This window comes from Lutjanus erythropterus, chromosome 21, assembly GCF_056507025.1.
Source record: "Lutjanus erythropterus isolate fLutEry1 chromosome 21, fLutEry1.hap2, whole genome shotgun sequence".
Taxonomy (NCBI): Eukaryota; Metazoa; Chordata; class Actinopteri; order Lutjaniformes; family Lutjanidae; genus Lutjanus; species Lutjanus erythropterus.
Window position 1 is genome coordinate 17,365,552 of NC_139337.1, and position 69,517 is coordinate 17,435,068.

The following is a 69,517-nucleotide window of genomic DNA, read 5'->3' on the forward strand; positions in this document are numbered from 1 at the left end:
TACCATGAATAAAGTGTTTTCCAACATAAACAGGCAATGATGGAGAAGTTTGTGAAGATATTGTCCATATATTGCACTAAGGTGTATGGAGAGTGTAAAATTCATACTGTACTTAACTACTAATGTGTTGAGTCCAGGCTCTAAGTCCAGTTATCTAGCCTTTTGGGGGAATACACTGTGATTAATGGTTTGCCGGCCAAAAAACAACAATTTATTATATTGTGTATCCATTTTCGGGTGTAATTTCTCAGGAAAGAGCAAAATTACAGGGTAACTTTGGTTATCTTTCAACCCTATTTTCCCATGGTTTTGTGTCTAAGTGACTAATGGGGACAATGATTTCTAATCCAGTGTTGAGGGAGAGCACTGAAGAAATGAAGCTAGGCTTCAATGTAATGTAGAAGTGCCTGTTTTTGCCACTGACAGGCTCAGATTGTTATTCAGACCTTTTTACTAAGATATGTTTTCTTGCTCTTGCCAAACTAACCAGACTCCCTTTACAAAACAGTGGTTTTATCATTGTCAAACCTGAGACAAACTAAATTATACTCACCAAAAATGTCTTGGTCCATCTGTCCACTGGGAGGACGGACATCAGTCATCAATCTACCTCAGTAAAAAAAAAAAAAAAGGGTTTATTTTGACCAAACCAGATTTGAGATAGTTGGAGTGATGGAAAAATAGTCAAGATGATTTTGGTGAGTTTTATTGTCTGTCAAAATTGAATGAAGATAAAAAAAAAATACTGTTTTGTAAAGGAAAGTCCCTCATAATTTTAAGCACAATAAAACTGTTCCCGGTTAAACAAAAATCTCTCTCTGAAGTGATTCTCTCCATGATGTTAAATGACACTTGGAATAACAAGCCTGAGCCTGACAGTGACAAGAACAAGCACTTTTAGTTGACTTACTTTGACAGTGCACTGTTGCCTGGAGGGATTATGCTGCAGCTTAGTTTTGCCTCTGTCGGCTGCAGCTCTCCTTCAATGCTGCACCAATTTCAAAAATTGTTATCATTAGTCACTTACACACACACACACACACACACACACACACACACACACACACACACACACACACACACACACACACACACACACACACACACACACACACACACACACACACACACACACAAAGAAAAACAGGAAAATATGGTCCAGGTTGAAAAATGTCAAAGTTACCCTTTAAGAGACAAAAGTGCACAAACATCAGAATTTTATTGAAGTTATGGGGCTTTCTTTGAATGTTTTCCCCCTGCATTCATCTTTCTCATGCTTGATCCATCCATGCCTAATTTACTTGATTTATGTCTGAATAAATAAATGTCTGCATGGTGTGTCCTGCTGTGAACACACCAATGGATGACAAATGTGTACAAACAAACAAAGGGCCAACTATCCTGTAGGTGTGTGACATACATTGTCTGTGTGTCGAGGTCAAACTGGAGCAGGTGATGTCGCACCCTATCTTGTTTCATTGTTCAGGCTGTTGTTTACCTGCTGACATAGTTCTGAGGTCACACTGAGGATAGTATAGTAGAACAGAGTAAACTTCATTGTCCCTGAGGGGAAAGGGCACACCGCTACAGTCCGCTGCTTCACATAAAGACATCACAAAGACATGAGGGGCGTTCGACACAATGCAAGACAGTTGCATCACATGAAAACATCTTAAAGCGTACAGAGACATTTGACATTGACAACAACACTGGGCAACAGCGTTTCTGGACCGTGTCTGTGTGTCTGTGTGTGTGCATGATTTAACCTTGGATATTTGCATTAACCAATTCATCAAGTCACTGGCCGTGCAGCAGTCCAGTGTACACAATTGATATGTTCAATCACGATCAGTGTACAGCGGTGATGTGATATCATTTCATCTTGCCTGTGTCCTTCAAGGTTACACATATTGGACTTTAAAGATAATGCTAACTGCTGGAGATGTCAAGGCTCTTGATGGACTCTGGAACATGCTCTCTGGAAGCGCCCCCTAATTTAAACCAGTCTATTAAAGAGGTCACCAGTGTTGATCTTGATTTCTGTCCTTGACTGTGGGTGATCCCCTGAATGTGTCCCACAGTGATTGGCCTGGACCAGTATTATGATACTGGAACATTTGAGGGAGGAGACAAAGCCTGGATCGCCAAGCAACAGATGTACTGATTTTCAACTGGTTTGTGCCAGCAGCACTTTGTCTGGAAATGTCCACCACTAAAACACAATATCAACTCATATAATAAGAGCCTTAAAGGAGAAATATGTAGCAATTGTGTGTGCAAAAATGAGTACAGCAGTCCAACTAGTCAGCTGGAGCCATCGACTGTATATTAAATAGGGTGAAATACAATCTATGGTTGAAGAAAGCTGTTTTCCCAAACCCTGGCTTCCTTGGGGAAAGTTCTGCAGCTGCAGAAGCTCCGCAGGAGTGCAGAACACACACAACACTGCAAATTGACAATGACAAGCTAACTTTGTTCTCCTGGGAAAAAATGGTATCTGTACCATTGTGTCAAATATCTCTTGTTCAGTGCCTCAGGTCACATTTTAGAGTGGCCTTTTTGCATACCTGTGCAATAATTATGCTGTTTAATCAGCATCTCTGTATGCCACACCTGTCAGATAGATGGATTACCTTGGCTAAGGAGAAGTGCTACCTTTAACACATTTGTGAACAAAATCTGTGTGTAAAGAGAAAGTCTTAGATCTTTTACTTCAATTGAAATGAAAAATGGGAGCAAAACAAAAGTGTTGCCTTTATATTTTAGTTGAATGTATAAAGAAAGATAAAGCAGGTCCTGCAAGTCAAGAGGCATCAACAGAAAGATGACAACATAGAAAAATATGTAGGGGACACAGGGTCGATAGTGGTCCAGCAGTTTGGCCTGGCAGTTTGGCCCGAAGGCCTCATAGTAGATTAATTCAACCATATTGGGGAATTAAAGTAAAGTCAAACCTTAAAAAGAAAACCATCACCTTGGGCATCGTCCCAGATGGACATTTAAGTGCCAGTCACGATTGTGTACACTCTGTACCCTCTATAGAAGTAATCTCCTACTCCAAAAAGCACCGTCCAGGGAATCCCTTGGCTTTGCTTTGCTTTGCTGTGAGATAGACAAACTCTGCCTTTCCTCCTATAGTTCTTCTCTCCGATTTGCCACATACAAAAACACACACACATACAAAGATATATTCAGATTGAATCTGCATTTATTAACCACAATTTATTCTGGGAGGCCACTGTTGGGACTTAGAGTACGGGACATTAGCAGCAATCAGTAAGTTAGCGCCTTAGAGACATAAGGAGTTGGGACTAGACAAGATTTGGTTTCTTTTGAGGAGAGGATAAGATGCTCTAACCTTATTAAGTAGCCATATAACAATGGTTTTTGGAACAATGGATCACAGGCCTCCTGCCATTGAATGTCCAGCTCCACTGCAGCTGGAGGATCAGTGTCTTACAGTATAGCTGCTCAGGAAAGACAAGGTCTCGTTTCTTTAATCCCATCCAGTTACTGTCCCTAACATTTATGGCGGTTGCCTCTCTAATGGAAGCTTGAAATACTGATGCAGTGCAGTCATCTTTGATAGTTGTTGATGTGTCTGAATACTCATTTAAAAATAGAGCTGACGAACAGGCTTGACTGGAAAAGCAACACTGATACATGTGCCGTTTGGTTACACAATGCCAGGACATGTGTTGTGAGGCTGACATGTACATTTGTCTTTTAGGATAGTTTATCTTTCGGCCTGCTTGTGTGGTGCATGTCATGAGTTTTACACACAGTTATTTATGGCACCACACTTCAATACACTTAGCCATCAGTAGAAGTCAATAGTGTTTTAGCTGCCTCTGTAAATCTGAGACAGGCCACTTTAAGTGTTTTCTTTCGTTCTATTTTTTTTTTTTCTTTGACTACTGAAGCCCACTTGGGGAGAAAAGCCAAATGCTTTGTCCAAAACCTTAAACCTTCATCATAATCTAGGTAAACCACATATTTTCAAATGCCATCGCCCCTCAAGGTATCACCATAACCCAATACTCTAAAATATCTTAAGGTCATCTTACAGTCTTTTTCCATACACATGAGCTGGATTGGCTTGATTTGGCCCATCCTCTTACCACAACAGAATATGTTGATGGCCAGTGACTTCCAAAGCAGCATGTATTACCGTTAGGGATGGGTACCGAAATCTCAACATCAATTGGGATATTCAACAAACAAACCGTGTGTAAACTGGAGAAGCATCTGGCCACACTAGCAATGCAATTTTGGCACCAGTGCCTTTTTAAAAGTATTGTTTCAGCACTGGCATCGGAAAAACCCAAACAATAGCAAACCCTAATTATTGGTGGAGAACTGGAGATGACAGGCTTACTGGATCTTAACTAGACTGCGTAACTCATGTGACATGTGTGATATTACACATGTGGTTAACGTTGTAAAATGGTTGCAGTCTGGTTAGGTTTAGGCAACAAAACTACTTGGTTATAGGTTTTTAAATTAAGTATAGTACATGTCACTTGACAGAAGTGATGAAACTCTTGCAAAGTTATGTGACAGATTTCATTTCAGATTTGGACTTGAACCGTGGTCTCCTGGGTGAAAGGGAGCCATCCGTCCATTCCACTTCTTTCAGATGCATACTTTCTCACTTTTTATTCTTCTTCTGTCATAATTACTATGCCCGCTTGAAGCTGCTGTCTAATAATAACGGACATATTACTTGTAATAAACTGCTTGCAGAGCCAACCATGCACTCATTTTTGTGGTGAGGACATTCTGCCAGCACAACAGGGTTACCCACTTGAAGTTGTGTGTTTGGGAGAGCTAGAGAGTGAATGAAGAGAGGAAGTGGCAAGAACAAAGCAGTGAATCAGAGAACTATTATGTTATTTTCTGATTTTACAGCAGTTACATCCTAAAGCACTAATAAACATGGCCATGAAGGTGCTGCATTGCTGGATTTTGTGTGAATCCACATCTCAGGCGTGTTTAAAGTGGCAGTGGAAACACAAATCAGCACGGGATGGTTTGACTCAAAAGTTCCAATGAAAAAAGGCCTTTTAGGAATCAGTGTCCTGATTGATTTTTACTGTACTGAAGAATCTGACACAAGGCCAGCACTTCCAAAATTCCCTGTTGCTTGTCAGGAACTAAGACTTCCTTCCCTTCATCCATCATGTGGCGTGCCAGGCAACCCTTCGCAGCTCAACACGCCCTCTACTCAGAACACAGGTCCAAGCCCTTGTCCAAAAGTGGAGTCATGATGAGACGTATCAAAATGATTTATTGCTGTCACCATAAAGGAGAACCCCTGAGGACAGATGGCGGCCCTTGGATCATTGCACCCACATTAACCTTCCTGTGAAGGGATCAGACGCAAGCTTACTTTCACAAGGGAGTTGGGTCATTGTTCTAAGAATACCTCCTCTGGTTTTTGGAGGGCACCTGCGTTCAGAAGCTCCTGTGGCAGAAAAATCCTTCCGGGGCCTGGCAGGTAGACAGGAAAAGAATGAAGCCCTCAAACGAAACAACAGACAGGCCCTTGGCAGCAATGGTAATGCTATCCCTTGGGTGCTCTGTAACTCACACCTGGGGGAAAGGTTAGCACGCAGCTGAACTCTATCCATTTGATTACCGTTATAGAGGCAGAGGTAATTAACTTAATACAGTTTAATTATATTGAGTAGAACTCAATGAATGTTTCATTGTTATCCCTAGTAGCTGGCAGGACAATGCAGCGTGAGATAGCCGTATCACCAACAAGTGTTTGATTTGATCGTGATTCCAGAAAATGGACACTGCCACAACCACCAGACCCAACCATGTAATGTGTATAGCCAAAAAACACTTGAGAGAAGCAGGTGATCTGTTAGATCGAATTCATCCGGAAAATATATTGTTTTTCTTCCCTGATTGAAAAAGTCATTAAAGTAGCATTTTTGTTGTGTTAATCATACTTAAATGTCTTTGAATCAAGTTTAAAGTACTGCAGCTGTTTGATTTGGACAACGTAATTTAAAAGCCATCATCCCTCATGTTGTGCTGATAGATGGTCCCATTACTGTTCTGAATTTGAGTGTTTATACAGCACAATGACTATGCTGTCAAGAATATCATTGACATATTTTTCAATCTTGCCGTATACACAAATTGGGTCTTTTCAACATATCACAGGATGATTAATTTAAATCAAAAGGTAAACACTGACACTTTTCCCTCTGTGTTAAGTAATGCATTTGTTAAAGAACAGCTTGATCAAAAGTTATACACTGAAACAGTGTTTTTCCAACCAATCTCTATCTCTGTAAGTAAAACTGCAGAATCACCTTAAAATCCTTATAGAAATAGTCCCACCCCTTTTTGTTCTGTGCTCTGATAATAGTTTAGCAAGCTTGGTACTCAGAGGAACCTCAGCCAATTTTCTCCTTTTCGATTTATGCAAATATGCTAGATTATCTCTTCTATGTTGGAGAGACAACCTGTTTTTGAAGATGCTTCATAGACGTGGCTGGATGACCCGTAAAAGCAACATCATGTTAACTTATGTTAACAAAACACTATCTAACTAGCTAGCTAACTATTGATGTAGCTTGGCTTGCTCATTAGCTAGCATTTTGCTAACTGATGTAACTAGCTAACTAGTGATTAATGTATAACCTAGCTGGTTGGCTAGCAATTTGCTAACATTAGTTAACCCAAGATGTGACTATATATAGTCCATTTTGGATGTGGCTCATTTCAACTGTAGACTGTATGTTAAACAAGATAACCTAATCAATATACAGTCTATGGCTCCAACTTGCTACTTGGACCACAGTACTTATTTTGCATGTGCAATGACTACATATTGCTCCTTTAAAGTACCGCTATTGTGAGGTTACTCATGCTTTACACCGTCCCTAGAATTAAGTGTAAAGACCCGTATCTTCACAAATGACAATACCTATTATGTCAAAGAAAAGTGGGACGGAGAACAACTTAAGGAAATAGGGGAGGGCAATTGAATAGAGCAGTGCTCAGGCTCACAAAGTCACTAATGGCAATTTGTGGAAGGAATTTCAATGGAAGATAATTAACAGATTTTTCAGAGCACAAGCTGTGGCGAAAATGACTCCAAACCAGTCAAGTAGACGCTGGAGAGGACGTGGAGGACTGCCCATTGTAAGACTTTTGGAAGTCAGTTTGTCCTACTGTGAATAAAGTGTTATGTTGAATTGATTAGAGACCCTCTGATAGCAATTCTTGGGATGAAACCCATGGTACTCATGGTAGGATAAAGATATTTATTACCAGTATTGCTGACAGCAGCAAAGAAAACATTTTTAATACGATCAAAAGACCATTAAAAAACTGATGGAGGTAATCGGGGACACGTGGATTGATAATGAAGAACGTGTGAATTTATGTAACCCATCTCCAACAGATCTTATGACTGAGGTTACACCTTGTAAAGGAAAGCATCTGTGGAAATTTAGTTGTAAAAAGGGATCTTAGAAATGATCAAATAAAAAAAAAACATAACTGTAGCTGTTTGATTCAAACAAACTAATTCAGAACAGTAATGGGACCATCTATCGTCACGGCATGAAGGATGATGGCTTTTAAATTAGAGTGTTTATACAGCACAGGGACAATGTTGTCAAGAATACCGTTGACATATTTTTCAATCTTGCATTGCACACAAATTGGGTCCTTTCAACATGTCGCTGGATGATTAATTTAAATCAAAAGTAAACATCACCACTTTTCCCTCTGTTTTAAGGAACACTCGTTATATAACAGCTTGATCTCCATTATACATTAAGAAACTGGTTTCTGAACCTTTCTCACCTCTGGCCTATTCTGCTTCAAGGCTGGCTGTGTGCTTACTGTCCATTGTTGAACCTGTATTGAGTGCTGTCTTTTTTAATGACTGCATTCATCAGTATAAGCTTTCAGTCATTTGAAATACAGCTTGACTGCGTTCTATGCAAGGTGTTTAATTGTCTGCTCTCTAAGTGCCCTCTTGGTATTTTATTGAACTAATTTATTCTGAATGGAAACCCTAGAGGGTATAAAGCCATCTGTTTGACATTGCCAGCTGGACCCTGTCCGATAAGAGACATTTTTACAGCGAGGTTAAGCTTCAGGGTTTAAAAATACACAATGCGGCGAGGTTGGTAAGTGTGTGGACCTTTAGAATTGCAGGGAGCCATACAACCGATTCCCAATGAAGGAGAAACTACTGAATGCACGCTGATTAGATCATAAATTATGATCTCAATCTCGGTGTTCTAAACTAAAGACAGTGTTTGGAGAAATCAATAATCCAGCAGAGTGCAGGAAGAGACGCTTTAAAACAGCTGAGATAACAGCTGAACACCTGATGGAAGATAGAGAGAAATTTGTGCAATGCCAATGAATAAATTATTGTCTTTTTTTTACTGCAAGGTCAGCTCTGTTGCTCGGCTTCTCCAGGGAAACCTCCGCCAACACATATGAGCTCACACACAAACACACACACACACACACAAATGCAGTCCCACACACTGGTCAATCGCAGGCTCCCCGCTGCAAATGTCTTCCTACACAGAAATGCATCTTATTTGAGCATGCACAAGCACTTGCACCACATATTGCACATGCATACCACATGCACCTATGCAGGAAAGATGCATTTGTGTATGAACGCATGAGGTCTCTTATGTACGGCTTTCCCAGAGTCCAACGTGTTATAATGAGCACAGAGTTATACAGAGGGCACCTTTACAGTGAGTCTCTTGACCTGTGCATGTGGGAAGCTGTTTGCTGTGGGAGAGGAGGAGGTTCAAGGGTGAACACGGCTCTCAGCAAATACACTGAAATTACTGCACAGAGGAGACAGCCCATAGAGTTTCACATGCAGAAACAAAACACTTTCCCACTGCAGGTTTCTCACTATCTGGCTGCCACAACATTTTTACTATAGGGGAGATCTGGGATGGCAGTAACACTTTTTGTTTGAGCAACAGTAACTCAGTGATTGTTCATGCTAAATCTCTCAAACCTTGATACACGGTACCCATATTTGTCCACTAGAGATAAAACTCACTTTAACGTCACTACACAATCACAGATTATGTGAGTTAATATCAAATACAAAGAGTTCCATTGTTTAAACCTGCTCCACAACTGAAGTAAATGGGGATAGACAATAACATAATGGACAATGTGCATAACTGACCCACATAAATCAGTTTTTGATAAGAATTGTGGCAACTGTCCCCACCCAATGCAGCCATTACATAGCGAACTGTTTTAGCATGTGGGTTTGAAGGTAGCATGAGTGCAAAGCATAAAAAAAAAACTTGAGAAACTCCTAATTTAAGTTATGTTAATTAAACCGGTGTATATACAATACAATGTATGCAGGCAAAAAATACATTTAAAAAATGATTATGATAATAAAAAGAAGAAGAAACTTGCTTTTTCATGAAAATACATTTTTTGGTTGTAAAATCCACAATGTTGCGCACAGAGACATGCCACTTCTCCTGTGGCTTCACAAAGGCTATAGGAATGTACAAAGTTGATGACATCATCTCAGCTCTTTTCTGATTGGTTAAACCAGGGGTCTGCAACATTTACTATAAAATAATCATTTTAGATCTACAACAATGACAAATCAAAATTAAAATCTCCCAAAAAAAAAAAAAATTTTTTTGTCAAAGCCACAGGTTGCAACTAGAAAGAGGCAAAACAGCTGTATGCTGCCCCACATTGCCGATCCCTGGGTTATATTGACAGTGGTGCAACACTCCCCGCTCTCCCCTACAACTTTACTATAATGTCATGGATCTGAAGGTGACACATGAGGTAAGATGGAGAGATAGCGTACGCCTGCGCCCGGCTGTATGTAGTTTACCATATATATGAGCTCACATAAATATCCCCAAAATAAATCGGAAGGATAGAGAATGATTAAACTTTTTAGGATTATTTATTGTGTGCTGAGCAGACATGCTGGGAGTTATTTATTTGCCGACCATCAAAAACATTTATGAGTCTGTTTCAGCAGTATGCTCTAAACAAGAAGTCATAAATCTCCCAGTGAATCCTCACTCCTCTCCCTCCCTCTGTTGAGCTGTCTCCACCTCGCTATCTCTCCTTCCACCTCTTCTCCTTCTCATTTCTCATTTTTCAGTGGCTCTCATCACCTGAGTAAGTGCCTGCACTCATAAAGATTTGCCATCAATTTCAAATTCATCAGTTCTGATTGGATTTTTTTGGGGTGGGGTGTTTGATTTGGTGTTGCCTCTTAAACAGAGAAGTGGAACACATTTCAAAACTAATGTCCTTGATACAGCAATTCTGGGGGAAGAAGTGTGGAAGACTGTGGCCACAAGGTAAGAAGGATTAATAAGAGGTGCTACAGCTTTCGGGATGGCACTGCACTCCACAAGCATATTCGTACATTTGTCAGATAAGCATTTCCTCTCCAATTAAAAATTTAACAGCACTGCCTGTCTAAGCACAGTGTGATGTTCGTGAACGGTCTGTCTGAACCACTGAAAGAGTTCGAGCGGTTTGTCTCCGAGTCCCTCAGCATGTGTGTGTTCCAGTCAGAAATCTGTGCTGTCTCCACAAGGTGGTGTCATGCTCATTAGCTAAATGTTGCAGCTCATTTTCACAGCCAGTCTGCCTCCCTCTCTGACTTTTGTGTGGGTGATACTTCCTACATCACTAGCTGAAAGAAAAAAATAAGCTTAAAGAAATTAACTCTGATTAAAAAAAAAAAAAAGTTAAATAAATGTGCATGTGTTTTTTGTGTAATAACCAAAAAAAGTTTGTTACAACTAAAAAAAGGTAAGTGTCTGGGCTGTCTTCAGTATAAGTTGACTGAATTTGAAAAGACAAGTTGAGAGAAGATTCAGAACAAAGATGACTGTTAGACAGTATTTTAGTATGGTGGAATCTTTTTAGTGACTTTATGCTATGGTATTAAGAAAGGAGCAGGTAATATAAAAGTTATCTTCATGTTACTTCTTTATCGATCATGGAATGTATACAAGTTGTTTTTGTTAGTGTACCGTCGGCTTTGTGACATTGGAAAATACACTGAAATAAGCAAAATAAACTAAATTTAACTAAACAACTCTTCAGTTGCACTGGCGAACCTTGCAAAGAAATTCGATTTCCTTTTGTATTTTCTCAGTCTGAAGAGTCAGTTCTTCATTTCACCCACAGAATTTACAACTGCAGCTGCTCCTGTTGGAGCTTCTTTGTTCCAGCATCGGCACAAAGACAATATGTGAAACTGCTCCCGGTGAATTTATTAAATTTTAAGTGTGTGGGGGTAGAGACTGAATTCAATACACACACATACACACACATATATATTATATACATGCTTGAATATATTACCATATGTTTTCTTCAAACTGTAAAAAGAAAAAAAAGTCTCAGAAGAGTTTTGACTCAAACTGTCTGTCTGCTAACATGTTGATCATATTCCTTCTTTAGGAACATTATTTAATGAGTTGATTGAACTCCGTAGAGTACATTCATTCAACTCATTTCAAGACTTTTTTTAAGTTAGAAGTTAAAGTTAGAAGTCATGTTTTAGTTCTAAAGACTTTTGAAAATAACTATGAGCCATTTTAAGCTTAATTAACTTGAATAAATAAAATGTGTATAATGAAGTTAATGAGAAAATGTGTGATTCCACTAAATTCTCTTATGATTTCTTTTTTACAGTGTACTGCTTCTCCCATTCCAGTGCGTTCTCATCCCAGCTCATCACATACAAGGATTTGTCACCTGCCTCTGCCTCTGATACTGAAACAGAAAGCAGCCTTCAGCTACCGTATCTCTATCTGACGTGGTCAGAAAAAATTATTTTAACATGTGATTAAAGCTGTGACAGGGCTGCAGTTGGTTAAGTTTAGACACAAAAAATACTTAGTTTAATACCACGTTACCTTAGATACATCACTGAAGCGACCTTTAACATGAAAGTCATGTGAGCATTATGTGCCTTATAACTTGGACAGGAGCCCCAGTCTCCTGGGAGAAAGTCCTGAGTTTGTTTGAGACATCTGTCCAACCCACCTCCTCCATATTTGGTGTTCTCCTTCTTTACGTCAACAGGATGGGTTTATGCTGAAGTCACTTGAAAAGCCTGGTGAGTCGGTTTCAGCCGAGTCCGTATGAGTCGCTGAGAGGTTGTCACAAATCGTTGATATCCGAGTTGTTGGGAGACCAGGCTACCCAATCCCACATCAACACCACCATCTGAAAGAAATAAAGTAGTGGAAAATTGACCAATAATTAACTCTGACTTTTCTGAAAACACATGAAAGGTTTGCATAAATGTGTCCGTGTTCTTTATTGTTTATCGCAGTCAGTTCAAACTGTCTGTGGACACTTGTTATCCTGTAGCAGGAAGTGAAAGTGTGATTGTACAGAACTGTTCGCAGCTGAGAGCGGGTCAGTGAAGTGAGACGGTGAAGCCGACCACTCATTACCACAGTTTGGAAGGTATCAGTCCGGAGAGCTGGCTGTCTTGACCTGTCTATTGACCTTCAAAATAATGGTTGCAGTGGAGTGGAGGCAGTTCATTACCCACAATTCCTCTCAGTCCACTAGTTCATACATCCTCAGTCACTAAATAAGGGCAAGAAAACAGGGCATCTCGGAGTGGCTTGTATCTCATCTCTATCGCGTCCCTGTCCTTTTTCTCTATCCGCTCAGCCCTCCAGCATAATCTCTTCCCCCATCTCTCCCTGCGTTTCGTCCTCACTCATTATTGTCACATAAACTCTCACCTGCTATCTTTCTCTACACATAGCTTTTGAAAACAATCAGAAGTCAATCACACAGATTTTCTAAAGCTGTAATTCGCAGCTGTGTGCAAAAACAACTAATGAACGATTATGCAACACAATTAAACCACTTTAATCTCCAGTGACACCATGGTGGTCAGCTCTTGTTGTGGTGGCGTTTACCCAGGCATAACACCCCCCCCCACCCCCGTGTCAGGGTTAACAAGCTTTGTCTGGGCCAAGCAAGCGGAACTAACCATGACTCATGATCAGCTTACTGATCCACAACCAGGAGCAACGAACTGTTCAGACCAGTCCACCTACATGTATGCAACCATATAAACGTTGCCAAAACCTCAGAAACCAACGGCTCCGAGATCAACTTTTACTGAGGAAGCTGCAAACAAGATGTAATCTATCATACACTCTCGAGATGCATAAATAAGTGGTATGCCTGTTATCACTGCACAGTTTTTGAAGTCATCACCGACAGCTGTTGGAAAATTGGGATTATGATTCATGTTTCAAATTAGTGGGTGCTGGTTGTGATTTATGGACACTGGATACAGAACATGAGCCGTGCACACCACCTCTTCTTAAGGTCCTCGTTTGCAGTTTGTGCAGATTTTCACATCAGTGCATTAATATGGGTTGCACAACACAAATGAGTTCTTACATAGAGATAAATTCTAAATATTTCCATCTAGTGATTTCCAGTTTTTCTTAGTTAGATACAGAACAGTTAGCTTATCACACTAAGCTGACAAAACCATGACCAAGAATGACAAGTTGTCACCATATCTTCCATGACATCTGACCAAGTTCCTGTTTAATAATGATGTAAACCAGTGGTTCCCAACCTTATTTTTATGGAAAAAATTGAGAACCTCTGATTCAAACAGGAGTGGGCAATTGTTTTTCATGTTGGCCAAATGAGAAATTCATCAGGCTTCCATGGGTCAGACACAAATATGATATGAGGTTCTAATGATGACAAAGTCAAAAAAATCAACAATCAAGTTTTCTATGTTGCACATAGATTTCTTTGAGCTGATGGCCAATAGTCAAAAAATTTAAGTTTTACATTATTCTATGCACGATGGACACAAGTTGCAACGAAAGTAGCAGCAACAGCAGAAGAAGACCTCTGTAAAATCCATGGATGTACAGCTTTGAATGAATAAAGCTACAGTTTAATATAAAATATACAGTTCCTTATTACCAATGAGCACAGCAATGTCCTCTTTCAAAATAAAGCATTTTAACAGTCAGCAAAATGATACAGACTGTTTTTGTTAGATTTTAATTGCAATATTTGTAGTCCTGATGGCCTCGCGAGCCACACGGAGCCTTTCGGTTGGTCTGATCCGTCCCCTGGGCCATATTTTGCCTCTAGGCTAAAATAACTGGATAGTGAACTGCATGAATACCAATACTGAACCATATATATTTCTGCAATGCATAAATTACAGTAATACCTACATTTACAGTGGTCTGATTGCACTGAGACTCCCACAGCTGATTGCTTTGTACCAGCTACAAATGGGACCTTGCAACTGATTTAGAAATCACTAACCAAAAAGTCTTTACTTGCTGAAGTTTTATTGATTCAACCGGGAGTATAACAAAAGTTCCAAACTAGCTAGTTATTAAGAACTTATGAAGGATTTTACAAACACCTTAATGAATTAGCTGGCCAAACCCAATACAGAGTTATACTAGTAGGCTAAATGGATTAAAGGGAAGTTGTCAGGGAAGCCGTCCTCTGGGTAGTCAGGGTACGGAGCAAAGAGAAGCAAATGAAGTGCATTGATCATTTTCCAGAAACAGCTGCAACACACAACCTCTTCGTCTTTAGTCTTAGTCTGGAGCTACTGCTGTTTCACATGACCTAAAAAACAAATCTTTGACTAATCATAAAGAATAATAAAAAGGATAAAAATGTACAGGGAAGAGTGAAATTTATGATACAAACAAGACCACTGTAAAAATTATACTGCATAACTGCAATGAATAATACCAATGTCTGACCACAAAGTGAAGTTCTGAACTTTAAAAGTACAAAAAATGTCAACAATTGAAATAATATTGAAAAAAAACCTGGAACAGCGACAAACGCAATGCTCCGCTGACAAGTGTGTGAGGGCACGGCCTAACAAACACAGCAGATGGTGTAGCTGGATGGAATAGAAATGGCACCGTCTCTGACCTGACAAGCAGCAGCAGCAGCCTGTGTAGCTGATGATTGTTTTTCTGATTTGACCTGTGCGAATCCACGCAGATAATCACAGCGCCAGGATCAAGGATTTAAACCTCGGGGGGGTTCCAGTGTTCATAATGCTCACGGTAGTCTCAAGACAATGCAGTTGAGCTCACCTCAGCTTAGCTCAGACCAGCTGGGGCTCGGAGCGACGGAAAACAAAGGATCGACAGAGTGATACAAACAGAAACTGCACTTGTGAAGTCTGCTGGAGGAGGAAGGGACCATCAGCTCTGACCTCTCAGCCTGTCACGCTCAAATCGTTTTAACATTATCGCATTACACTGTCAAAAATAACATTTTGCCCCACATGGGAAACACTTCAAGAGGTTTGCTTCAGAAATACCCGTATAAACCATAACTCAGAGCAGCAACAGTGAAGACTCCAATTCCCACTTCGGAAACACTGTCAATTTCTCATACAGTATCTGCCCACATTAATTGGGACGACACATGGTTTGTTTTGTAGGAAGCAAGAATCAAAGTTTAAAAACTATTAAAAACTTTTTTACCAAACAGCAGTGGTGTTTTGTCAAAAGTACTGACATGTTTTTCAGCTCACCAGGGATGGGGGGGAGCTTATTTTGGACATTCCTATTATATAATAATAAAAAAATATCCCTTTCTTGCTACGATGTGGCAGTGACACCGTGTTACCTAAACAAATTCCAATACAAAACAAAGAAAAAAATATGCTCCTTGTAACTCAAAAACTTGCCTGAGAATCATCACATTTTTAAGTTTTCTTCAGTATGAAAGTAATTCGATGATAATTAGCTGTACATCTGTTCTGTCTGTCAATCTGTTATCGTTGGTTTGGACATTGGGAAAAAAAGACAGGATGTACAATACAAGGATGTGGAAATATAATTCATAGTGAATTATAGGCCTTTCTTAAGAAACATTTCATAAATTTGCAGAAAGCAAGAATTAAAAAAAGCAGCCTTAAACGTGCTGCTTTACACTGGACACAAAAGTAGATTGAATAAAAATCTGCACAGGAATAAGGTGCATCACTCAGCCTGTAAATTCTGTACTGAAAAGGTTGTTAAAATGGAGCACAAAAAAAAAGGTAGTTCATTATGGTGTTTACTGACACTGAAGGCAAAGCTAAATCACAACATGAATACTGAGCAGCTGATGTTTCCAGGTGTGAGATACCATCCCTGCTGTGTGCCGTCTTTCCTGCACAGGCACATTAAAATCGCAGACACTCATAATTCATTCAGTGTTGTGTGGAACAGTCTGAAGAATATTAATTTCACCTTTCTACTATTGTTATTAACACCTACACTTCAGAAAGCTTGAATTGCCCCGAGGACATACAGAGAGAGACAAGCAACAGACACATTTTCTTTTCATCAGACGAAAGCATTCAAATGTGTGTCTCTGGCATAAATCCATATCTCAGTAAAGCCTGAAAATCATGCCTTTGAGCTCTTAATTATGTGCTTACAAAGACTCTAATCCCAAGTATGACTAAAGAGATTCCCTATGCAAATCTCAAATCAAAACTGACACTGCATTTTGCATCCTTGTTTCCAAGTAATTTACAATGTGTGACAGGCTTGTCACTGTCACGTCGAAAATCATTGAAAGAAGCATAACCAGAGATGGGCACCGATACAATAAAAATTATCTTGTTATAAACTGCAAATTTTTGCTCATCAGATGTATTTAAGTAAATTACAAGACAGTGTTACAGAAAATATATTTCATTAGAATACAAGAAATTTGTAATTTGGAAATACAAAAAATAGAGGAGCCAGCCGAGCAGCGATGTCACAGCGGGGTCAGGCGCAAAATTGTTTGGTGTACAGCCTTTGTAGTGTGGCTCGAGGAAGGTGACAATACCCACAGAGGTGTTAGTTATTTTGCTGATTGCATTTTTTTTTTTACCTGTGGCAATTGCTGAGGAAGAGAGCCGGCCATTTCGCCTCCAACTTGGTGGCGACAGTCTGCACAGAAAACAGAAAATGTACTTCAGCAGACTGGAATAATATAAGAAAACGTGTCTAAAAAGATTGATGTGGATAACTACATTTAAAGTTGTGGTAAAAACTGTTGAATGAGGCCTAATCTATGTAAAGTTGTTTAGATCATGGTGGTTTGAGTAGTTGTCATTCATTACTTCGACCCCTGCTCACCATTTTGCAAAATCACTATGATGCACTGATTGTCAGCAAGATATTTCATTATTGTTTTTATGGTTGCAACCAGAGGTCATCTGACAATTTACTGTTTGAGATTTTAAAGGTAATTCCCCTACATGGATGCATGCATCAACACACTCCATCATGAACCCACTTTTCTTAAAAATGAACCACCACACCAACAGCACGCAAATAATCAAGGTGACAATGCAGCACAAGTCTTCAGTATAAATCAGTGTATTAACAGACCAATGAAAAACCATGATTAACCTGAAAAAAAGTAAAGTCCAAGACAAATATTGTCTGAAACGCTTATGAGTTAATCAGAAAAACAACTTTTCAGCAATAAATAGCAAAAAGAAATCAGTTTGTTCAGCTCAGTATCTCAACATTCATCCCAAGTAAACCCTCTTCATCGAAACAAATCAAATTAGGACATGTGGGAAAGTTTCAGTGGTTCAGTTTAGTTTTTAACCCAAAGAGTAAATCACCAGCCCAACAAAACTAGAGATCTCTGGACAGGTTTCAGTTGTTTGGTTCAGTTTTTTTTTTCACACATAGCAAAACCTAAAATATATCTCAAATAAATTAATGATGTATCTCTCAAAGCAAAATCTCAGACGCTGTCACAGTTGACTCCAGGTGCAAGTTTGTCTTTGAGTTCACAGGACAAAAAGGCAGAATCAGAATCAAACCCCACAAAGGACAGACATACAGGCTTTAACATACAAAACCCCTGTGTAATTATTCATAACACAAATTATTTGTGAGGCAAAAAATAAACCCTCTTTAAACAAACCCTCACCTTCAGTTTAAATTTTCAAAACTAGGTCAGTCCAGTTCCATGTAATTCAGATCTGCTCATAAGGTAACACAAAAAGTCCACTTCGGGATTTCCCGCTAACGCAAACCAAAGTCAAAACACGGAAGTATACCCAATAAGACAAACCACAGACCAAAGAAAGATCTGGCGTGTGATCGTTTTTAACCCAAAACAATATTTCTTCCATAACCCTAACCGAGTGTTTTGTGTCAATAAACCTACCATATTTAGTTAGAGTTCACTTCAGTTCTCTCTCAAAAGAAAATCAAACCCCAAAACTTTGTGAAAGAAGAAAATAAATGGCAAACAAAAGGGAATAACGAAGACCTGGCTTTTGCCGACTCACCGTGTCGTGGAGGCAGATTATTGATCAGCTGTTTCCGGAGATAATCTGATTTGGCGTCTTTTCACCCACCGGCGTTCAGACACCATTAGCTGATTTTTACCGCTCATTGTAAAGGAAGTGACGTAAACTGACTACTCGAAAACCGGTAAGTGATTGGTTGCTAGGATGGACAGGTGAGAGGGGTGTGGGGTTAATTATTAAAAATGAATTAATTAAGTAATTTCCCGAATACAGTGCAGAGAATTAGCTAAAAGGTTAATTTTTATTCGCCAGATGTAACATTGGCAACATTCATGCACTAATTGCTTGCAATTAAATTGTCCAGTTAAAGGAGAAATCTGTAATAGATTTACTGTAATAAATCATAATATACCCATGATGTGTCATTAGAGATCATCAGATCAGAGATTCTGTGCCAGAATAACTGTTTTGTATACCTGTTTCACATTAATCATGCTGAATATTCTCTGAAAGAGTTAGTGTCTGCTGATGAGTCAAAAGAAATCATAAATATTCTTGCGGAAGATGCAGATGTTTATAACTGAACCTGAACAAAATGTTAATGAAGTCTGGCAGACAGTAAGACAGGCAGTCACTGAACTCAGACTCCAGAGTGTGTATTTTCAGAGCAGTGGCCTTTTATTTTCAGGAGAACAGGCTGAACTTTACATCAACGGACAGAATTATAAACAGCTGATCAAGTTACAGTGGAGGACTCGCCCTCACTTGTTATTGTGGACTCGTCCTGCTCTCCTGCAGCACTTTGCTCCCCGAGTCTGGGGAGGAGGCAGCAGGGGGAGACAACTTCCTTCAACTATACGTCGTATATTAAATAGGATTTCAACCTATTTAATAGACTATCTATGTTGCCAACTCACTGTTTGGGCTACAGTACTCATTTTTACATATTGCCCCTTTAAAAGTGCAAATGAAAGAAAAACCCTGGAATAGAATTTGAATGAAAACTGAAGAACAAGTTTTCTTCCTGGGCTGAAAAAAATCCTCTCTCTGCACTGGAGTCTTCTTCCCTGCAAAATGGAACTTAAGTACAAAATAAGTACAGCACTTGATGTAAATATTCTTAGTTACAGTCCACCACTGATTACAACTCTGAACTAAAGATGAAAGATGTAAATTAATGGACTGACATTCACCAATGATTGATTAAATATTGACTACTTACCAGGCATCAGACCCAAAGCTCATTGTTATGATTTAGTATTTTCTGCGTTTTATATATTCTAAAATTTCTTATTTGTTTTAATGTCATTATTCACTTTACTTAAGATTCTACACAAAAATATTATATTTAATAAATATTATTTTATAATATTTTCCAGTTAATTTTTCTACAGTTTAAACTTAGAGATAAAGACGTGCTTGTGTAGAAATGAAATGACATATTCAATAATATTTTAAAAATCTTTCAAATACACAAATGCAAGCTATTAAAATATTTTGTTACAAACTACATCTTATTTTTTCTGCCCAGCAGAATAAAAATGACAAAATACTCATTAAACCTTCATTCTAAATATATTTAATTGAAATACCGCCCATCTCTGAGCATAACTTTTATAAAAAGTTGAGTTGGGTCGCATTGGTTTAACAGACGGGAAAGTGACTTTTTGCTTGATTAGAATTCAGAGACGGTAAATGTGAAACGTCAAACATGCTGAGTACGTTTTCAGCCGGGGACAAATAGAGTGTCAGAAAGCAGTCTGGCAGGCAGACCTGCAGCGCAGTCCCCAAGGACAGCACCACTCTTAAGAGGTAACCTCATTTATAAGTGATGGAACACCAACGCGGTGCCACATGCTACCAGGACCACACATACACACACACTACCACCACTTAGGCTGTTGTGAACTTCTGATTGACAGCTCTGCGGCTAAAGCACTCTGCATATCGCTGTTCTCAGCCACTTTTGTGTATAGTAACACATTAATGTGCCCTTTTTACACTTTTTAAAGAGGCTACTCCACTGCGAGAAAGCTTTAAAAAGCTCGTACGAGCGACGCGCGTCACAAATATTCCTCCGTGTTACCTCAGGAAGCCTTGTTGCCATCAAAAACACTCAATATGTAAATCAGGACAAATGTATAATTGGAAATGAAGTTTTTATGTGCATGGTATCAAATGCATGGGTGGGCATTTGGGGAAGCATGTAAGAAATGACATTTTATATGCAATGAGGATTTTCGCAGTGGCAGTATGGCCTCTGCATAATGGCCTGAATGTATAATTTAGTCCCCAGTAGCCCTTGCAGCTCCAGAGCTCAGTAACCGACTCGTCAGCAGTTGCAGCAACGTTCGACAGGTGTAGTGGAGCATTACTACCATGAGTGCCACTTCACTGCTAAATACACACACGCCCCCTGTCTGAACAACAAAATATTCAAATTATACTGTCTTTACATAGCCCTTACACATATGTGGACACTCATGGAGGCAATCCCTGAAACAAATTCAGTCAAAACACCCATATACACACATCATTTGGTCCTTGTCACCCTCTCTTTCATCTCCACCTCTGTGCTTTAAATTATTACCCACCGCAAATTTCCAAGACAAACACAACCATATTATTCTGCAGGTACTATCTAACACAACCTGATCCAGGCAATTCATCAAGCTCAGCTCCAGAGATAATACTGTCTTTGTGATACTGGCCTCGCTTCTGCTGCATGTGTGGCTTTTCCGCAAATATTGCTTGGACAATAGCACATCTCAAAGATAACCTGGGAGAACAATAACCGGGCAAATATTAGTTTTGAGCCATTAGATGTACAGTATGCCAGATCTGGACTCTGCATCCGAATAGCGCAGACCTGTACCTGCTGACATTTATTATGATGGATATATTGTATTGCAGCAAAAGAACGTAAAGATCTTTATTAAAATTACAAAACTGTTTGCTTGTTTGCAGATCTATTGTTCATTAATTATAACTCAGCTCCTATAAATCAGAACCGTGTCAGTAGTTGCCATTCATTTTTAGTGTTTCATTTCCGTGGTTAAGCGAAGTATGTTGTCAGCCAGAAAATACATGCTAAACATGCTAAATATATCTAAACTTTTACTTTGTAAAGTTTCAGAAGATTGCAAACGTCTACTAAGTGTAATGAAACTATACCATGACACCTAAAGAAGCTAATATATTGTAATATTGCTGCAAAATGTCTAGAAATGTTAGGCATATTTCCTGTTGAGTTGTGTACTTAAATTATCTCAAATGATTCCAACAACTGTCAAACCCAGCGATATATGTAATTTATTTAAGTTAGCGGTGTGTTTCCTTGCCAGCAGCTAGTTGCTATAACTTGAAACATGAAAAAAGTCTTGTTTTACCTTGAAATATGGCCCCATGTCCCCCTGGATTTTCACTTTCTATCACCGTTTAAGTTGCTGATCAACTGGGAAGCAGTGACAGGATAACAATTTGTCAGATTTCTTTTGTTTACAACCTGAATCACAGCGGTACGTGATTATGCTTAGCGTTTGAGCTTTCCACCCTGAGGAAAATGGCCACCATGTGAATATGGTGAACAGTGGTTGTTTCTCAATGAAGAAAACAACTCCCACGATCCCACAGTACTTCTGATGTCATCTGCACTTTTTGTTATTGTTTTAAATGTGAGAGAGACCCCTAGAAGTAGGAATTATATCTTGTACATTTAATGCAAATCACAGCTGATGATGCTGAGAACATCAATAGTTTCGCACATATAAAGTGATTACAATTCATCCTGAATATCTATATCATTTTTTCATTGCAGTGCATACAGTTGTTGTTCAGTTGTAGCTGCTGTCGTGGCTAAATGTAGGAAATCCAATTAACTTTTCACTGTCAAGACTGAGTGGCTCGTTTATTTGAAGTGATATTCTTAATTGGTGAAAGAGGAAATTCAGCACCGATAGCATTTCAGCTAGAATACACATTTTGTGACCACAATCTCACATGATACTTATTCCCTTGATGATGCTGCTAGAAATACTAGTATAATCCTTAGTTAATGATGTACCTTATCTGATAATCCTGCCTGATAGAGATTCCCTGAGGAATATTCCTTAATCCTTGCCATCAACAAGGAGGTCTTAGAGGTCACTTTCATCCTATCTTGTCAAGAGTCGCTTGCTTGAAGAGAAAAAGGACAGGCATCATCCCAGGCACGGGCCGTAAAGGAAACAGTTTTCTTTGTCAGAGTAAAACTTTGATAAATGGTATAAACAGTGTGTGCAGCTGGGTGGTCAAGTTTCTGCTTTGGTTTGTTGAAAATGTCAGGGAGCTCGCCTTTGAAATACTAAACAATAATAAGGTCAGCACGTCAAACTCGCAATGATGGTAAGGGCTTGTTTTTGACAGGAACGCACACTCCGTTTCCCCCAGTGGAAAGAAAGTGTCCGGTTTCTATAAATGAGCAGCAAATGAAAAACACTTTTTAACCATTATTGTGCAAAAGATGAGAAATCACATTTCACACTGTGACTATTTTTTTCTCCTTAATATCAAGCATCTATTCACATTAACAGCAGGAGACAACAGTATCATGTTTACTGCTTAATGTATTGCTGCCAGCCAAATTTCCTATCACATTACAGTGTGGGCTCGCCTTCTTCTCTGTGAAAACATCATGAGAGTCATTTGGTCACAAGGGGCAGCGTCTTGCCTGCATTAGGAGACAGACTGGGTAATAGCTCGTCTCCCCACACTATTTAAAAGCCCTATTGCAGTGGTGAAGAGAGCATCCTGGTTGCTCAGCTCAACACCAACATCACATAAATTCAGTAAGTACAACACGCCTTCAACTTTGTCTTTAATGTTAGAACTTTACTGCTATTTATCAAAAAGTGCAAGGATAAAAGAAAGTATTAGGGGAATTTTGATTGCTGACAATTGTTTTCATTGAGGAAAACATGTTTCAGTTTAAAGTTTTAGTTGGTGTTTCACTTCAAATGTCGACTTAACTGAAAATTGTGGATGTATTTGGATTTCAACTGGTTATTGTGTGCAGAGTTTGAGTTACATCCAACAAGTGTCCACATCGAGTGCAGCAGCAAACCTCCTCATTCAATATGATCTTAACAGAGAGAGAAATATTCAGATTCTTTACTTAAGTAAAAAATACCAATACATCTTAATCAATCTTAATCATCTTAAATAATCTTAAATAAACGTACAGATGTATTAGCAGTAAAACTTACTTAATTATAAAGTAAAAGTTCTTGATGGTATGATTTAACTGTTAATATTAGGTATTTATTGATATTATATATCGTGATATCACAATGAACAAAATTCTCAATACCATACCAGACTGTGACAATATTTGTAGTGATATTACATGGGTAATCATTTTATTTTATTATTTTTATTTTGTTTTTTAAAGGGCTGTTACTGACTGCTGTGTCATATCTGTTTTGTAATTGTACATAATTGAAACATTAATTGTCAAAGACACTTAATGTCATTTTTTTTGCACGTTTAATGACTGCCGACTTTAATTTGGTTTATTTAAAAAAAGCAGAAGCACTTTAAGTTAAAAAGAAAAACAATTTTATACAAACAAAAAAAGCTGTTAATTACATCCATGATGCATCAGTTTGTACTGAGTTACTTTTGTAGCTGCTCAAGGCGGAAATAGTTTTAACTTCTTTTTATTCAGGTGGGACATTTAGTCTAGTGGTCCCAGCCTAGGGGCCAGGCTCTGTCGAAGGAACATAAATTCAGAAATTCATCATCATTTTTTAATTTAATTTTTATTTTATTTTGAAAAATAATGGATAAAAAGGCAGTGCAGGTTTAGAGGGGAATGTTTTCTCAAGTACAACTGAGTTAATGTCAAGTTTATTTGACTAGAATACTTGTCTTCTCAAACTCAGTCAACTTAAACTCTTGAGGCAGTCTGGACACTAACTTTTTTTTTTTAAATACTTAACACAGTTTTTTTTCTTTACAGTGTTGAAATATAAAGTAGCATAAAGTGGAAATTCTCAAGTGAAGTACCAGAACCAAACAGTTCTACTTACCTAAAGTACATGAGTAAATGTTTCCACCACAAATTCTTTATTCATGTTCTTGATTAAATCATTTTTTATGTTTCATGATCATCATCTAATAGTCCAGTCTGAGACTTAAAATCTGACAGTAGTTATTTTGCAGCAAAAATCTGTACTTGAAAAAGATCCATCTATTATTAAACTCTGACTGGTTTGTGTAGGTATCACAGTAGGTATTTTATGAATGGCAAACATTTATTCCATGTATCACTAATAACTAACTGTATACTGCTGAATGTAAAGATGCCATTGTTAAATGCAATTACATGTACAACCTGTTTTTCAGTCATTTGGGAAATGTGTTTACCAGTGTCCGTTAATGCACTTCCTGTATCCTTGGCTTCTGCAAACAGATGCGTGTCAGACTCGATTACAAACACCCAATGACAATTATTTACCGCTGCTTCTCGGAAATGATGGGAAGGGTGACATGCAGCGGCTCATTATCAAATCTAGCAAATCAGAAAAAAATTAGACCACATTGTTGGTTTTTACTGTAATATGAAGTTCTTTTTGAACCACAGAGGAGGTGATATGACCACAATTACTTTGTATTGTGGTCCTATCTAAAAGAAACAAAGCAGCACTAAAATATTGACCGCTGATAATGGAAATATTTTCCCTGGTGAATATCATTTGCAGTATCTTATTACAACTTTAGCACATTTCATATGGCAGGCATAGACTCAATATGCTTCAAAATAAAAATAAAAATTACATCATACTTGACAAAAACATAGAAAAAATAACATTGGATAATTAAGTATTACATATGAAACATCTAAGATGAGGTATTATTATTAGTAGTAAAAGAAGAATATAACAATAGTAACCCTGATTCTAAAATGATAAGTTTTACATGTTAATGACAAACCCTGCTAAAAGCTTGCAATAAAAATATATGTTTAAAGAAGTCACTATTGTAGCAGACCTATATTATATTACATTTTTGATATTATATTGAGTTTTTTTCAGCCGATATATTACATCTGTAACACATATATGAATAGTCTATATATTTGCTCATCTGTAACTCACAATTGGTACTAACAAGGTAAGTTTTTGTAATGTTTGAGGAAGAGCTTCACTTTTACTTTATGAGTTAATTCTTGATCTCTCAGTCTGCCCACCTTGAAGGAGCCAGTAGAGGAGCAGGCTCTGCTGGAAACCTCCGAGTGAACTGAGCCATGCAATAATGCTTAAGTGTTTGAAGTGCACTGCAAATGAAACACACAATAGAAACAAAATATAATTCCCATAAAATGACTTATATCCACACAGGCTAAAACTCTGTCCTTCTATTCAGCCATTTTCCTAGTTATGTAACAAAATACCAAAGATACATAAATATGCACACACATAAACATAGATACACACATATATACACATACATGAATATATTTACACAAATATATGAACTCACATACAAATGTACATATGCCTGACACATGCCTTTAAATGTGACAGTCGTTTGAAAGATAATTGTACATATAATTGCATGTGAAAACAATTTAAGAGCTTTAATGTCATTTATCAATACTTTCATTCTTTCTGTTTGTTCTTAGGTAAGATCAGAATCTAAGTGTGTGCACCAAACCACATGTGAACCAGTACGCACAAAAGCCAAGTCATGTTTCGTACTCTGAAATATTCATAAAGAAATAAAGAAATCTACTTCATGAAAACACAGAGGAACATGTTATACAACTATTTATGCATAAATGTTTAAACTTAAAGTAAACTCATCGCTATCAGTTTCCTGGTCTTCCAGAGAGTGTTTATTGATTGGTCTGTTGTATCCCAGTCCACTGTTTAACCCATATTAAGGCTGGATTACTGCCAAACGCTAGATGGATAGCTAATCTACAGTGATTGGTAACATTAGCTGACTTAAAATGTGACCCCATATATGACTTTTATAGGAAAAGAGAAAGTTGACTGAGGTACTAAGTTTGCTCAACTGTTATTGGAGCTCAAAGCAAAGAGGGGCAGTACTCCTACAGAATCTTAAACACTGTGGGCTGCTGGTGCTGCCCTTGGTGGCATTTATTTTCCCTTTGCTGTGTTTTCTTTGCTATTCTGAGTTTAACGTTAGCTGTTAAATGTCTGTTGCAAATTTCCTGGCACATGCATCCAATTTAACATACTTAGGTGGGTAAGAACAGACATTTCATGAATCCCACATACAAGACTTTCTTATTTTTCTCTTACTGCTTTAAATATGAGAGAAAAGGAAGAAAACCTTTGTTCATGAGGTCTGTTTATTGCATAGTCATTGCCATTTTCCATCTGTCCACCAGATGCTCTTAGACTTTCCCTCTTCTCCACGTCACCTGACTGCCCCACCCATTTACTCACCTGTTCCCACGTCTCTTATCAGCACTACAGTCACTTGACCCTCCCTGCTCACCTGTGTTCACCCTCCCTTGTCAGCCCTGCAGTATTTAACGAGCTCATTCCCATTCGTCCTCTGTTAGTTCGTCGATAATTGCTCTCTTGTTTAAAGCTATTGCTTTCACGCCTGTTTCCTGTCACCTGTACCAGCCTGCCTGCTGCATACACCTGTAAGCCTTGAACCTTATTTTTTTTTCAATAAATCTTTGATCTGCACCAGCTCTGCCTCCATTATCTGCATTATTTGAGTCCAGAAACTATTTTGCTCAGTGACAATATACACCAAAGGAATGCTGCTGCATAAGGTCGAGGGGATTTCCAATGAGAATTCTCCGTAGTAATTTGCTCGCCAAAAATGTCATTTGTTGTTTGGCCTTTTGATGTCGACTGAGGGGGCCCTCATACAATACAATTACAAGGTCTTTCTCAATCTCACTCACCCAGGATCACCCAAGGACACCTGGGACTGACTCAAACAAGCTGCCCCCCAGCTGTGAAGAAGATAATTGCTTTCCTCAACAGAAGGGCTTCAGCCTCCAAACACTCAGCGGATCTGAATGCCCTTCCGGGTAAAGACAAAGTCATCTGTGTCCATATCCCCTCATGGCAAGAGGAGCCTATGGCTTAAGGCGTTATCTGCCCCCTTGGTCACATAGCACTCTATGTTCATTTAGCTTGTAAAGCAGGCTTTATTCACTCAGTTATATGACTTGATTGTTTTCTATTTTAGTATTTTGTTGTGGTCTTACTGATATGTGCATCTGTGTGTGTGGTTATGTCTAGACACGTGCCATCACCCTTCATGTGGGCACCCAGGGTTTGTTAACAGTGAGTTGAGTGATGAACTTCAGCAGGGAGGTGGCCCGACAGACCAGTTGTTATACCTATGTCATAGAGGATGAGGATCCAACTCTCGCCAGCCTTAATGTGTTCGAGGTGAGTCTGTCACCAAACTGTACGCAAAAATTGACGCATTGACATTTGTCATGAACACGATGGAGCCTTTACGAATGTTTGTGACTCACAGTCTCCGACATCGACTGTAACCAGTTTGAAGACAGGGAATAGAGCACCACTGTGGTTTTCTTGCTGGGTTTAACTCTGGAATGGCTAACTGAGTTAAGTAACTAACGCCAGCTACAGATAACAGCAGACAGAGTTTGGCTTACAATAGCAACAAGTAAACTAGCTAACCATTATCTGATCATTAACTAATTCTGTAAGCTAAATCACCTTAGTATTGTACTGTTCTGTTTGTAATGACCATATAACTATATAACATCTAATGGCATCTTTATGACAAGTCCAAAATGTACCACTTTACTTGAGATCAAGTAAAATATTCATGACACACTTATAACAGTCTCATGGCAGCCACTGTCAAAACCAACCACACGTGCCAGTTTAATGTAATGTTAAAGCATCATGACAGACTTTGACATGTTATGTTGTCTTGGTAAATATCAAGTTGTCATAAGAAAAACAAAATTGGCTTTATTAATGTCAAGTTGTCATAACAATTACATCTCAGCCAATGCAAACTTTTCCTTAATGACACTAAATGACACTAGTCATAAACTTGATGTAATGACAGTCTTATGCACACCCCTATATATAATTAGAATTATAATTTCATATAAAGAAATGGACAAAAGATGTAAATGTGAAAAGCTCTACAGGATTTACGACATTTTAAGATGCGGTTTCTGTCTTCTGCAAGTGTTTACAATATGAGGAGTATTTATGTAACACCCCATCAGTAATCCCGACCTTGTGTAACCTCAAAGAAAGTCATTGTGAAGAGCTGAAAAGAGACTTGATGACAACTCAAGTATTGTATAATTATGTAACATGAGTTGCAGTATTTAAACTTAGATTGTTGTTAGATTGGTCTGGAAATTGAAAAGTAGATATTATGTCATGCATGTTAGTTTATAGCAGAAAACAGGACACTGATAGCGGGTAGTTCAGATTATAATGTATTTATCCATAGTCAACGTATTACCTACAACAGATGGCGAGCAGCATACCCGAGGTTTGAAGAAGCAGTAGGAGTCCTGGTGAAGGAACCTCAGCAATGGACAGCTGTGGACAGGGTCGGCAGCAAAACTTACTGTAGACGCATGAAAAAAGGGCCAACTAAAAAACAAGATAAGTTAGGTGTACACTATATTTAGAATATTTTCATCACTTTACCTTGCCGTCAGACAACTTTTTCCAATGAGAAACCACCATTATGTAGGCCAAATATAGCTCTCTCCAGAGAAAGGCAAAAAGAATCATTTTACCTTGGAGAACCTGTTAATCTGTTAGCTTGTGTTATTGTGTGACTTTGAAGAATCAGATCTAATCTAACCCTTCAAAAAACAGAAGCTACTCAATAGCTCAAGGAAATTAACAGATAGAGACTAGACTAACACTAGACTAGTGACTCCCATTTTCTGCAAGGTAAAGTTACTGCTTCACCTATTGATTTTGGTTGGAAAGAGCAGTATTTGGTTTATTTAACTGCAGTTTCCCATCAGAAAAGTCCATCTGTTAACTTCACTCTCCTTCTATTATATAATGTTCTATATTCCCATAGTTGGCTGAGAAGGGTGACCTGGCTCTCCTGGAGAACCTGGTGAAGAAGAGCCCAGAGGTCCTGAGTGAGAAAGATGAATGTGGAGCTAGTCCCCTTCATCACGCCGCCGCAGGGGGCTACATCACCCTCATCCAATTCATCACCACTGTCATAGACTCACAGGGTAGGCATGCCTCAGCCATCGATCATAAGTTGCACTTCAGCATAGGTAAAGTATGTGCATTGTGCATCATCGTAATTCTGTCTATCTGCATAAATAAATATGAGTACTGTGTCCGGTACATTTAAAGAGTTGACTGTCTACATGCATCTGTATGTCTTTGCATGTATGTATGTGTTTTTGCATGTTCCTGTGTCCTCTCCCAGAGCTGAACAGCTGTGATGAGCAGGGCAACACGCCCCTACACTGGGCAGTGGAGAGGAACAAGGCGGACAGCTGCAGGGCTCTTCTGGACCTGGGGGCCGACCCCAACATCCTCAACATGGCCCTCCTGTCCCCTCTGCACCTGGCTGTCAGCCACGGACACAACAACCTGGTGGAGGTGAGTAAGCTGAGAGTTCCCAGCTGAAATAACAATTTATATGAAGTGTTCCACTGTTTTTGTATTTTCCTCATTGATAGCAAGGTCACTGCAGAGGCGCTTGATTTATTTAAGCACAAACAACACACCCCACACACTGGTCAATATTTTAAGATATATAAATATACACTGTATGCTCATACAACTTCATGCATAAATTGCATGAAGTTGATAAGAGGGAGTGCTTTTTGTTTGTCAGTGGAGATTGTACATATGTTAGTACAGCACTGTTAAGACTAATAGTAACTAATACTGTTACTCTCACATAGAGTATTTTACATCCAATTTTTTGCTATGGAATATTTAACTTTTGTCTTTTTTTTACTTTCTTTTCTTTCTTTTCTTTTACATAAGAATTATAAGGGGAGGAGGGGGCGTTTATTTTTGCTGAGGGGAGGAGTTTATTTCCTTCTTATCCCATATTTATTGTCATATTTGGTATTTGTGAAATTTATTATATAAAAAGTAGATTAGATAGTTACATCAAAAAGATGGGTTTCTTGTGTGCCATGGAAATGCGTTTTGCCTAGTTTCTAGTGACCCCTAGTGGCTGTAAAAATTGTGACAGGAGCTAAGGCGGTAGTCAGGTGACAAAGTATAAAATGTCACAAAGTTTGTGTAGGAAAGAGATTGGGGTCAATGAATGGATCAAAGTTTCACCCAGGACACTTCTGTTAATGTCCTGTGTGAAACCCAAAGATTAATTTATTTTAACTTACACACATAAATTGAGTTACGTAATATACTTACGTCATGTGCAAAATGTATCTTAATTTACGAACATAACATTCCTTATGCAATTTACTTACTTATTTCAGCCCAAACTATTTTTTCCTAAACTTAACCACTTAGTGTTGGGCCTGACTGCAAACATTTCACAGCATTAACCATGTGACAGCGAAGGCCCGGTACGCCTGTCACTGGTACTTCCCAGAGTTAATGTATATAATTTCGGGAGTCATTGACAAATGACCCATTCTGTCATTTAGGTATGAGAATGTCTTTGTTTTGCCATTTACAGAGGATATGGGGTGGGGCCAAAATATTTTGATGCACAAGCCCGTTGGCACAGAGACGGCCCGTTCCTGGTTCACTCTTTCGGAGGCTGTGCTAACAGTTTATTTAATAACAGTGTTTTTGTCATTGTGTGTTTGGAATAAATACATTAAATTTACACTGTGGTATTGCTACTACTGTTGATTTCACTACTAGTTTGCATTAGTAAATTACTTTTTCAAACCCAGCTGTAGTTGCTCTGATAGACCCATAATGCCAACAAGAAGCCCAATGTAAAACTTCATTTGTTTCCCCAACTTGACCTCCTTCCTCCTAAAGATGGTCAATTTACAAACCTTGTAACAAAAGGAAGAAAAAAGGCTGGTACACAACCATATTATCACATCACACCCTTGACAACACATGCACTTGTCACCAAAAGCAGCCACTGCACTCTAAAGTCAACTGACAACTGTTTACATATCTGACAAAACCTGAGTCAACCATCTACTTGGAAAGACCTTGTCCCATCAACCCCATACTTTAGCATTTGGCTGTTGTCCATAAACCGACACAGTATGGTGGAGGATAAAGGACACAGGTGTGTATGGAAAAGAGTTGAGGACAGAAACAGGATGAAGCTCACTGTTACAGTAAGTTTTAATCTCTGCCCCCCTGCAGCTGCTGATGTCCTACAGTGCCACAGACAGCAATCTACAGGGAGACCTTGGGAACACCCCAATGATACTGGCCTGCTCCATCAATAACTATGAGTCTCTCAGCATACTGGTAAGAGTGATACATTCAGACTCATGTATTCATTCAGTCGTGCTGTCTACCTACCCTGGCCTGTAAAGGATAACTGTCCAGCTGTACAGAACAGATTTTGTAGCTCTTCTTTATACTGACTGCCAGCCCACTGCAGCTTTGTCTCTGACAAAGAATTGTCTCTGTTTGTCTTTCTCTCCATCCATTCTCCTATCTGTCAAAGATAAAGCATGGAGCGCGGCTTTGCCTACAGAACAAGCTTGGCCATTTCCCCATCCACGCAGCTGCCTTCGCAGGTGCTAAGAAAGCCATGGAAGTGATCCTGAAGGCCGGTACGACAACGGGAATCATCTGTCATTAAAAATTGAGAGTGCTGACAATAATGAAAAAGTTTTTACAAGGCCAAACAGCACATTAGACCGATAGATAGCACAAGAGTTGAACTCAGCCCCCAGAGAGACGTTCAGAAGAAAAATGCTTGTGCTACTTTGTACACAGGCCAGATGCCACAGACTGACAGTGTGTTTATCCCCAGTGGGAGGTCTGTTTGGTAAATCTTGTGTTGTTGGACGAAGGTTTAGTCAGACTCCAAAATATTTATGATATATCTGTGATTGCTCAGCAAGAGAATTAATGGTAAAATGCAGTCTTTTGCTGTTTGGGAATTTACAGGCAGCCCACCATGAATGGACACAATTAGTCATTACTTCTCTCCACTAAAATACACTAAGAACCAAAATGTTAAAGGTACCATGAGGCACTTTTAGAAAATCGTTGTTATTAATGACACTGGTAGGCGTTCACGGAATTGCAGTCAACATCCTGTTGCTGGCATTCGCATGCATGCAGGAACTGTGTAGGTGTGAGTGAGCACCCTGGGCTTTGGCATACACAAGACACACAAGACTAAATATGGTTGACCAGCGTTAAGTTGACAGATGAGGAGAGTAAAGTTAAGTTTGTGTTGTGGTCGGTGCCAATCGTTCATGGTAACAGATGCTGTCTTTAAGCTAACATTAGCCACATTAGCCAGAGTTGCAGTGTAACCCCCCCTTCATACAGTACATTTAACATGAGGGAGGGAAGGTATCAGATATAAGCCCTGAAATTGAAATTCCCTTAAAAACTTGTCAGCAATAAAAACCAACAAGCTTATACCAACTAGCAATAACTCAGAATCTTTCATTATGAGCCTAATATGTACTCAGTGTATTATTTACAATTACGAAATATTTTCTTTCATTCTCTGCTGGCAGGAGAAGAGTTTGGCCACCAATCCGAATCACACATCAACTATTTAGACAAGTCCAAGAGCAGTCCTCTCCATCTGGCTGTACGTGGTGGGAATATTGAGGCCATCCGTCTCTGCATTGCTACTGGGGCCAAAATTGACCAGCAACAGGTACTGACATGACAAAACAAAAGCAAAATGATACGCATGTAAATCTATAAACCAATTGCAAATATTTCCTCCTCGTCTGTCCATCGCATGCTTTCTCAGATTTGCATTGTTATTTTAATCTAGATCTCATTTGCTTACACCTGTGACACTGACAAAGGGTCTCAATCCTGTACTGTTAGAGCATGTCACTGTTATCACGCCCATCTGGGAGTGATCGTTAAGTCTCGCCCTGGGCTAGTGGCCAGAGCTACAGCAGGAATAGTGAGTACAGTAATAGCTCCGGTTGGCTAAATTGATACAAATTACCTCCACTTACACAGTGAGGCTGAGTGGAGCTATCACTGGCCTCCTCCTGCCAGTCCTGGTTATCTCATTAAAGGCTTGTGTTACAGACCCCAGTGTTCAGCCAGCAAGTCGGGGAGATACTTTGCTAATGTTACACCGGGGAAGTGTACAATATGTATGTGTCTAAGTGAGCACATGTGAGAGCCTGTGTTTATGTTCTGCTCTGTCTAACTCAGTATGTCACAGCGTCTCTGAATGGAGCAGACATAATCGTACTTGGGGAGCTTGTGAATATTCATATTTATTAATTATTCATCACTCATAATGCATCCATGTTTGTTGCTGTCCAGAATGACAGGTCCACACCGCTTCATTTGGCCTGCACCCAGGGTGCTATTGAGGTAGTCAAACTGATGCTGTGCTCCTTTGACCAAGTGGAAGACATCATTAACCTAACTGATGGGGCGTGTCAGACCCCACTACACAGGTGGGCTTACCCAGTCCCTCTACCTTACTGATTCTCTGAGTAATCCTTTCATTTTTTCCTCTAAGTTTTAATTCTGCATTATATCGCTCCTGATAATTGCATATGTTGATAATGCCTCTGCATGTGGCTCCATTTAGGATTTAAAGGAATAGTTAGACATGTTGGGAAATATGTTCTTTTGTCAAGAGTTGGTTTAATACCAAAGGTTGTTATGTGCAAACTTGGCCGGGTATAGTCACTGTCTGGTGCCTTGTCTTTATTGTGATGTTGCCAGGCAACAATGGTAAATTCCAGTGAGTCACTTTTGTACATACGCCCCCATGAAACCACAATTTGTCATTGTGTCATTATTACTCTTTTGTTTTTTATCCCTCCATGCTAACAACAGCCATGGCCGAAGGTGTAATGTTTTCAGGCTGTTGGTCCACTGTATTCTCCTGAACTTGATATTTCAAGACCACCTTCTTCAAACTTGGGACAAATGACCATTTGGACTTGAGATGCACTGATTAGATTTTGGTGGTTAAAGGTGAAGGTCACTGAAGGTCACTCATTTCCTCAAATTTGGCACAACTGTCCACTTTTGGTTGTTAAAGATTGGTGTGATCTTATCCGACAAAATTATTTAACACAAATGTCTAATAGGATAACATGATGAAGTGACAACATTTCAAAAAGTCAAAGGTCAACTTCACTGCAACATCATAATGTTCAGCCCTCTGTACTCCCCTTTATAAGCAGTGTCTAAGTGAAGACGGCATGTTTCTCACTGGAAATTATTCACTTGTGTATAGTGATAACTTCCATTTTGCCAAAGAAAATTACACTTAATGGCTTCTAAAAGGTATTTTTTTTATTCCTTTTAAGTTTTCACTACACATATGAGTCTAGACAGATGGATGGATGGATGTAATCTGCAACTTGAACAGTTTGCAAAGGCATACAACTGCAAGGTGGTATTTCTAGTTCACAGATTAAACATACAAGATACAACATATTAATTAGGAAACTTTAGACGCTGGCTGTTTCTCCTTTTTCCAAGTATTATGATACGCTATGATAAGCTAAGCAGCAGCTGGCTATAGCATCACTTTTGGCGAGACTTGGTGAGACTTGGACCTCCATACCGTTGAGTTTAGATACACCGACATTTATAACACCAAAAACTTGGACCTTAATCAGTTATTTTCAATAGAATTGTTACACCTGTAGAGTTTATGAAAATTTCCACAGTGCTTTTGAGTGGTGTATTTTGAAATGTGAATTTGCACTACTGACCAGTTGTACATCAAATTAACATCTGAGCTGACCTTTGAGGGAATGGAGAGAACCTTTGATGGAGAAAGCTATCGTATTCATTGTAGCTCGCCATCCAATTTAATGTTTAACTCTCCACAAAAGGATGAAATTCTCTACAAAAGAGGTCCACCATGCTTTGAAGCCAGTTTGGAGACAGGAGTAATTGTAAAATTGTTTCCTCGAGGTGACTTCCTGGCCAGTTGGTGACTGAGAGCAGGAAAAGTCACATCGCACGCTTCCAGCACTACCATTTTAAGTTTTTGCAAATGTTCAGAGATACTTTGAAAATGCTAACCCCATTCAGAGATAAGACCCTTTAAAATGCACACCGTTGCATTTATGTAGATGTGTAAAATCTGTAGTTAGTATCTCAACTGCTCGGTCACGCTTTGTAAAGATTAATCCGTGTTCATAATATCAATGCTATAACACGGTGACAAACATTATAACAGTATGACTCACACACATCCAACAGCTGTTCTGCACAGGAACAAAGATATAAAACCTTTGCAGAATAATGAGTTTTAATTGGGGACAGTAATAATTATATGAATACATAATAAAGATATGCTCTCCACATTGATTTTATCTAAAAGCTATTTGTGTTGGCACAGACAGTGGCAGAGTAAGATCAGATACAGGGACAGGGAGGAGGGAGGATGGATCTACAGTATGTGACTCTCATTACTCACTTTTTTACATCAGGAAAGAAAAGTCTTTACCACACATTTTGTTCATATTCTGATATCAATGCTGCAATATGCAATACCCATACTAAACTGACTAATGGCTTGTTTAAGTATAACCCATGACGCTCACATCTTTCTGGAGCCATGATAGCATCATCTGTGGATTTTCAAGTCTCTGCATACCGTCTTTGAGTTGTGGAAATCATCTTCCCTCTACTTAAGTCTCCAGAATACCAAGAATCAGTTGTTAAAGTGCGTCATCGAAGTGAGCCAGGAGATAAAAGATGTAATGACAAGGGAAAATCTGGTTGTTATATCATGCTCTGACAAGACAGAATTAGAGTGAGATTGTCCTTAGTTGACATCTGTGAGTATCTGGTAAGATTTTGACTCACAAATCACGTGTTGTGTGGCTGGCTCTACAACAATTGTGTTTACTTTTCCAGGGCTACAATATTTGACCACACAGAGTTGGCAGAGTACCTAATTTCTTTGGTAAATATGGCACACACACACACACACACACACACCCACAAACACACACACACACACACACACACACACACACACACACACACACACACACATCACAGCTGCTATGCACAGGACATTCCCACCTTCACTATCAGGGACTCTGTTATCAGTCTCTTGCTTTAAGTGCAACAAATTGCATTAAAGACAGGAAAACTACATTTTATCTGCAGTAAATGCTCCAATTGTGCAAATTAAAGGGCAGATCACCCTGGTTTTCATTTAGTAATTGGGTCATTTTTACTATGTGTTCCCATTGTCAACACTAAACAATATCTAATGTCTTTTGGCTCAGTAAATGTCAAAGGTACTGTCCATTGCTTACAGACCATCTGTCACCATCTGTTGCACCTCATAGATTTTAATAGAACTGTGTTGCTAGGAAAAAGCTGGGGTCCAAGTTTACTTCCTGTCTACTTATTCTGTCAGCAAACACTGCAACAGGAAATAAACTAGTGCGCACTGAGCTGGGTTATCTCACAGAGTGACATCACTTGGCACCAAAGACCAGGTAAATCCAGACACACTGGCTTTTCACCGTTAGATTTACAGAGACTTTGGCTAAGGTTTTGGTTTTCATGCTAACAAATCAGGCTGATCTTAGTGGTTTTTCAAAATGAGGGCCAAATTATGTCATTCATATTTTAATTTTGAAAATATAATGTTGCCTCAAAGATGCTTTTCTCTGGTGTATCCATCTTTCCATCAAAAATAAGAATTTATATAAGATTTCCCTAACTGCCATAGGTACCCTCTCTGGAGGGGACATGGGTTTTATGCAACCCAAAGAAGAGATGCTGTGGTCAGCACTGTTTGGCTGTGGTAAATTTTGGCTTTTTTGTTGTGGCCCAGCAGCTGTGGGTCAGCTTCCCTCTGAAGCAGACTGATTGACAGATTGAACCCCTTGAACTTAGCATTACCACTGTAACACTGTTTCCATCAGCCAGAAAGCCACAGCTGAAGTTAGCAGCAGCTTAATAGTAATTAGGCGGGTGAAAAATTCCTGATGGACAAGTGGATTACTTGTGCCACTGCTAATAAAGGCTGTAACATTGCCATGGATCCAGAAGGGGAATTGAGTACCCCAACCATCTTGGGCCTTGTAGCTGCTGAAGCCCAAGTGACATCAGTGCTTCCTGTAGCACTGCAGTCCAAGACACCAGTTGTCCCAGTTCCGGTCCCAAACGTCGGAGGAGGGAGCTGGAGAAAATGAGATGCTTCAAAGAAGAATGGCTGACAACCTCCAATTGGCTTAATTTTAACAACAGGTTTAACAGCAAGTTTTGTGTGACAGATGAATGGATACTGTATGTTCGACGAGAAGATGAAGCATATGGAAATTCTGCGGCTGATGTACTCCAACTTTCATTAGAGATGACAAACGTGCCATTAAATGCATTTCTTACAAGTTTGTTCTTGTATTTTTTGCTTGACTTAAAAAATATTCAGAATCTAAATCTAGATTTATTTGTCCGTGAACCACACTACAGACATCATGTTACACATTTAATCATTTGAATTATGAAAAACTCAGGGAGCTTTTGGTGTTCGCTCTGCAACACCCTACTTGTTATACTCTCTCCATTCAAACACCACTCTGGTTGAAATAACTTGAAATTAATATAGATGTCGCTAATTTTCCCCTGGTCTCGTTTGTCTACAATAATTACATTAACGTGTGTTAAAATTAATGTGGTAATTAATGAGGTGTGTTGTGCATTCCCTCGTCAGGGTGCAGACCTTAATAGCACTGACTGCAAAGGAAACACTCCCTTGCTGTTGGCTACAAGCTGTGGAGCATGGAAAACCGTGACGCTGCTGCTGTCAAAAGGTGAGCAACTGTGCTCTAATTCACCACCAGCAATGCTCCTATTATTTTGTAAAAAGTCTGATAACGCAGACGTGTTTATGTCTCTTAGGGGCAAATGTGAACGTGAGAGACCGATGCGGTTGTAACTTCCTTCACCTGGCCATTCTACAGCCCAAGGGTCTGAAAAACCTCCCAGAAGAAGTTCTGCAGGTACCAATGCTGCCTGTTTGTGACTCATCAAATGCACTATATGCTGTTGGGACAAATATGTCATTAAGATTAGAATTTAATTACTACTCTGTCCTTGATCAATTTGCCTCGAGGCTAGCTGCATGCATTCATGGCCAGCTGATGAAGTTCATTATACTCTCACTAAGCCAGATGATCCTTTAAAACATTGTAAGCTTCCCCTAAAGCTACAATGACGGCTTCTAAATGAGCCACAGAGGAGAGCTGATATTTACACTGGGAATGGGATCTCCTTGCGTCTGTGCTCAAATATTATTACACTACATTACTATTATTTATACAATCTCAGTATTTGTGTGTGGGGGTGTGTATGTATGTGTATAACTGCTTACATAATGTGTGCCCTTTATGCTGCAAGATTGCTGTAAGTCTGTGCTTTGGTTTTTACAAATATTACTGTACATTATGACGCATAAATACATATTTGTGTTTATAATGCGTCTGTCCTCAGCATAACAGTGTGAAGGCATTGCTGAGCTGCGAGGATAACGAGGGCTGCACCCCACTCCACTACGCTTGCAGACTGGGTATCCATGACTCAGTGAAGAACATGCTGGGCCTCTCGGGGCAGGTCGGCCTCGAATGCAAGTCCAAGGACAAGAAGTCTGCCCTGCACTTCGCTGCTCAGTGAGTTCGATTGGTCCCCAAGGACATGACTTTCCATATCGGCTTGATTTTCCGTCAGAGTTGCTTAAACTTGAGAAAATCTGATCAAAGAAGTGCCAGCAATGTCACTGCTGTTGACACTGACCAGTGTGGGGTATAGACTCTGTATACTCTATATTGTTTCTGTTACCTGATTTTAAAGCTACAGCATTCAATTTGCAGAGGCTGCAATATTCACACCCTCCACCAGGCATCCAGTGTGTCCCCCTGTAAACTGAAAAAAATCATACAAACATTTAGTAGAATTTTCTCATTAATTTAATAAATATACATGTTTTATTTGTTCAGCTTATTTAGACTTTGTCAAATAACTTTTCAGAATGTGTAAACATGAGCCCTTCTAACTTGAAGTCTTTTGACCTGAAATGATGAGTGGAATAAATGTACTGTACAGTCCCACCAACTCATGGAATTAAGTTTTTATAGGCACATGAGCAGCATGTGAGCAGAGCCTGCAGCGTGCATTTTGTGAGAGGAGAGTTAAAACTGTTATAAGACCAGCAGGAACAGCTGAAGTTTAATTTCTATTTGGGGAAATAAAGAAAAAAACAGAAAATGTTTACAATGTTCCTCATAGTGACTGAAGAGTTGTTAAGAAGTGCTACCGCAAGAGTATAAAACATTAATCAAAAATGGCACCTCGGAGGACTTTGACTTACGATCGTCCAATAACCAAGACTTTTATCTCTGTAATTGAACAACAGTTGTCAGATGAAAAATGAACAATGTGCCTACATTTAAAACTGTTACCTCACTGCTGGTTTAATCTGGTGAGCAATTTCTGCACTCAGAAGCCTTTTGATGATTAATTGCCGTGACATACCTATTATACAGTGACCCCAAGGAATAGTGACAAGAATAGAATTCAATTAGTGCAGCACATGTGAAGAAATGTTACTAACGGTATAAAATGAGTGGACATTCAACATTATTGTTATTGATTTTTCTATCATGTACACCTATTTCATCACAGCCAGAGGGCGAATGAAGGCCAAGTCATGATATCATACCTTAACTATTGTAGACACCTCATTCCCTTTCCCCACGAGTCCTGCTGCACTAACACAAAGTGCTGCTGACCTTCTTAAAAGGTTCGGAGACAAAGAAAGATCATAGCGCAAGCCAGTGTGTCACTTCTGTTTATGTCTTCTCGCAGTTTGCAGCACCATTAGTCATTAACACTCCCCAGCACTTTTTAACTATATTTTATCTACAGGTTCAAGCCCTGTAACAGCAATCTAAAGTGTCTTTGAGCAAGATACTCAATTGCTAAGATGAACTGTGCTCTAACTGCCCCCGGCCTGTGGCTTTGCTGTGCTGTGGGCCTTGTGCAAAAAGCATTTCCATTTCAGAGATCAACAGATCACAACAGTGAGAAAAGTTCTTCAGTAACACTTTATTTGAAAAGGTGTGCATAAGAACTGCAGTACATTGCACTGTCATAACCATGTCATGAAACCATGCATGAACATCAATGTTTATGACTGTTGTCATTTAGTCAATTATGTCATTTTTCATGCAAAGTTGGCATTGTTTGCGATATCTTTGGTATGACAACTTGACATTAATCAAGTCAATATTGTCTTTGTCATGACAACTTGACATGATGAAGCTTTATGTTTTAACATTACATTAAACTATCATATGGTGGTCATAGGTTGATTTTGAAACTGATTGTCATGAGACCATTATCACCTTCTGTCTTCAAACTGGCTCTATAACATTTAATGACATCTTTATGACAAGTCCAAATGGTACTACTTTATTTGAGGTCAAAGAAAACCTTTTGATAATGTTGTCATAACAAAGACATCATTGGCTTGATTAAAGTCAAACTGCCAAAGCGAAGACATCTCAAACAATGTCAACTTTGCATTGAAAATGACATAAATGACCGATTGACACTATGACAGCAGTCATAAACATTCATAAGACTCTCTCATGTTAATGACAGGTGTCATGACATGGTTATCAAACAAAATGCTACCACTTCTTTCACAACTTAATCCTCCCTCTGATCGCTCTCTTCTTTAAGGTATGGGCGTATCAACACATGTCAGCGGCTACTGGAGACCATCACAGACTCTCGTCTGCTGAATGAAGGTGATGAGCGAGGCCTGACGCCGCTCCATTTGGCTGCAAAAGAGGGGCACACCAAGGTGGTGCAGCTTTTGCTGCGTAAAGGAGCTCTTTTTCACAGGTAGACTCAAACACAGAAAAAATGTACACATACGTGCATAAGCACAGTGTTTTATATGACATTCTACATACCATTTTGCAGTGGATGCAATTCACAGTAGACCAGTGGTTCTCAAACTTCTTTGTCATGCCTCTTCAAAAGCTGAAAAAAAAATCATGTCCCCCACCTTACATTTTCTCTCTTCTTTATGGTATGGGCGCATCAACACATGTCAGCCGTTATTGGAAACCATCACAGACTCTTCTGTGCTCAATGAACTTTTTTTTCCAACGTTCTTCGCTACATATTTTTCCCCAGGTTGTCTGACCCCCTGCAGTAGTAGCTCTAGTCTGGCCTGCCCCACAGTTGGAGAACCACTGCAGTGTACAAAGCTGTATACAATTTTTACACCTGTCACGAATTCCTGATGGTTGAGCATGTCTTGTTTACAGTGATTACAAGGGCTGGACTGCACTGCACCACGCTGCATCTGCAGGATACACACAAACTATGGACATTCTCCTGTCAGCCAATCTGAAGTTACTGGATAAAACAGATGAGGATGGGGTATGAATTGAATTACTGTTATTTCAAAATGTTCAACACCATCCAAATCTGTAATTAATTTTAGAACTATTTGTGATGACAATTTTAAGGCTGTTGTAAGAACACTGGCACCCCAATAACTACCAGTACCACTGAATAATACAGACAGCAGTGTGCTATAAGAAATGCAGAGTACTGTCTCTTGTTGTGTATTGATAAACAGAACACAGCGCTCCACGTCTCAGCGAGAGAGGGACATGTGGCTGCAGTCAAGCTCCTGCTGAATCGGGGAGCAGAGCTCATCTTAAACAAGAATGACACGTCGTTCCTCCATGAAGCTCTGCAGAACGGGAGAAAAGATGTGGTCAACGCTATCATTGACAGTGAGAAGTACGTTATTAATGCAAATGTCTGTCCTGAAAAGAAAACACTCAGATTAAAATAACTTTTATGCTACAGTTTCTTTATGTACTACATTTGTAAGCCATGTATTTATCCAGCATCCAGCATCTCCAAAACTCCAAAAATCTCCAAAAACCGCTTCACACTTTTCATTAGGTAAGAATGACAGGTCTGTTTTCAGCTTTGTGACAATCATCTTATTGGTTTTTAAATTATTTATTTATTTATTAAAGGGACAATGTGTAAGAATTTTAGTTTAAATTAACTAATATTGTCAACAAAATGAGGAGAAATTATTATGTCAGTTATGTCAGAGACGTCTATGTATTGTGTTGCACAGATACATACTAGCATGCTAACCAGCTAGCTCTGGCCCCCGTCCTGTGTCGTACTACCGGTTTGTAACTCAAGATGTGGTCACTGTGGCATTCAGTCTGCCCTCAGTCCCACAACAGTGAGGTGGTTTTCTTGTCAGGAAACCTTTGTTCACCTTTGTTGTCTGGAGTGGGAGTACCTGTCAGGGCTGCTGTAAATCACCTTGGTACTGTATTCCCTGTCTTTAAACTGGCCTCGGATGGTCTCGGAGGCTATAATCAGACCCAGTCCAGGTGCAATCACAAGGTTTATTTGTGTTATTATTCAAATTTTCTTTTGAAAACTACCACTGGGTAGAACCAAAATGTTTATACTCTTCACATATTGTAGGGGCTTTGTGATTCATTTGTGTTTTCCTTCTTCCAGATGCGCTGAATCTCTGAGGCTGTTCACACCCAGCTCCAGCCAGCGATGTCCCATACTAGACATGATTGAGTTTCTTCCTGAGACCTACAAGGTTCCCACTGGCAAAGAAAAACTTTCTGCAGTTTGACACTGTTGTAATTGATCATTGCTTTTTAAGAACCGTCATTGTACTTTTCCTCTTTCTTTAATAGCACCTATTGGACCGCTGTGTGAGGGAATCTGATGATGATCACAACAGTTCTGAGTACCATGTAATTCAGCTACAGGTTGCACAATCAAAACATCACAATTGTCTATGCTGTACAAAACCATCAAATTAAACTAATTCTTTATGTGCTATAGATTGAATATGATTTCTCATGGCTCCAAGCTCCCCTTCCATTAACAAGGTTAACTGACAAGACCCTGAGGGTTCAGCCACTCGCTGCACTCAATGTAAGCATTTTTATTTCTTTTTTAATTGCAGCAGCGTTCAAATAATCTACTCCCCTGTGAAGTAGCAAAGCTGTATTGCAGTCATGCATTGCTTTCTAATGAGGATCTGCAGGCTTAACCATTCACCTTCATGTATCCATGGGCTCAAACTTTGCACATGCAGGCTCATCCAAATCCAATCAGGATTAGCCTATTCATCCACAGTGGTGACACTTTTCTCCATCCATCCGTCCATCCATCCATCTGTGGCTTTTTCATAAGAGATTTTAGTTTTCAAAGCCCTGCCCCTGTGTTACGCCTACCAACAGCTGATGACGAAGATGAAGACGACAGTTTGTCATTCCTTTGTCAAAGCCAAATTCATACTTCAGTGTGTCCGGTTTTCATTACAAAAGAACATACTGGTTTTCTATCTTTGCCTCCAGGGAGAGAGGCCGAGGTGCATCAGGTTTCTACCTGACTTCCTTGACCTCAACAAGGGGCCAAGTGGGCATAAGCTGTGAGGTCAGGCTGCTGCTCTCCTCCCATCAACACTACCATTTGTTGGGTACACATGCTTATGAACAAGCTGATAGATGTGTCACCTATTTTACTCAGTGCTGTTGGCTGTTAGACAGGTCAACACCTCTTATCATGCATTGTTGCTGACTGTCAGCAGTGGATGTATCAGGGGACAGGTCACAGGAAGAGGAGGCAGTGCTGATTGTCATGTATAGCAGGCAATTTTTTTTTATTTGAAAAGTGGCAGCAGCAGAGGCAAAGGTGTAAGCCCTACCAAAAGCTGCACAGTGCTCATCTGCATGTAAATGTATATTGTGATAATGAATACTTGCATTTTGCAGTTGGTTCAAAATGTGTTCAATCTGCATGCAAATATTCACAGACATGCTTTGGTGAGCGGCCAAGTCTGCAGAGCCGTATTAAAGGGCTGTACTACTTGATTTATTACAACAACACAATCTCCTCTACCAGCAAATGTTGGAAACATTTCTTAACATGTTTATGCCTGCTGATGTCATTCTACATTATCCATGTGGAGGTCAATGAGATGCATATTCTTCAATCTTTTAGGCTTTAGCAGTTAGGATGTGCATTGCTTGTAGAAAACATGCCATTAACAGGGCTATTTTTCTCTTTGTGAAGGCGATGGTGCACTACAACCGCATTGAACTCCTCAACCACCCTGTCTGCAAAAAGTACCTGGCAATGAAGTGGTGTGTATTTGTGACTGAACCCCCAAGGGGGACATTTATCATTCTCATATGTGGCAGCTATTGACTACAGACCAGTTAATTATTTACTTTGTCAGTCCTCTAATGTTAAAACTGCTCTGTCTCCTTTGTTTAAATCCACAGGTTTGCTTATGGGAGCAAGGCTCATTTGCTGAACATGTTTTTGTACCTGTTAGGCCTACTGCCCCTGACTCACCTGATAGTGAATCTGAGGCCCACTATGAACAGCACTGCTTTGGGGGAGCACACAATCACCATGAAGCCTGTATCTTTCATAGAGGTGCTAATGACAGTGGTGATCAGTATTAAAGAAGTGTTTATGTGGAATTTCAGCCCAGTGTTTTAGCTGTCTGTGTAGTAGTATGCAATGCAATCTATAGATTAACAATCACACAATCACATGCATCACGTTGATGGAAAAATAGTTTAGGAATATCCACATGTATCAAAGAAAAACTGCACAGAAAGTCTGACCGCTCATTTGCTGCTGCAGCTTTGAAATGCATGGACAAGACGGATCCTATACAGACAGATGCTTCAGTATGACGAGGTTGTCATGTGACCGAAATGCTGATATGATGTTTGCCATATAGACAAGGGGTAGTGTAGTCGGATGTAGCATATCACTCTTTGGGAATTTATGTTTAACATCACAATAATTTAAACACCTACACTGCACAACTAATATATTTTTTTTCTCTTAAAGATACTCTGTGAAGCAATTTACAAGTATGAATTGCTTTGTTTTGCCAATGTGTGAACACAATGCAACATAACTTAAAAATGTAGACGTTTCCTGACTTTCCCAGTTGCCTATAATACATTTTGGACTGATCTCTAGGATGTGATGTTCAGGTGCTCTCCTGAGTGCCTTGCCTCTCTTCTGCTTCCCCATAGTTACAACAGTGTGCAACATTTGCTAACGTTAGCTTAGAAATAAGACATCCAATGTCAACAAACATCAGGCACCCACAATACAAGCCTGACTTTACGTACCTCATCTATCAACATGATGCCGTCAGTCACATTCAGCCTTGTCCATGTCATGTTACTGTTTTGGCCGATGCCAAGGATGATCACTCTCATCTGTAGAGTACCAGCATGTGCAGGAGCAACAGGATGCTGACTGCAGTTCACTTAACAGCTGTCAGCAATAACAAAGATTATCTATTCCACACAGTAGCCTCTGATATACTGACTTTTAAGTATGTATTAGCATTCACATCATGACAAGCCAAAGCATGCTGTACACCCTAAATAAAATTTAGCCCATGAGCATCAAGGGGAATACATCAGGATGTGAAATAAGCAGTCAGCAGTAGACTGGAGGAGAAACTAACAACAACGATGATGATCTATGCATATGTGCTGGTAAAAAGTGTTAAAACTTGAACTGCACTGAAAGCAGTTCAAGGCAAACAATAATCAACATACGTCTTTAGGATGCAATGATGAAGTGAATCTCAATGTTCTTCATTTCACAGCAAAGTCTGCTCTTGTCCTTCTGCATGGTGATGGTCGTGGTCATGAATATCTATGCCATAGCAAAGGAAGTGGTGCAGATATCACAACAGGTACTGTTACACAAGTGTCATTACCTCACATGAAGCATGTGCTCATAAATCTGTTCAGCACCAGGTCTGTGTGGACACATTAGCAATAGGGTGTGATGGACGAGCGTCCTCTGATTTAGATGTGCAGGATCACTGAACAACCACAGTCAGAACGTCCCCTCCACCCTTCATCTGCCCACATCACAAACACATGTTCAGTAATATACAGTTAGTCTTCTTGTGCATGATTGTTAATTGCAAAGTTGGTGGTCTGTCTATTTATTTCATGCTTTTGTTGATTTTTCTTGTCACTTGATAGCGCTGGAATTACTTCAAGGATTTTTCCAACCAGTCTGACTGGTTTTCAGCCATCCTCTCTCTTCTGTTCGTCGTTCCCGTCATGCTCAATGCAGAAGGTTCTTGGCACTGGCAAGCAGGGGCACTGGCGGTTTTAAATTCTTGGATAGGATTTCTTCTTTATCTCCAGAGGTACTATTCACTCACTTGACTTAATTGCGGCATTTCAGAATAATGTTTTTTTTTATGGTGTAGAGGCCACTAACTGCTATAATCTCCTGTCTCTCTAGGTTTGAAGGTGTTGGCATCTATGTAGTGATGTTCTGGGAGATCATGAAGACACTGATCCGTATTGTCATGCTATTCTTGTACCTGATGTTAGCATTCAGTTTGGCTTTCTATGCTTTGATGCTCAACCAGGTAGGTAGAAAAAAATATATATCAAAATTCAATTTGACTAAAAGTTAAAATCCCCCTTATATTGAGTCAATGCATGTTTTATTATAATGGATTGTTTTGAAGATGTGCCACAGTATTTAACACCAATGAATAAAATTGTTTTTCTTTTTTACCCTTAGAGAGAATTTGAAAGCGTGCCGCTCTCAGTAATGCAAACCTTTGTGATGATGGTTGGGGAACTGAACTACCAAAATAACTTCTTGGATGCTTATCTGAACCATGAACTACCTTTTAGTCTTCTCACTTACTTCATTTTTGCGAACTTTGTTCTGCTCATGCCAATACTGCTGGTGAACCTAATGGTAAGTATGCACAACGGTGTCCATTTTCATTGACTCCTTATAGAGATCTCCCTCTGATATAAAAGCAACTAATTCATTTTTTTAAATTGCTGAACAGATGACACTTTCTTATTTGTTTTTGGGTGTGTTGTAGATTGGTTTAGCAGTTGGAGACATTGCAGAAGTACAAAGAAATGCTGCCCTAAAAAGAATAGCCATGCAGGTATGTATGGAAATTGCTCGTCTGTTAGTAGCAGGGTCGGGGACCATTCACATTTGAACCAATACGGTACCTGAAATTCGGTACCCAACAGTATCTTTTTAGGTAATAGGTAAGTCCAAACTTATCACTGTCAGCGTTATTTATTCAGAACATAAAGAACAAAAAATATTAAAATTGATAAGTTTCCACTTATTTTTTTAATAAAAGAAATTACATTTTTGATATTACAGAAAGAGTAACATAAAAAGGGTACCGTTGGGTACCGGTACTAAATTCCAGGTACCGGTACCAGAACTACATGGTTCAAATGTGAACAGTACCCAACCCTAGTCATCATCCTTAAAGGTATAAAGTTTGGCACCCAACTCAAGTTACTAGAGAATTGTTTAAATGTTGCATTTTCAAAGCATAGACGTCATTATATTTTTTGTTCTGCTCGGTGAGTGCTTGTCCAGTCTACCATGACTATTCTTGATGTATAAACAAAATGAGATGTGACTCCTCATAAAAAAAATTGCCTGGAGATTATTATTATTATTGTAAGACAGCTATTCAAAATAAAAAAAACAAAGCCATATAGCTTTATTACTCTTTACATTTCAGTACAAGAAGCAAATGATGTGACAGATGTACAAGTAATGATGTTAAGAACATACAACCTTTAGGTCGAGCAGAGAATAAGAGGTTCCTCTCCAGAGCTGTTCCTCTCGTTAAAAATCTGAATTTCTGACCCCAGATTGAACTCCACACTGCTCTGGAAGACAAGCTGCCTTACTGGTTTGTGAAACGAGTCGACAGGGACTCTATCACCATCTACCCCAATCGCAGGTGCTCCAGGGTATGCTGAGTAATTTAAAAAAACAGATACAGTACAACATATTGATTTGTCTTTGTTACTTATGTCACTGTCCTCTAATAATTCTCTTTAAACCACTTTATTCAGCACTATTTAAAGCAACTGATCACAGGTGAGGAGGAGACAACTGAGGCCTGGAGTCGTATACAAGCCAAATCACAGAAGTGCACATGGATAGAGGATGAGCTGAAAAAGCAGAAGTACAGGTAAAGCACACAACCACACAAGAGTCAGTTTTCTATTCCCTGGAATCATAAAACTAAGCTCCAAGTAGGCTTGCTATGGATATAATGAAGAGTAAATTGTCTGTAATTATTACTTCAAATAAAATGAGCTACCATAGGAAATGCAGCAACTACTGTATGGTCTATTGAGCAATTTAATCTTAGTTTTTGATGCATGAGCATCCCCTAGTGGTGACAAAGAAAGAAAGCCTGTGACCAGGTCACAGAAAGATGTGACTCACTGTATTTCTTTCTATAATAAGCACATGAAAGCACTCAGCAGTGTCACCCTCAAAAAGCCTGATTATAAATCTACTCAAGGTTATATGAAGTCTGTCACTGAGCCGCATGAGCTGATGCTTTTTTCTCTCCAGGATGAAGGAGATGTCAAGTGTGCTGGAGAAGCAGCACAACCTCCTGAAACTCATCATCCAGAAGATGGAGATCACCTCGGAGGCTGACGAGTACGACGGCCCCGTGAACGTCAGGGGCAGCATGTGGCCAAGACTGAGTCAGGCTAAACCGAGAGGACACACAGTATCTCGCTGGGTCCCACTTATGAAGGCCATCGAGGCCAAAAGAAAATGAAGAGGATGAGACAGACAAAGCATCTTAACATGGCAACAACTATACACAGTGCATTATCATTCTCATTATAAAGGTCTGAGTAAAACTTGCAGAATTATATGACTATTGCAAAATGTAACTCATTACATTAAGATCATTCAGATACACTATATACATACTGTATATTGCAGTGGGAGACTCAAGTCACATGACTTGGCTGAAGTCAGGCTTAAAAATCTCGTCAAGTGATAATAAACTCAGTCTGACAGTCCGAGTTCCTGTTTGAACTGAGCCATAAATTACACATATGATCTTTGTCAATTTAAAATAAAACTCTAAAAGACATGAAAGTCACGGTTTGTTTGTTGTAGTTCAGTTTTATGTGAAATCGCTCAGTAAACTACATCTCTTGCACGATATTTGTCAATGATGTCAACTTCAGCACTGTTCCCTGTTGAAGTGACCTATTATATGTGTAACTACGTCCCAATATAAATAGTCTTATGACAAACTGCAGCTTTCCTGACAAGAAAAGTTATCTCGTAAATATGTTCAATCCATGGCGCAGTTCAAACAGGATCAAAAAAATCATTCGTCTCTCACCATAGAAAACTGTTACTACTTTTTCATAAGTAAGGGGCTTTGGTTGACCACCAGAAGGGCGTGACTTCGCCTGTCTATTGAAGCCACAAAATGTCACATATCAGAGATTTAGGCCTGCAAGGTGTAAGCAGCTGCAAAAGTGATTGAAAATAAAAACAGCTTTTTAACTGATGTAAAAGTGGAAACTTAGGGTGAATCAGAATTTCATGTGACTTGACTTGTGACTCGTTTGACCTGAGCAATGACCCGACTTACTTGACGTGTAGCAGGGACTTGACTTGTTTGATTGATCATGTCAGTTGCTTGAGACTTGAAGCTTAAGACTTGAGACTTGCTTGTGTGACTTATTCCCACCTCTTGGATATTGTAAAACTTAATTTAATTACCGTAAGTGCTCTTAATTGAGTTGTTCTAAATATAACCAGGTGGTTTAATGCAGAGTACTGTTGCAGACTAAATATAAACCTGTGGTATTAGTGGCATTATTGTAACGTTTTTCATCATAAGCTGAAATGGTAACATTTCTTGACCAGTACTATATGGCATTATTAGGTTACATCAGTAACCCACTGATCTTATTGAATGTTTAAGTCATTTAGTGATGTGTACAAAGTGCTGCCATACTTCTGTAACGTATTGTCAGACATAGCTAGTAGCTGTTATCATAATGTTGTCTTTATATGCGATATGCACTCTTTGATCTCTCAAATGCATCATGATGTTTCACCTCTCCTATTGTCACATCCCATCATTAAACATGTCTAAAGGAATGTTTTGTTTTGTTTTTTTTAATTAATAAACTTATCAGTTTTCATCAAATTTCAGTTTGTTGGTTGAGAGAGAATTTAAGTAAGAGTTGATAAGACGTGTGGATGCTGACAAAGCTGCAGTTTTGTTTGAAAATTTCTAAATCTGGTTCATATTAGCGCGTGGTGTCTTGCGTATAAGCCCATATGGTCTGGGCATGGACTAATGTCTGACACAGTCATAGAAAAACTTCCAAAACTTCACTACAGTTGATGGATTATTGCCTCTGATTTGTGCACTTCAGCAGATTTGTGCGCTCGAGCTGCTTCAGTGGCGATCCTGGGAATCAAAGGAGGTTGGGACAGAAAGTCCTCTGACATCATGAGCTTGCACCTGTCCCTCTGTTTCTCCAGCATTGGGCCCGGATAGAGGTCACGACCCCTGAAAGTCTTTGCTGATAGACAAATCCTAGCTCTCTCTTCAAGTCGAGTTTCAAGTGATATTTATTACTGTTGGCCCTGAATTTAATTATTCCCAGGGCAAATGCATAAACCATGTAACCATCAATTACACTGATGTTTTGGACAACATTTTCTGCTCTTACTCGAGGAACTACATCTACAGAATGACTAATGAGCAGTCTTTTTTTTTTTTTACCTCAACCTGCTTCTTGTTGACAGTGAATGAAGCAGCAGGTTGAAATATGTGTCACATAGCCAATACGTTTGTGTGTTATGAAAGGAAAAAAAAAGATGACAGTTATAAAACGAGGAGTAAATCCAACAGCAGAATCCCTTAGCTTGCACCGTCAAGTGTGTCAGTCAGGCCGTCCGCCTCGCTGAAGGATGCAGTGACAGGGGATGAGATGGCAGCCTGCCTGAAGCTCTGACTGTGGAACTTAATATCTCAACCTCATGACACATCCAAGGATAAGCTAGGATCCCTCCAAGGTCCAGCTGATGTCAGGTCTTCTCGTGGAAACGCGCATGGAGGAGCGGGATTGTGGGAAGGATGGGAATGTGTCCTTGGATTAGGGAGCATTCTTGGTCTGTGAAAGAGGGAAATTTGAGCAGTGGAAAACCACAGAAGACTTCAAAATCACAGTGACTTTGACACTGAAAAGTTGAATTGGAACATTATAAACAGCTAATAAACAAGTATGACAACTTTTCAAAAAGACTAGGGGCATTTGTAACATGTTTTTCACATTTTCCCTCATAACTCATAGAATTTATTAATTATACAGCTGATATGTTTTCACTAATACGGACAAGATAATTGCCTCCTTGGTGAGTCATTGGGAGCAACTGTAACACTAAAACCACAACAGATTTCAATGATTTGCAAATCCTTTTTGATTTATATTCAATTGAATACACTACAAAAAGCGAACATTTATCGTGTGTCCCTGAACACACGATAAATGTGTCCCTGAACACACCACTGTATCTCAAATACAAGCACACCTCAAAGTAATCACATTTCTGCTGTAGTATGTAATAATACAGTAATATATTATAGTATGGTTAATTAATATTTTTGTTATGGTTCAAATTCTCTTACAGGTCAGGCATCGAATACATTCAAGGTTTATTTTGTATTTTTGCAGTGGTAACAGATTTTTATATTTGAAATGAAGTACTATCACTTTTCAGATTACTTAAATATGTTAATTTTGTTGCTCACATTGGGCCATGTAGCTCAGGATAGCAACACCTGTATTAGCATAGTTTGTCCGTGTTCATTTTTAACCTATAACCCAGAGATAAAATTGATATAAGTTTAAATTTGCAGTCATCTAAACTCTGAGCAGCAGAAGGAGAGAAAATCTACTTAGCCACTGCTCCGGCTCGTCTCTGTCTGGAGCAATTAAGTGTGTTACAACCGCCCTTGATTACAATTGCCCCCAGTCTCCCCCTATCTATTCTAAGACTAATAAAGTGAGATTGAACCAGCATGTTGGAATAAATGACACATGGTAGTGTGTAATTTATTTGTGGGAACTGTTGGGGTAAAGTAGAGCATTTAGCCCAGTGCAGAGTACAGTAGTCCCCCTTTTGTGACCCTGGCATGGCCAGCTCCCAAAATCAAGCATGCATCTCAGCTGCAGTTAGGTAATTCTTGGCAGAGTCTTGCTATTGTCATAAAAAATCTAAATTTCACACATGTTATGTGGAGTAATAGCTATCAGGGACCTGGGATTTTCTGGGAATATGTTGAGAAAGTGAAGGGGGGTTCCTGTAAGTGCTGTACGAACACAGAACTCTCAGTTTATTCAGAGAAATTATGCTCCCAGCCCGCCAAACTCCTTACAGTTTTCCCAAAGCTTGTTTTTTCAATATAGTTTGCAATGTGCTCACTTTTACTTTGTGATGTTTGCTAATCTCAACAGATATTCTGTCTGAAGAGTTAGGTTTGGTACAGAAAATACTTCATTCTCAGAAACTTTCCAGGCAGTGTGGTATCTCTGCAAACACACTTTGCAACCCTGTAGCTTCAGAGGCCCGGAGCAATCTCAGTCTCTTCTTCTCTTTTCCGCCTCTGTTAGCTCTTGATCTCAGTGTTCACTAAAAAAATCTGCTACCCTGCCTGATCTCTATCAGTTGATGGTTTCAGGAATGCTTGGAGGCCACAAAAACAAATGCAAAAAAAAACTGCCAAGATGCACCAGCATAAGAAATGTCTGTGATACTATGGGAATGAGGATGGTGCCTCCTTGCCTCTTGCCACACCCTTGTCATGCCAACGCTCCAGATGTCATGGGAACCAGTAACAGCTGGGACTGGTGCTCGCAGGCTGCGTGTGAAAAGCTGCTCCATCTGCAGAAACCCAATCCCTCTGTGAAACCAGCAAGGGATTATGCACTTTTGATAAGGTCCTCAAGACATTTCTATTACCAAAACACATCTGTGGAAGTGGCAAACTAAGGAAATGTTTACTATGTATGTGCATTTCTAAATGTTGCAGTAGGGTGTGTATTATTATCAGGGAAGTTATGCCCTCATGAAATATAAAACATCAGACTCTCTACACTATAAAAAAAGGTAATTTTAAGCTAACCGTCTTCACTAACTTTTTGAGTTTTCAATCAAACTCAACCTCTCAAGTTTTGAAATAAAATTCAAATGTATTAAGTTGTTGACACTGGGCTGTGAAGCTGGTTTAGGTGCTTGAAAATAAAATGGTTGCAAATGAAAATATTAAATTGTTAACCATTAGTCACTTTCACTTTAATGAGTTTACTCAACAGTTTTTGAAGTACAATTTGGGTTTGGGTTTCTAAAACTCAAACATTAAAGTTTCATTCATTCGTTCAAGTAAGAAGAAAAGAAAATTATCTCAACAAAACGTTATTAGTTACTAAAGAGTTTGAGTTAGTTGCCTTGATTTTTCTTAATAGCATACATTTTGCAATTTTATTACACCTCCAACTTGATTTACCAATAAATAGTCATCGATTTCCATGGATTCATGAAATCATCAAGTTGCAGATGAGCATCTTAAGTCTTTAACAGTATACACAAGGAGACAGGGTTGTGATCTGACTGAGGTCATGGTGGTTTGGAGGGAAAGGGGGAGGAGAAATGCTCAGAAAAAAAACTGTACAGATGCCAAGTCGTGGACACTTAAATTAGAGGAGCAGCTAAGCAGGAGGCATGTTTCAGTTTTAGAGAGAGCTGCAATTTTCAGACTTGGCCTGAAGTTGCAGCATTGTCAAGTGTTGACACTTCTGGGAGAAATAAGTTGCAGGGTTACCAAATGGGAATTTAAACGTGATGAAAGTCTGCTGACTTCCAACGTTGTGTCGATTAAATCTTATCAAGCTGAGAATCTAGATTTCCGGTCACTGCTGTCCCTGAGGTGCCTTCGAGGCACAGGTGGAGCAGCCATGTCCACTGGCTCTGCTGCGAGTGATGCTGAGGACTACGAGACATGTCACAGGAGGACCTGCTACAATCCCAGCCGTTATTCTGATGAGGAGCTGGAGGATGACTGCGTGGAGGAGGCGATCAAGCGTGAGCGCAAACCGTCCAAGACGCACCACCAGAGGGAGGCGCGCCAGACGCAGAGGAACGCGGCCAATGCCAGGGAGAGGGCGCGCATGAGAGTGCTGAGCAAAGCTTTCTCCAGACTGAAAACCAGCCTGCCCTGGGTACCAGCGGACACAAAACTGTCCAAACTGGACACGCTTCGACTCGCTTCCAGCTACATCTCTCACCTGAGACAGCTGCTGCAGGATGACCGCTTCGAGAGCCGCTTTGCGCATCCGGTTAACCTGGTATGAACATATACAGCTGTGCAAAAAAGGATGTTCAGATATGAGAACAAGTTTTCAAGCATAAATATCTCAGTTTGTGCTTTTAAAAACTGCATCAACAAATCTTTTCAATATCCTATCTGTTTGACTTTTGTTTAGTTTAGTTTATGTTTTTAATTATTTGTAAAACTGGGAAAATTGTGTTGGATGTGCTTCTTTATACTGTTAAACCTGCTGTCTTTTGCTTTAACAGACATGGCCATTTATGATGACAGGGCGGTCAGAGGACAGCCAAGACATCTCATCCACTGTAAGACTGTGTGGAGCAACAGCATAGGACTCCCCTCTGCAAACACCAGCTTTGGTTCTTCAGGAGTCTGCGGACGATATGAAATGTTGACTCAGTCTCCTACATGTCCTGGACAGTGACTTTGAACTCAACTTTAATGGTCTATGGAGTGGACTGTGTGTTTCAGAGCATGTCATTTAGAACAGTAAAGACTAGGGCTGCAACTGGCTCATTTGTCGTTAATTTCTCAATTAATCAATTAATTGTTTGGTCTCAAAAATGTCAGAAAATTCTGAAAAAATGTCAATTAGTGAATTCCAAAAGCCAAACTCACATTCTAAAACGTTTTGTTTTGTCCACAGCCCACAGATATTCAGTTTACGGCCATCAACTTGACAGGGAAACAGAAGAAAATAGCCTGTATGGCTAAATCTTCCACATTTACATGATTGGACTTAAGTGGTCATGTTAAGCACTGTCCATTCTTAAATAAAATAAACATAAACATAAAATATTCATATTTAAGAAGCTTAAAACTGATTAATCAATCGAAACAAAATAATTTTGATTAATTTGATAGTTGACAACTAATCGATTAATTGATTGTTGCAGCTTTATTAAAGACAGTACTCAAAGTTTGTTTTCAGATATATATTGTTTGTGTGCATGTTTGCTGTAATTAGTAGCTATTATGGCATGTTTACACTGTGTGTAAGATCATTTATATTGGATTTTAAGTCTGGATTTGGATTTTACAAATTTCAGTCCCACGTGTTTGTTATTTTATCAACTATTGAACAGTGTTACAAATATCACAGATGATGACAAAGACTTATCGATGTACAGTTTGGGGAACTCTGCCTGTAGGAAGTAACACAGAAGTCTATTTAGTATTATTATCTGTATAGAATCAGGTGCATTTAATAAAATCACCTTGACTCAGATTACTGCCATGTTAATTTGACTTGACTTCACTGATCACCAAGTCAAAATGTGCATCAGGATTCTTCTATATTGTAGATCAGCAGGAGTTTTCATTTCACTCAAACCCTGGATGCCTGTGGTATCATGTTTATGTTATTTGATACCATAGATACTTAACAATTGAGCGAACCTAATTTTGCTGTTTGATATAACTTCAGACTACAATAAATATATTAAAAAAGGTCTGTCCAAAGGCATTTATTGTTTCTGACTCTTGAAAAGTGGGGAAAAAGTAAAATTCGACAATACATACAAAAATACAAAAGAATTTTCTATGTGATCTCTATTTGATAACTAATGTAATAACTGATATCAAATTATAATAATCAGCAACCAATTAATAATAATAATCAGAACTCATAATAATCCCCGTAGATTTAGCAGCATTTCATTGTGTGTTTATTTCATGTAATGAAACTAACAGACTGTCATGTGACCTGCACAGTGAGCAAATCATGAATGTTGGTGATTTAAATGGTATGTCTGTAGCTGATGTATCCAGCTGTGGCCACTAGCTGCAGCTGTGAAAAGCAGCTGTGAAATGTGTGTATTTTTGCCACCAGAAGTGTATCACTTGTACCCACGTAGAAGTATAGACACTTGTTTTAAAAAGACTCTGGTAAAAGTAGAAGCACTTATTTAACTTCTTTACTCATGTAAAAGTGGAAAAAGTAAAAAGTTGCACTCTGAAGGACATTTCTAGCAGCTGTTTCTGTGCAAAATTAACTGAACTTCATATTTTCTCTATAGTCAAGCCTCCTGTCTGTGTTTTATCTTGTTATGTCTTATGTCATTTTCATCTTGTTACGCCTGTTACATCTTTATCTTGTCCTGTCTTGTTATGTTTTTGTCTTGTTACATCTTTTACTTTAGTTTCATCTCATTATTTCATCTCATTATGTTGTTTTGTCTTGTTATGACATATTCATCACGTTGAATCTTTTACAGTATTTTTGCCAGGTTGTGTATTGTTGGTTTCATTGTGTTGTCTTGTTTTTGTCTTGTTATGTCTTTTACGTAATTTTTGTCTTGTTAAATCTTCTAGTTGTTTTTGTCTTTTTGTGTTGTTTTTGCATTAAAAAACTAAAGTAACATGCCCGTTTTGAAAAAGTAATGAGTAGAAAGTACAGATGTTAAAATGTGGACAGTAAAAGTAAAACCTTGTCAGAAAAAGCAATACTCAAGTAATGTACAAATACCTGAAAAATCTACTTAGGTCTTTTCCATCTCTGGTCAACCGACACATAACACACTTGTAGAAATATTCAGAAAACAGTCAGTATATTGAGTTGTATATTTCTGGACAGACTTTTATCTGTTGTTCGTTTTTCTTTGCTGAAAATGGAGTGTGTAACAAAGCAGATGCAACTGTATCTTTGCCATGAAGCTTTTTGAGTGGGCAATCCTCTACCCACCACACACACACACACACACACACACACACACACACACACACACACACACATCTTATCTGCCAGCAGGACTGCAGAGATCTTGAGCCATGTCATCAGACACAGTGCAGTTGTTCATATTTCAGTCAAAACAAAAAAAAACTTCACAAAGCATTGGTCAAAAGTTCAGGGAGAACAGAACCAGTCCACCACCCCTTTAACTCAGGAAAACCTACACACATGCTCCTAAACATCCACACTTCGACACACACACACAGAGAGAGGGGGAGAAGTTGACAGTGATCTCTTAATCTGGTCCTTTTATATTCAGTTAAACCCCAGAATGATGTGAGTACAGATGGATGGAGATCCAGGGTCTGGGGAGACAGACTGACAAACATGAAGAAAGAGACGAAGAGAGGAGACAGAGGAAGAGTTTTCATCAGGTTCATGTAGAGTCGCAGCTGTTGGCGTGTTGGTGAGTTTCCCAGAACTCTGAACTGCTCTCCTGGGACAAACCAGCCACTCTTGTTGGACCCGCACAGCTAATGAGCTGCCTTCTCACACTCAGCCTGCCTCCGCTCTCGCACCATCAGCTTCAAATGTGGCACCAAACGGAAAGCAACTTGTAAATGTCTGACGTGCATCTTTGACTGCACCGAAAATGAGGTGCCATTAATCAAAACACGGCCTGTCAACAAAATGATGACGGTTGGGACTGGCTTACACGCAGTGAGCTGATCTCAGTTCTCAGTATTTCAAAAAATAAATCAATTAATACGCTGGCTGGGGCGACAAAGACACTGAGATGAAAACTGTGGCTGGAGCAGGTTTCATTTAAACTCCAGCAGGTTGTAATGTTACACGAGTGGCATCTAGTGGTGAGAAGTGTGAACACAGAGCAGGAAACATGGTGCTTCACATACAGCTGAACAAAAACAACTTAGTGAATGTGTCTAAACCAGCATCACTGTTTATGAGACCCATAAAAATGTAAATGCATTTTTACTTAAAACCAAAAACAAACAATTTTAAGATTTATTTTTCTGTCTCATTTTCTTAATATTAGTGCGTACTAATGCAGATTGTTATGTACTGTACTTCAAGACACTCACACAAGAAAAAGTACATCAGCAACAAATGGAATGGTTTTACACAATTTCTAGTTTTATACAAAAAATAAATAAATATAAAAATTTCAAGAAAGTTTCAAGAACCAATGGTCTTGGAACTTAGTGCAGGATGAAATTAATGTATAGTTAGAACGAAAAAGAAGTGCTTTGTAAATAAATAGAATGACATTTGTAGAGACGCCTGTCCTGAGTTTATTAGTAATTATCACTTTAATTATAATTTTGCCTTAAACAAGAAAAAAAAAAGCCTGCAAATCAATTGAAATGACGCTGTTTTCACTAAAAATTGTTCTGTTGTATTCAAAGATACTAACAGTAGGAAATTCCTACAACAAGAAAAACTACACTGACAACAAGTGGAGTGATTTTACAAAACTGGCAGAATTTCTACTTGTTTTGAGATTTTGAACTTAATGCAGTAAATCTTGCCTCTTTGTTTCTACAAGAAGGTTTAAAGAAATTCAAAGCCTTAAACACAAATCATGACTATGTTCTCTGAAGGACACAGGTTACAGTTTGTAGCCTCTAACATGTTCAATACAAAATTATGATTTTCTAGAACCATGAGTCTTTCTGTCCAGCAGAGGTCAGCATATCTTCACAATGATCAACACAGTCACAACAAAATGTGACACTCTCTGCTTGCTCTCTTTGCACTGAACTGGAATTGAATGTCTCAACATTACATTCTATTTTCTTTCTTTTTTTTTTTTTTGCCTCCAGACATTTTCACCAAAAATCACTTGTTCAGTTAATGTTTATTTTAAAATAAATGACAGCACAACATTATATTGAACTTTTTGCTTGTCACACAGAAATCTTGTCTTGTTTAGTTATCATTATTTTCTTGTCTCTGTTTTGCAAAGTTTTAAGATATTAATTCAGTTCAGGCCAGCACATTGCTTTGATATAAAATTGCATCGTCAGCCATCAAGCTTCAGCACAGTCCAACTTTTTTTTTTTTTTTTTTTTGGTCTGACTGAAACATTTTTCGTTTGTAGAAGAATTTCCATGAACAGGAAGGAACTATAGGTCCAAAGCCAACATCGGGGGTTCAGTGAGGCTGCCTTTGTAGCTGCCCCAAAAGCACTAAGTTTAGGCCTTGCAGCCTGCAGGAATCCAGCCTGGACCCTTTGAGCTTCCCAAACCCACTTTCAGCATGTTTGTTATTTAATATCCAGTCACTCAATACCACTAATGAGAAAGGGGATATGTAAATCCCAAACTATTTCAATCACGTTTGCCTAATGTATACACTTCCCCACGGGGAGATTAGTTCCTCTGCTGCGTCCAGGCTTTGTTTAGAGAAAATACATTCTTTCCAGGTATGAAAATGTTGACCTCTGAACCTACAACTGTCATCCTATAAGCAGCAATTGGGCTATTCTTTTCTAAAAATTGCTTTAATTACGATCATTGCAGTGGGTTTGTAGTGCAACATGGACGTTGTGTTTTTGAGAACCAGCTCTATACACACTGACTATACGTGAACTCAGAGTTGGCTGATGGGAACATCTCTGGGAATGTGCCCATGAACTGAGGAACCAGACATTTAAAGATACTTGCAACAGATCCAAAGCAGGACTTGGACTGCAGATTGTGGTGAAAGAAAGTGTTTGTCTTGTTGAAGGTCACTGATACTGACACATTTTGTGCATCTGGATAAGCATTTATACACATTTTATTTTGCCATTTCATTTTTGTCAAGCATTCTGTGAATGTTACAAAGGTTGAAACTTGGATATTTTACATTTTTGCTGGGGCAGTTCACCTCAAAAAGACACTTCACAAAACTCAGCAATAGTGTCTCTTTCTATAAATCATGACCTGGTTGCTCAAGACAGTCCACAGACCTTGTGAGCACCATGAGATGTAAACATTAATGGCTTCCTCCTCGAGCTGTAACCTCCCATGCATGAGTAGATGCACATGTCCTTCTGTGTGGTGATGTGGTTGGTTTAGTCCAGGAGGAACAAAGAAGTTCCTACATGAAACTCCTCACAACAACGTCTGAGTAACCAAGTCATGATTGACATTGCTGTTTAATTTTTCAAATGTATTTTTTGGCACTTTAAGTTCCACAAGCTGAGGGCCAGCTAGTTCTATTATACACCAAAGTATGCAGACATCTCTATGGCTGGTATCTCCAAAACTCAACACAAAAACTATCCAGAAGGATAAATAGCACTACAGGTAAGTGGAAACACATGTATTTTTGATTTCAGCCTAAACTGTCCCTTTAAAGAGCACGATCATATCAGTGTAAATCCCAAGTCAAGCATTAAATAAAGCTCCCAAAATCAAATGTCATGCTGTTTTGTCCAGGATATTGTTAATTTGTTGTTCATGTATGTATGCATATGCCCGCCGGTGCATAAGTGTGGCTGAGAGCGAGACAGAGGCAGAGAGACAGAGACTTCCTGTTCCTCTGTGCAGATGACACACTCTTCTGTTATATAGGTGATTGGGTTACAGTGCGGGACTGGCAGCCTCCTCTCAGGAGAGAATGGAGGCTCTTTGTGGCAGGATGAGCTGGACACTGAAAGGGAAGGTCGAGCCAAACAGAGAAAAAAAACAGGAGAAGAAGACGGGAGGGTGGATGCATAAATTGGTGAGGAGGGGTAAGGAGGGCACGAGGAGGGGAAGGTTGACAAAACAACATCCACACAAGCCCCGCGGCCTCGTCCTCCACCGTCTCCCCAGATGAGGCAGTCACTGAGCTGTTTGGGTGGTGTCCTGGTTCCAGCGCCGCTGCTGCCAAAGGGAGCCCAGAAGAAAAAGATATTTGTTTGCTCTCAGGGCATGTGGCGCTATCACAGCCCTGTTTACAAGGACTGGGCGGTACCCCCTGGTCTATTATCTTGTCCTCGCCTCTCTGTCTCTTTCACAAAGAGATTTACGCCACCAGGTTCTTTCAGTTGGCTTGTTTTGTGTACATGCTCACTGCATATTTCTCCCATTGTGTCTGAGTTTCTGGTGTGTTCAAAGATAGGCTCTTGCAGGCATGCAAACAGATTTACGTTGGACTAACAAAGGTGAAGATTATGTCATTTTGTGCCCAAGGAAACATTTTTATATATATTAATATTTAATAAATAACTATCCTGTTAATTTTTTAAAGAGGAAAATTAAAGTCCCCATATATATATGTTTTTTGGTTTTCTTTTACAGCAATTATTAAGATGACGATTTGCAACATGAAAATTTTAAATATCAAAAAAATCTTTAAAAAATTACTGGCCATAAATAAATGTAAATATCAACACAAACACTTTTGTTAATACTAGATTAATTTGGGTACAATGTAAAAAAAAAAAAAATCCTACCGGAATTTAGTGGAGTCAACTAGTCTTTTCTCATTAACAAAACTTGAATACACAAGTTCTATTTATTCAAGTTGATTAAACATAAAATTTGTAATATTTCTTTTCAGAGCACTTCAGAATTTATAAACACGAGTTCTTCTAACTTCAAGTCTCTAATCTCTAAAGAAACATGATCAGCATATTGGCAGAATTCGCAGCCTGCATTGTTTGAGTGTTAAAACTCTCCTGGGAGTCTTACTTTCTATAGTTAACAGAAATATATATGATGAACATGTGCTGTCTCTACACTTTAAGATGAGTCATAGTTGCTTATTTTCACAATAATAAAACTTTCTCTTTGATCCATGATGAAGGTTCACGCTGAATTCAATCCCTACCCTCTTACACTCAAAATAAATCAACTTAATTAAATCGTTTTCAAAAATTCACACTCAAACTGAAAAACTGTAATAGAGAATCACATTGGTTAGTGAAATCTGTCAGTGTGGCTAAAGATTTCTTGGTTCAACTGGTTTTGAATCGTTACAAAATTGTCTGTCCTTAACTAACTTTTTAAAGTTAAAACAAAGTGTTTTTGGTTTTTTTTACAGTGTATTTCTGTGCAATATTAATGAGGTCAAAAGAATTTGTTTCGAGACAAGGTTTTACACTAAAACCCTCTTAACACGGCTGAATAACGTTCACACAGTCTGATAGTTCTGTCGCTGTCCCAGTCCCCCTCCGGTGGCATATTCTCCCCGCGTTCATCTTCTGACATTACAAAGACGGCCACAGCCTGACAATGGAGATAATATTTTCCCTTCACAATGGTCTCCCAGTCTCTGCTCTGGGCGAAGGCTCAGTCGCTGTTAGTAGCCCGGGTTTTCCCATCCCTGTCAGACAGCGGCCCAGCCCAGTGGAGAAATGAGTCCCCAGGTTGCTTAAAGGCCCAACCTGTCAGCGGTCCAGAGGGATTAGCCATTCACAGCCTCCATATTGTTCTCCAGGCCACAATAGGCTGCATGGGGCCCGGCCCTTTGTCATCAACTCTGTTGTGAACTTCTGCTGGGGCAACAAAAGTGTAACACACCTGCAACTATGGATTAGATCTTCTTTTTTTTTTACCCTCCTTTTTCTTCTCTCTTGTCTTTTCCTCTTTCTCCTCTGACACATTGCCCATGGCAGTGTTGGCCACATCAAAAGTGATCTCTGAGACAAAAAACACTGGCTTTCCTGGTCAACACCCACAGCGATGGTGGACAAGAGATTTTTATTTTTATTTTTATTACTCATTGTGTATTGATACATGCCTGTGATTTTAAATAATGGTACAGTATATTCACCCAACACATCATTTTAAGTGAAAAGACTTAAAGGTACAAGAATTCATGTTTATAAGTCCTGAAGTTGTCTTGAAAAAGAAAATTTTAAGTTTAATTAACTAAGATAAATAAAACTTGTACATTCATGCTTAGTTAATGAGATACATTAGTTTATTCCACCAAATTCCTCTATGATTTTTTACAGTGAATCCAAGAACACGTACCCAATGTTTTTACAAGTCCAGATAAATGTCAGGAAGGATATCTTTTGCAAGCATCACTCTTATTTTGACATCTCTACATCACCTTTAACCTTAAATGTTCTGTCAAGGGTCTCTGATGGCCACATCCAAGCAACTAAATCCCAATTCCAACCTTTTTTTTTTCTAAAAGGCTTGAACTTTCCATGACCACATCAGAAATCAAAGCGATTTCATGGTCATCATGTAGAACGTGATGTCCTTAAAAATCTCAGTGGCCTCTTTTCTTTTTTTTTATTGCCTCTGAGAAATGTTTAGTCTGCACAGGTGCAACAAAATATGTGGTGTGGGAGATTTTAAAAATGATTTTTTTTTTGTTTTCATCATTGCAGTAGTATTTGTCTGGTTTTTGTTGCTTTACAAACATTTCCTTGTCATTACAACATTTCCTGATATCCCATATCAAACTTCTTGAATGACAGTAAAACTTACTTACTCCACTTTTTGATCTGATTGCTGTGGTACTGTTTTTATTGCCATTCAGTGAACCACTTCTTTTAGATTAGCACCTCTAAATTAGTTATGTGTATTTTCCTTTTTCTTCATGATTACTGCATTACATTTCGATGGTTCAAACCTGACTGTCATGTGATATTCAAGTTGTTCTGGTAAAGGTCTTGGTATTGTAAGGTTTTTGACCTGACAGAAAAGTTTATCTTTTTAAGTTTACTGTGGAGCTTTTGACATTTCATGTCTGTTTGCATGTGATTTATGGTCATTTATTGTATTTTTGGAAGGATTTAATTGTGTAAATTCACTTTTTTCTTAATATAATGAGTAGGTTTATCTCTTCAATATGTCTCTTTACCTGATGATTCTGTTATAGTGTATTTTGTTGCTTAGAATAAGGTGTTCACCATTTTATGCATTTCTATTTTCCATTTTATGGTTTACCATTTGCAATCACATGATTTATCAGGTGAACCCTTGGACAGTTACTTGCAACGTGTCACTCATTTCAAAATCATTTTTGTATAAATAATATAACTTTTAAATTAATATTTTGTGTCAACTAATTGAATAAGTAAATAAGTAATAAGCAGGATAATGAACACCCTGTCTGGGGTTTATTTCACAATAATGATCCACTCACTGAACATTGTACCTTACTAGTGTACCTTCTCACATTGCTAGAAAACTTGAATATACATTTTTCAAAATCAGTTTTTGTGTATTTCTGAAAACTTTTTTGTGAGTTAATTAAAATAACGATACCCCTCTCAACAAAGGAGCAGTTGTGTCCCTCTTGTGACTCTTTCAAACTACAAAAAAAAAGACATAAAACAAGGTAACCTGAGTTAGTATGATTCTCAGTTAGTGGATAGATAGTAAAAATGTCCCTCCACACCAAACTATCCCTTCAGGGTAATTGTTAGAGACCTTCAATCAGACATCATATCTTTAGGATTAGTTTTATGGTGCATCCAGTTCCAAATTGCTGAAGAGGGGATTGTCATTATGGCACATGATGGTCTCTTTGGGCTAACCTCGGGGTCACCATCATACACAGAGACACAGCTGACAGCAACACTCGGCCAGTTAACACTGTTTGATGGATCGCCTGTGCGTGTAAGCGTGCAAGTGTGGATGCAGGTTGGGTGTGTGAGTGTGTGTGTGTGTGTGTGAGATGTCTGTGTGTGTGTGTGCCCCTGGAGAGCCTCTATGGCCGGATGGTGTATCAGATGGCACGTTAATTACTCAGCCTTCAAAAGGGGGCTGTCCTGGGTAGAAGTGAGTGGAGGGCTGATGGCTGCGTGGTGGTCAGAGAGGCTGCCCGTGGGGAAAAGGCGTGGGTATGAGGGGCACATGAGCAGATCCACACGCATAACCAGTGATCACACAGACATGCAACCACTCACACAGGTGAGCAATTCAGATTAGACTCATCAGAAAGTGATTCATCTTTCTCTGTATGTTGTTCTTTCAAACATCTTTTTAAAATGTGACATGTTATTAGCACTATCAGCAAACGATAGCATAACTTTAAATCATAACTTTACTGCATAAACGGAATAAGCTAAAATCATCCCAAGCAGAGGATAGACCAGGTTAGGCCAAGATGTCACAAATATTGAATATTTTAGTTTTATAACATTATTTGGGCAGAGTTATATGCTGTTGTTTTCGACACAAGATATCACTTTTTAAGTTGATATAAGGAACATATTAGTTAACTGTTGTCTATTTACACATTCAACAGATACGTAGCAACATTATCATTCATTTGGAGTCATGCCACTGGGCATCTGACAAATGTAAGTCCTACATTCACTCTTCTTTTAGCCATGTTTTGGTCTCCACCATTGACTGTAAGTAAAGATGGATGCTACGTGACCACTTCCTTCCACTGTTCAAAATTTAAGTTATCTCCGACCCGAGCGCTGCCATCTGGCACTGGTGATATAATTTGAAGGCACAGTCTGGGCAGCAGTGACCACGGTCGGAGCCGCAGTATCGAACATGATGTGAAACCCCCTTTTTATTGCATCAAAGAACTAATTAAAACCAAACTTATCAGAAAAATGAACATTTGAACTCACATCAGCATAAGAACAAGCTAAAATGACAGAAATTATCTTTTTGAAAAATGTATTTGATGTCTTTGATGTTTTAGTTTTGCACGTGGGTTCTTCAGTAGCAACACCTTCACATTACAAAGTTATTTGATCATTTGATAAAAAAGAAAAATCATAGCAGCTTTCACATCTCAATTGTAACAGCTTTAAACTGTGTCTTTATATAAATATATACGTCTGCTTGTACAAGTGTGTGGTAGCTGTTCTTCTGTAGCCAACAGGACAGGTGAGATGGACATCGGCCTTTAACCCCAACTGACCCCGACCATCCCCCTGTCTTTCCGTCTGCTACCACATCACACTCACACACACACACACACACACACACACACAGAGCTTAAAGTTCCCAAAGCCCTCTCAGACCCCTCTCTTCTGTCCGTCAGATCAAAGCTTGCCGGGGGTTGAGAGGGACCTGACCCGTGGGAGAGGCGGAGGACCCTGCTGTTTGGCTAGTCGGCGGTGTGGAAAGAGACAAACAGGCAGCTCCAAGGACAGCCCAGCGAGCCCCCCGGGCTGATGGAGCCCTAAATCCATGGAGGATACTCAAGGCCATGCATGACAGAGGAGGTCGTTTGTTCTGTCATCATACAAAGACATACACACACACTTGAAAAGACACACACACCCTGTGTTTCTCTCACTGTCTCTTCCTTCCTCTCTGCATCAGTAAGACACACACTCTCTCCCTGCTCCTCTATCACTACACCACAGATCCACAAAGACATGCTCAGTCTCTTTCGGGGCTTTTCTCTCCTCAGTTATGAGCGTCACATGGTTACCATGCAGACATTTTTCATCCATCATCTTTCTCCCGCTGTCTGAGCCTGTGACACTGATTAATTTGTGCCACATAATAGAGACACGGCTAATATCAGAGTAAATGTTCTGCGTTTTCTTATACACTGGGATAAATACATGACATCAAGATTACATTAACTTTTTTTCATATTTAAATTGATCTTTTAGAAAACCAGATATAATTCAAAAACATTAATATACACTATCCCCAATGTGATTCACCAGTTGATTCACCACAAATTTAATTTTGGCAGTTTTATACAGTGCAATACAGCACATTGCATTCATTTATCACGCTCATATTTTGCCAGACATCAGTATTTACTTCACCTGCTTCCAGAGATTTGGTTCAAGCTGATTTTTTGGCAAACCATGAAAATGAAACATGAATTTAATACGTTGAAACTGCTCTGAGAATTTGGCTGGGGTTTTACAGTGGGGCCCAATATTTCAATACCTGAATATAAGACACATACCGTGGCGGTAGTATTGTTGTAGACAGCGCCATGACAAATTTAAAAACAAACACAGTAATTACATCAGATCATTATTTGTTGAACAGATATTTTCTGCATGAATTCTAAGATGAGACCAAGTTCCTCAAAAAGTGGTACCAAGAATGATTTAGTGCTACAATACTACACTGCATGCCATGTTTAAATGGTCAACTGTCAAAAAATGTTAACTTTTATTTTCTTTTACAAGACAATGGTATATGTTTTTTGTTTTTGACCTAGTTCTGCATCTTTCATGTACTGTGAAGATTCCAGCAGCCTGCTGCCTTAGCCTGTGGCGTTGATTAATCTGTGTGATAATGAAGCCACACCACAAACCCTGGTGGGTGTGTAATCACCATAATCATTTAATAATTATGTTGTATGCATAAGGAGCGGCTGTTTTATGATCTGTTTACTCACTTTATCTCCACTTGATTAGATCTAATCACTCCTCGGTAATACAGAGTTGTTGTTTTTTTATAATAATTACTTATAGCTGTGATGAATTTGTAATTCATTCCTTTGTACTGAAGTGTTGGGACGGTGATGGCTCATTTGCATCTATATTGCAAAAAACGAAAACTAAATAATATCTAATGTCAACAATCAGAGGCTTGTATTTCACAATCTCTCTTAGCTGAAAACCATAAAATACAGTTTTGCAGCATGAAATTTCCTTTGAAATCCCAGAGACACCTGATGCTTGTTTGAGCTACTTCATGCGTCTCATACTAGCCTCCTCCGCGTTTTTATTAAGCACCGTGCAATTTCAGGCCCCGTGCTCCCCTCTCTGCTCCCTCTGCCTCTGGTGTGCAACAAAAAGACACACTGTAGCACCACTCATTGACTTCCACACACGTCCCTGTCTCTCCTCTTTCGTTTACAAGGTGACAAAGCTCGCCGCAGTGTCTCAGTGCAGCTGGCATCCCCAGTAAACGGGGGGCTCCCATGTGATCTATCTGCATGGTGCTCATGTTATCTCCAGTGAGGGCATTTAAAGCTCTATGTCTTTTCCACATGGCCCAGACTAGTTTAATTACCCTGCCCTGCCTCAGCTGTGACTGTGAACGCCCACCGCTCTGCTTCACTATGTGGGAACCAGGGCGGAGGAGGACAGGGCCGCGAGCCCTGCTGCATATGAACTACCACTGAACTAATACACTTTAATACAATATGTTGACAAGAACAACAAATTCTGGAGAGAATGGCAGATTCTATTGTATAATATTGTCTTCCTCTCTAATTGATTATACACATTTCTATTTATATGCACAATGGCATGGTCACTTGATGTTTTTATTTGATATTTTCTATGATTTACATTGACTGATTTAGCTATACTAAAATTTTCTGATGTACATAGCCAATCATAAATAGATAGACACAAAATAGAGAGAAAAGACATAAATACACATGCATATGCATGAATGTGGCCAAAGTTATGGGCAGTATTTCAATTATATATATGTATTTAATTTCTAGTACTTACTAGTATTTTGCCATTGATATTTTGCTGGGCAGATGTAATTTGTAACAAAATACTTAAAATGCATTATTTAATATGTATTTTTATTTTCAAATTTGACTCATTTTTATCTCTAGGCTTAAACTGCTGGGGGAAAAAAAACTTCTGACAGAAAACACAGTTACAGTCTTTGGCTAAATGTAGGTGAAACATGTCCTGTTAGGTCCATGAACGTGTTCATGATGCATTATTATTTTGCTCACCCTTACCTATAACCTTCAGTGCTCACCTTTTCAAGTCAACCCCATACTCAGGCTACTAAATACCTGAAATGTGATAATATCCATCTGGATATAATACATTTTTGTATTGTCAAATTACAAATTATTGATAAATTATTTGTAATTTGTAACAAGATACTTTTTTTCTTTTTTCTTCAATTCTAATTTCATTTACTTTCTACAGTATAAAATCTATAAAAAGGTTAAGTTCTACATTGTTGCAGTAGCACATCAATTCACAGCATTAATGTGGTTTAAACCAGTGTTCCCCAACCCTGGTCCTCAGGATCCACTGTCCTGCATTTTATAGATGTTTCTCTGCTCCAACACACCTGATTCATGATCAGGTTGTTGTCAGGCGTCTGCAGAGGCTTGATGACGAGCTGATCATTTGAATCAGGTGTGTTGGAGCAGGGAAACATCTAAAACATGCAGGACAGTGG

The 69,517-nt window shown here is 39.1% G+C and overlaps 2 protein-coding genes across 2 annotated transcripts; both read left to right on the top strand.

Moving 5' to 3' along the window:
- The first annotated feature begins 27,611 nt into the window (after positions 1-27,611).
- On the top strand, positions 27,612-49,336 carry trpa1b (transient receptor potential cation channel, subfamily A, member 1b). The gene is made up of 27 exons (XM_084747672.1): positions 27,612-27,759; positions 29,408-29,570; positions 29,774-29,949; positions 31,666-31,773; positions 31,976-32,084; positions 33,009-33,154; positions 33,790-33,926; positions 36,361-36,409; positions 38,177-38,276; positions 38,365-38,465; positions 38,956-39,131; positions 41,206-41,370; positions 41,802-41,916; positions 42,119-42,285; positions 43,039-43,129; positions 43,230-43,289; positions 43,381-43,473; positions 44,617-44,687; positions 44,829-44,985; positions 46,190-46,279; positions 46,578-46,747; positions 46,846-46,975; positions 47,134-47,316; positions 47,450-47,518; positions 48,255-48,356; positions 48,462-48,580; positions 48,973-49,336. The coding sequence occupies exons 1-27, from the start codon at positions 27,664-27,666 to the stop codon at positions 49,184-49,186; spliced, it is 3,357 nt and encodes a 1,118-aa protein (XP_084603798.1). The 5' UTR covers positions 27,612-27,663; the 3' UTR covers positions 49,187-49,336.
- Positions 49,337-54,163: 4,827 nt separating this feature from the next.
- Positions 54,164-55,447, top strand: msc (musculin (activated B-cell factor-1)). The gene is made up of 2 exons (XM_084747269.1): positions 54,164-54,794; positions 55,027-55,447. The coding sequence occupies exons 1-2, from the start codon at positions 54,405-54,407 to the stop codon at positions 55,108-55,110; spliced, it is 474 nt and encodes a 157-aa protein (XP_084603395.1). The 5' UTR covers positions 54,164-54,404; the 3' UTR covers positions 55,111-55,447.
- Positions 55,448-69,517: the final 14,070 nt, after the last annotated feature.

Bases quoted from the DNA above. Each gene is read 5' to 3' on its own strand.
- trpa1b (XM_084747672.1), top strand. From the start codon at position 27,664: ATGAACTTCAGCAGGGAGGTGGCCCGACAGACCAGTTGTTATACCTAT. The intron at 41,371-41,801 runs GTAGACTCAAAC...TCTTGTTTACAG, and splicing joins AAAGGAGCTCTTTTTCACAG to TGATTACAAGGGCTGGACTG. The intron at 48,357-48,461 runs GTATGCTGAGTA...CACTTTATTCAG, and splicing joins CCAATCGCAGGTGCTCCAGG to CACTATTTAAAGCAACTGAT.
- msc (XM_084747269.1), top strand. From the start codon at position 54,405: ATGTCCACTGGCTCTGCTGCGAGTGATGCTGAGGACTACGAGACATGT. The intron at 54,795-55,026 runs GTATGAACATAT...TTGCTTTAACAG, and splicing joins TTGCGCATCCGGTTAACCTG to ACATGGCCATTTATGATGAC.